This window comes from Heterodontus francisci, chromosome 13, assembly GCF_036365525.1.
Source record: "Heterodontus francisci isolate sHetFra1 chromosome 13, sHetFra1.hap1, whole genome shotgun sequence".
Taxonomy (NCBI): domain Eukaryota; kingdom Metazoa; phylum Chordata; class Chondrichthyes; order Heterodontiformes; family Heterodontidae; genus Heterodontus; species Heterodontus francisci.
Window position 1 is genome coordinate 4,821,694 of NC_090383.1, and position 72,089 is coordinate 4,893,782.

The 72,089-nt window shown below is 42.6% G+C and overlaps 1 protein-coding gene across 2 annotated transcripts; it reads left to right on the forward strand.

Annotated features, from left to right (window-relative positions):
* The first annotated feature begins 9,374 nt into the window (after positions 1-9,374).
* On the forward strand, positions 9,375-30,461 carry etaa1a (ETAA1 activator of ATR kinase a). 2 transcript variants are annotated; one of them, XM_068044273.1, is made up of 6 exons: positions 9,375-9,626; positions 15,277-15,414; positions 18,938-19,014; positions 21,345-21,445; positions 25,152-27,496; positions 28,640-30,461. In XM_068044273.1, the coding sequence occupies exons 1-6, from the start codon at positions 9,458-9,460 to the stop codon at positions 28,756-28,758; spliced, it is 2,949 nt and encodes a 982-aa protein (XP_067900374.1). In that variant the 5' UTR covers positions 9,375-9,457; the 3' UTR covers positions 28,759-30,461. The 2 variants fall into 2 exon arrangements, with proteins under 2 accessions (XP_067900374.1, XP_067900375.1); XM_068044274.1 differs by lacking the exon at positions 28,640-30,461 and adding an exon at positions 27,596-28,043.
* The last annotated feature ends 41,628 nt before the right edge of the window (positions 30,462-72,089 follow it).

The following is a 72,089-nucleotide window of genomic DNA, read 5'->3' on the forward strand; positions in this document are numbered from 1 at the left end:
GGAATCTACAGAAACTATTCAAATAGTTGATCTAGAAACTTTCAAAGGCTGCAGCCAGGTTTCTAATTTTCTTTGCGGTGCTAAACTTTTTTTTTTGAACTTTAATGTTAGCATTCCTAAATGATGATAAATGTGTTCATTAAGTTAATATGACTGCATTACATTGAATCTGTTGGACAGGATGGGGGAATGAAACCCACTGAAAGATGAATAATGTCCTGGGAGTTATAATCAAGCGCTAGTTGTCCTCCATATGTTATTGCTTAGGACTTAGATAAAGCACCACTGAGCAGATTCTAAAAAACTATGGTGTGCTGTGATTCAGGGTGATTTTTATAAATTAAGTGAATATTTTTCACAGGCGAGAACACACTGAGAAATGTTTTAACACTGATAATTTTCAGAGTCTACTTAAACAAACTTTGGTATTATGGTACATGATGATGGTTAGAATGCAGGAACAGACAATGGGCTGGATTTTGTGCTGGAGGCAGGGCTCCTGGCACTGGGCCGAAAAGGTGGGGGTGAGAACCCCGCCTCTGCTTTTTGTGCTCCCTTGGAGCGATCCTCCGGTCTTTTTGAATCAAAGTTTCAGGAGATGGGATCCCTGTTCCTTTAAAGATTTTAAAGGGATGGGGATCCCGCCTCCAAGAGCTGCCGGCCAATCAGAGGGCCAGCAGCTCAGCGGTATTGGCAGCGCCGAGTTAGTTCCCGATGGGGTTCCTCCGTGGGCCACAAATTGCCTCGTGTTACAAGGCGACCTCCCTGTGTGGTGGAGGCTCCCCCTCCCCCCGCCGCTGGTAAGATCCCAGCAGCAGCAGGGAGAGGCCGTTAATTGGCCATTTATAGGCCACTTTGAGGCCTCAATTGGCCTCTGGGTGGAAAGGCCATCGTCGGCCTAGCCTGCCCCGGGAAGATCGCTTGGCGATGGGAAGGTGACAGGCCCTCTGCCCCACCACTCCCACCGCTCATTGCGATACTCCATGCCCTCCCCCCCACCTCAGGGGCCTCACAAAATCCTGGCCAATACTTCTCTTCTACACGCTGTTTTACAGTTTTAACATTTCTTCACATCGTGAAAAGAATGTTGTTCACAAACTCAGTGGAGTTGTGTATTCTCTGCTGTTGGTGTTCAAAATGTGTTGAAGTGCAGTATTTAACAAGGGGCAAAGATTCAATTAATCAACATCAGGACTTAGCTGCCGTTGATAGTATGCTCTGGTTCCCTTTACCTTGTACTGCTTTGGGTAGTATCTTGGATTTCAGCAGGGGAAAGCACAGTGCATTGATAAAAACAGTGACATATACGGGTTACTGGGGTCAGAGACATCACTCACAATGCTTTCAGTGATGTGATTATTACATAGGTGACAATAAATTGATTATCTGGTTTTGTTAATGAGTGACTAGTTCCCCCATCATTGGTATTGGTGAATGAGATCACACAGTGGCTATTCCATTCCACAACAGTTCCATCAATTGTCCCTGCTACATGCATATCTTCTTTAATTCCAGCCAAAACAGCAATGACAAATGGAATGGGGAGAGAGGGAAGAGCAGAGAATAACAGGACCAGTCATTTCAAGCATACATTAAAACACATTTCAAGCTTCAAATGCACCAAGCAGAATGTGAGAACAAGATCTAATCTTCCCCATGTTTTACCTACCTGCAGAAGTTTGTACGGTATTCCGGCCATCATATGCCATTGATAGTTGGAGTGAATCAATTCCCAAATTTCACTGCCATCAGAGTCAAGAGCTGCATCGTGCTCAAAATACTACTTTTAAATCCAGTCAGGAAGTACCCAATTTTTGCATTTTTCCCTTCAAATTTGCACAGTGTAGTGATGAGAACTATGAGCTTTTTTGTGCAGTATTTCAATGATGTAATCACTGATCCAAGATAGATTCAAAATCATTCATCATCTCCATAGCCTGTGAGCATTACATCATTCACACATGGGATAACCTTGCTCTCTCTCTGATGTTTATGATCATTTCAGCTTCATGTCTGGCTTCACAGTGCCACAGCCAAGAAAACCCTGAGCCCCAATCAAGCCAACCATTTGGTTCTTCTCTGCTTGAGATTTAAGGAAATGACAAGTCACTAATAGTTACTCATTCAATCCCTGCTTCGGGTTACTACGTGCCCATTCTTGTCTTTCTCATGTTCCGCTTGGTGCATTTTAAACTTTAATTTGTCTCACTGTATGTTTGAAATATTTGGTCATTCGGAGCTCTGTTCTCCCGTCAACTGGAGAAGTGATTATGCCGCTTCAGTGCATGGTAATTGTTTTGGCCTGAATCAGAGAGGATAGACATGAGGCAGGGGAATATTGCATTCAATATTGTTCTGTGATGGAACTACTTGCACCAAGTCTCATTCACCCATCGCCCTGTGCTCGCTGACCTACACTGGATCCCCGTCCGACCACACCTCGATTTTAAAATTCTCATCCTTGTTTTCAAATCCCTCCATGGCCTCACCCCTCCCTATCTCTGTAATCTCCTCCAACCATACAACCCTCTGGGATCTCTGCGCTCCCCAAATGCTGCCCTCTTTAGCAACCCTGATTTTAATCGCCCCACCATTGGTGGCTGTGCCTTCGGCTGCCAGGGCCCTAAGCTCTGGAATTCCCTCCCTAAACATCTCCATCACCCTATCTCTCTCTCCACCTTTAAGATGCTCCTTAAAACCTACCTCTTTGATCAAGCTTTTGGTCACCTATCCTGATACCTCCTTACATAGCTGGTCTCAAATTTTGTTTGATAATGCTCCTGTGAAGCACCTTAGGACGTTTTACCACGTAAAGGTGCTATGTAAATGCAAGTTGTTATTGTTGTTGTCAGAAATGAAGACTAATTTAAAAATAATTATCTGCAGACATTAAGGAATGGATTTTCTGGTGGGCTTTGGGACTCTGACATCGAGCCCATATGGGGAGGGGGGGCTCCCGAGACCTGCTGGCACATCCTTCCGGGAGGTAGCCTCCTATTTGGCCGCCTCCACGCTGGCTGCCCTAATAAGGACGTTTGGTGGCTCCCGAGGCTGCAGGCCCAATCAGAGGCCCCCATCAATGTCAGGCCAGCAACCTCATCGGGAGAGGTGGGGACTGTAGAGGCAGGCAGGCAAGCACTAGGGCACCTTAATATGGAGGTGCTTTTGGTTGTCTGCCTAGAATTAATGAAATAAAGCAGCCCAGAGCCGATAGGACCATTGGGGTGGAGGGGAAACCCCTCTCCTGGACTAGTGATGGACAGGGCTACGGCCTTTCATCTCTGCAAGCTTGTTATTGAGGTATGGAGCCCCCGGCTGAGCTGGGTTGAGCTGGTGGCCTCCGCACACAGCGGAATCTGCTCCAATGTTGGGAAAATACTAGCGTCGGTGCAAAATGGACCCTTAGTGGGTCTTAATGGCCCTGATTGGCTAACCGCCTTCATGGAGCAGACAGCCGATCTGGTTCCCAGTCCGCCCGGGAAAGTCCCTTGGAGGTGGGAATGCGTCAGGGAGACATCCTGACATGGCTCCCCTCTATTGTCCCGGCCCCCTGCACCTCGCCTTCAACCCTGTCTCCACAGCGCTGAGAAAATCCAGTCCTAAAAGGCTTTCCGGAAAGCTAGCAACAGTCCTGATACACTGATGTTTCATTCACCTTCTTAAACCTCTAGATTGGAACAGCAGAATTCTGCTACCAACATGGTGCAAAGGTTAACACAAAGTCTGCAAACTGAAACATACTGTCAAAGCAGTAAGAAAATTCAGCGTGTGAAAACGTTATAATATGACATTTAAATGAATGGGACAAGCTACATCACGTAACGACAGTGAGCAGGATCAAGTCAAAATAAATTTAAAGGTTTGTTCCAGTAAACACACATGAGCAATTAGTTCAGTCCAAGTTTTGGGTTCTGTGATGTGCTGAGGGTTCCGAGGAGAGTTACAAGGATGATTTAGAGATTCAGGGCTCAGAGTTATGAAGGGAGATTCACAGAATAAATATTTCTCATTGGAGAGCAAAGGTGTAAAGGGGAAATATCCAGGTGTTTAAACTGATAGAACATGTTGTTTAACATACTGTAATTTCATACAAATTAACAGGCCTCGAGTGAGATCAGTGATTTGAAGAGTGCTGGTTACAGGAGTGTTGCCAGTAGTTCAGTGGATCGCACTCCTGTCTCTAAGTCAGAAGGTTATGAGTTGAAGTCTTACTCCAGAGACTTCAGTACAAAAAGCTAGGCTAACACTCCAGTGGCGTACTGAGGGAGTGCTGTCTTTTGGATAGGACATTAAGCCAAGGCTCTGCCTGCTCTCTCAGGTGGATGTAACAGATCCAATGGCACTATTCCAAAGAAAAGCAGTTCCCCCTGGTGTCCTGACCAATATTTATCCCTCAACCAATATCACTAAAACAGATTATCTGGGCATTCTCACACTGCTGTTTGTGGGAGCTTGCTGTGCACAATATGACTGCCGCATTTCCTACATTACAACAGTGACCACGCTTCAGAAAGTACTTCATTGGCTGTAAAGTGCTTTCAGACATCCTGAGCTTGTGGAAGGCATTTAAAAAAATGCAAGTCTTTCTAAGGATAAAAAGAACCATGACCAAACACCCTACAGATGCAATGCTTTTATGTTGTTGTAATAAATATATCATCTGTGCAATAAATTGTATTGATTTTAGAGTTGAATTATATCCAGGAATTTTATTCCCTCAGGGTTCTGAGAGAAATTTTAAACTTAATCTAAGGAGAGTTCAAGTCAAGAGAATATTGTGCCTGCTTTGTGCATGAACCAAGTTCCAGTGAAGCTCAACACAAGCTTGAAGAACAGCACCTTATCTTCTGATTAGGCACTCTACGGCCCTCTGGACTCAACATTGAGTTCAACAACTTCAGTATATGACCGCAATTTTGATTGTTTATTACCATGTACCAGTCTTAAACTTGTTTTTCATGTTTTTGCATTCAGACAGAGCTGTTCATTATTCCGCCATTACCACGCTGTCTGGACAAATGCTTTGTCTTTTGCCACAGCTATTACTACTCCCTTTGCCTTTTATTCCATGACATCTTCCATGGCCTCCTCCTGAGGTCCCCAGCATCACAGATACCAGTCTTTAGCTAAACCAATCCGCTCTGCGTGATATCACTAAACAGCTGAAGGCGCTGGATACTGCAAAATCTGTGAGTCCTGACAACATCTCAGCTGTAGTACTGAAAACTTGCGCTGCAGAACTAGACCCACCCCTAGTCAAGCTGTTCCAGTATAGCAAAAACACTGGTATCTACCTGACAATGTGGAAAATTTCCCAGGTATGTCCTGTACACAAAAAGCAGGAGAAATCCAACCCGGCCAATTACCCCCCCATCAGTCTACTCTCGATCATCGGCAAAGTGATGGAAGGTGTTGTCGACAGTGCAAACAAGCGCCACTTAAACAGCAATAACCTGCTCACTGATGCTCAGTTTGGGTTCCGCCAGGACCACTCAGCTCCTGACCTCTCTACAGCCTTGCTCCAAACATGGAGAAAAGAGCTGAACTCCAGAGGTGAGGTGAGAGTGATTGCCCCGGATATCAAGGCAGCATTTGACTGAGTGTGGCATCAAGGAGCCCTAGACAAACTGAAGTCAATGGGAATCAAGGGAAAACTCTCCACAGGTTGGAGTCACACCTAGCACAAAGGAAGATGGTTGTGGCTTTGGATGCTAATCATCCCAGCCCCGGACATTGCTCAGGGTAGTGTCCTGGATCGAACCATCTTCAGCTGCTTCATCAATGACCTTCCCTCCATCATAAGGTCAGAGGTAGGGATGTTTGCTGATTGTTGTACAATGTCCAGTAGCATTTCCAACTCCTCAGATACTGAAGCAGTCATGTCCATATGCAGTAAGATCTGGACAACATTCAGGCAATGAGTCATAAGTGGCAAGTAACATTCGCACCACACAAGTGCCAGGTAATGGCAAACTCCAATAAGAGAGAATCTAACCATCTCCCCTTGAATATCAACGGCATTACCATCACTGGATCCCCCACTATCAACATCCTGGGGGTTACCATTGATCAGAAACTGAACTGGACCACCCACATAAATACTGTGACTACAAGAGCAGGTCAGAGGCTGGGAATTTTGAGGCAAGTAACTCACCTCCTGACTCCGCAAAGCCTGTCCACCATCTAAAAGGCACAAGTCAGGAGTGTGATGAAATACTGTCCACTTGCCTGGATGAGTGTGGCTCCAACAACACTCAGGAAGCTTGACACCATCCAAGACAAAGCAGTCCGCTTGATCGGCACCCCATCCATCAACTTAAACATTCACTCCCTCCACCATCAATGCACAGTGGCAGCAGTGTGTACCATCTACGAGATGCACTGCAGCAACTCACCAAGGCTCCCTTGACAGCACCTTCCAAACCCGCGACCTCTTCCGCCTAGAAGGACAAGGGCAGCAGATGCATGGGAACACCACCACCTACAAGTTCCCCTCCAAGCCACATACCATCCTGATTTGGAACTATATCGTCATTCCTTCACTGTCGCTGGGTCAAAATCCTGGCACTCCCTTCCTAACAGCATCATATGGACTGCAGTGGTTCAAGACGGCTACTACCTTCTCAAGGGCAATTAGGGATCGCCGAGAAATGTTGGCCTTGCCAGTGACGCCCACATCCCATGAAAGAATTTAAAAAAATCTTTGTTATTTAATCTCTCCAGCCCTCCGCCCTATCACAAACCTTCCTTTTTGTTCTTCATCCCTCCCTCCCCCCCCTTTCACTTGCTCAATGCCTATTACATTTCTAACTTTTGCCAGTTCTAATGAAAGGACCTGAAACGTTAACTCTTTTTCTCTTTCCACAGATGCTGCCAGACCTGCTGTGTATTTCCAGCATTTTCTGTTTTTATTTGAGAAATTAAGTAGTCTTTTCTGGTTTTATCCAAGTCTGCTCTATAATTTGTTTAAATATTGTGTAACACCTGGGTGGTGTTCTATTTAGACAGGGACTAGCTGGCGTTAAAAGTTAAGATTTTAAAAACATGGCATCAAGGGAGGAAATTAAATGAATTAAAAATCCATTTCATGGTGTTTGGAGTTATTTGAGGTGTTTTAAAGTAATAGTTTCTGTGCCAAAATTGAAGTGTAGCAGAGTGTGATAACAACATTAAAGTCCCACTTGAAATAGTCAAACATAGTGTCAAACCAGAGTTATTATAAAGCTATGGAGACTACAATTATTTGTATATAACAATTTAATCTATTGGAATCTGAGCTGTCAACATTATGAAAAGGGTTAACACTTGGATTTATTATCAAAAGAAGTTGACAGATAGCTAACGCTATCGAAACACTGGGTTGTGTTTAATTTTCTGAGTGAGATAGTGATATTTTTTAAACTGAAATGAACAAGCCTCATTCCAAGTGACTGGCTCCTGTCAGGTCTGGATTTAGAATTTGTTTCTATGCCTTTGGAAGGAAGTATTTCCAAAGGCACCTTTCTTCTGCAGTCTTGTTCGCACGTGGTGTCCACTTGTGCACTTGAGGCTTTCTGCGGCTGGTGTGTAACAGAGGGAACAGATGGCATAGAAGGCATAATGGATAATAGCAATAACATTATTATTTAAGCTTTATAAGTTTCCTTTATCTTGTGGTTAAGTTCCTCATTAATTTGTTGTCTGGTTTTGGGTTGGTGACACTGGGACAACTCAGTGTTACTGGGGCATGTTCCCTGCTGGAATATTCTTGTGACTGGTCCCACCTTGCTACCAGAAAGGTGGTGTGCCACATTTACGGCTAAGTTATGGTGGTGGAGTACCCATCACCATGGGATGCTACAACAGGAAAGACAGGCTAGGATTCTTTTCTTGAGGAAAGGGAAGATTGAGGGGTGACCTGATAGATGTCTTTAAAATCATGAAAGGACTTGATAGGGTAGACATACAGACCATGTTTACACTTGTGCACAAGTCCAAAACTAGACAAGGGTCAGAAATATAAGTTGGTCACCAATAAATCCAAAGGGAATTCAGGAGAAACATATTTACTCAGATAGTAGTCAAAATCTGGAGTTTGGTAGTAAAAGGAGAGGTTGAGGGGAATAGCATAGATGTATTTAAGGGGAAGCTGGATAAACACATGAAGGAGAGAGGAATAGAAGGATATAAAAAGGAAAGACTTACAGTTATATAGCACCTCTCATGACATTGAACTTCTCAAAGTACTTTTAAAGTGTAGTCATTGTTTTAATGTTGAACACATGGCAGCCGATTTGCACACAGAAAGATCCCACAAACAGCACTGAGATAATGACTGGATAACCTGTGTTGGTGATGTTGGTTGAGGGATAAATATTGGCCAGGACACCAGGATAACTCCACTGTTCTTCTTAGAAAGGGTGCCATGGGATCATTTACATCCACCTGAAAGAGCAGATGGGGCCTCATCTGAAAAACAGACATGTTGGTAGGGTTAGACAAAGAGGGGTTGGGGGTGGGGGGGGGGGGGGTCATATGGAGCATAAACACTGACACGGACCAGTTTCTGTGCTGTAGACTCGATGTAATTCTACGCTTTTAATTGGGACAATAAGGAGATACTGGGTTGTTCCAGGGTTATCAAACATAAAATCTAACAAAAGTGCTTTCCTTTTCAAAGGGGCACAATTACTAAATGAGAAATAAATCATGCAAAGAGTAAAAAAAAGAAACTTAAATTAAATAAGAATATTATCACTCGTGTCTCCATGTCATTCCAGATAGCTCAGATTTCTGTTGTGGCTCAGTGGGACACAGGTTCAAGCCCCAACCCAGGCCCATGGGACTTGAAGACATGATCCACAATCCAGGCTGGCGCTCCAGTACAGGACTGAGGGAATGCTTCACTGTCAGAGGGACCATCTTTCAGGTGAGATGTTAATCTGAGGCCCTGTCAGCTGGATGTAAAGATCCCATGGCCACTATTTTAAAGAAGAGCAGGGGAGTTATCCCATGTATCCTGGGGCCAATATTTATCCCTCAATCAACATCACAAAAATCGACCATTATCACATTGCTCTTTGTGGGATCTTGCTGTGTGCATATTGGCTGCCACATTTCCTACATTACAACAGAGACTAAAGTACTTCATTGACTGTAGGGCGCTTCGGTGAAAGGCACCATATAAATGCAATTTCTTTTAAATTCTCCTCCTGGGTTATTTTGGAAAACTTTCTTCCCGTTAAAAAGTTACTGCCAAACTCTCTTCCAACTTGATTGACTCTGTAACCAGGGGGCGTGGACAAGCCATAGTAACAGCACAGCCAATCAGAGCCCGTGGCGCCGGGGTTCGCAGCCAATCGGTGAAGGGGACAGTCCTTAAAGGGGCGGGGGCGGTATCGGCGGGTTTTTTTTTCCTCTCTCTCTGGCGGCGGCAGCGATGGCGGAGCGCAGCCGGAGCGCGGCGGCCGAGTGAAGGATGAAGGAGGAGGCGGCCGGCGGGAGGCGGCGGGCGCGGCGCAACCCCAGTCCGGGGCCGCCCGGGGACCCGAGGGAGCGAGGCGCCGGCCGCGGGCATACTCCCCCGTCCCGGGCCCGCAGGCTGAGCCGAGGTCCCAGGCCTGCAGCTAGGCCCGGGGCAGCTGAAGGTGAAAACTCGCCGTCAATCTTGCTCAACCAACCTCCCCCTCATTGCAGCTAAACACTGTGTGGACGGCCAGGCCAGAAGACTGGACAAGTTATATTTCTGTGTGCACCCATCATGTGCAAGATGGTGATTTCTACCCTCCATAAATTGTGCTCATCCAAAACTCTGCTGCCTTTGTCCTAACTCACACTAAGTCCTGTTCACTGCCATTCTCACTGACCTACATTGTACTCCAGGTTAAATCACGCCTTGATTTTAACATTCTCATCCTTGTTTTGAAATCTCTCCATGGCGTCGCCCTATCTCTGTAACTTCCTCCAGCCCCACAACCCTCCGAAATATCTGCATTCTTCTGTATGCTTGTCCAATTCTGGCCTCTTGATCATCCCTGAGTTTAATCGCTCCTCCGCTGGTGGCCGTGCCTTCAGCTGCCTGGGCCCCAAGCTCTGGCATTCCCTCCCTAAGCCACTCCGCCTCTTTTACCCCTTCTCTCTCAAAGGCCTGCTAGGGTCTGCAATTGAAACGCGACCCGAGCCAGATAGAACCGCATCCGACCCGGCCCAACCCAAACCTGACGCGTGGCGTCGAGTCGGGTCGCCATGCTCTGCTGTCTCCTGCTTTAATACACGCTTTAAAACTCGCCTCTTTGACCAAGCTTTTGTTCACAGCTCCTTATGAGGCTTGGTGTCAGAATTTGTTTAATGTTCTTGTGCAGCACCTTGGAATGTTTTAGTATGGAAAGGAATTATGCAACTATTGTTTATACAGTATTTGGACCCAAATAGTACATGACTGAGCAAGGGGTGGCAATAAGACTAATTGGATATCTCTTTCAAAGCCAGTCCAGGCACTATGGGTCGAATGGCCTCATATGTTGCATCATTCTGTGACACAGGAGGGGGGAAATCATGTTTAACCAGTTTATTGGAGTTATTTGAAGAAGTAACATGCGCTATGGATAAAGGGGAGCCAGTGGATGTACTGTACTCAGATTTCCAAAAGGCATTTGATAAGGTGCCACATCAAAGGTTATTGTGGAAAATAAAAGCTCGTATTGTAGGGGCTAACATATTGGCATGGATAGAAGATTGGCTATAATAAAAACAAGAAATGCTGGAACCACTCAGCAGGTCTGGCAGCATCTGTGGAAAGAGAAGCAGAGTTAACGTTTCGGGTCAGTGACCCTTCATCGGAACATCGGAGTTCCGATGAAGGGTCACTGACCCGAAACGTTAACTCTGCTTCTCTTTCCACAGATGCTGCCAGACCTGCTGAGTGGTTCCAGCATTTCTTGTTTTTATTTCAGATTTCCAGCATCCGCAGTATTTTGTTTTTATAGAAGATTGGCTAGCTAGCAGGAAATAGAGTAGGCATAGATAGGTCATTTTCTGGTTGGCAAAATTAATGATTGGTGTGCTGCAGGGATCAGTGCTGGGGACTCAACTTTTTACAATTTATACAAATGATTTGGATGAAGGGACCGACTGTATGGTTGCTAAATTTGCTGATGAGACAGTTAGGTAGGAAAGTAAGTTGTGAAGAGGACATAAGGAGACTACAAAGGGATATAGATAGGTTAAGCGAGTGGGCAAAGATCTGGCAAATGGAGTATAATGTTGGAAAATGTGAAATTGTCCATTTTGGCAGAAAGAATAAAAAAGCATATTATCTAAATGGTGAGATATTGCAGAGCTCTGAGATGCAGAGGGATCTGGGTGTCCCAGTGCATGAACCACAAAAGGTTAGTATGCAGGTACAGCAAGTAATTAGGAACGCTAATAGAATGTTATCGTTTATTGTGAGGGGAATTCAATATAAAAGTAGGGAGGTTATACTTCAGCTACACAGGGCATTGGTGAGACCACATCTGGAGTGCAATGTGCAGTCTCATTTAAGGAAGGATGTAAATGCATTGGAAGCAGTTCAGAGAAGGTTTACCAGACTAATACCTGGAATGGGCGGGTTGTCCAATGAGGAAAGGTCGGACTGGCTTGTATCCACTGGAGTTTAAAAGAGTAAGAGGCAACTTGATTGAAACATAAGATCCTGAGGAGTTTTGACAGGGTGGATGTGGAAAGGATGTTTCCCCTTGTGGGAGAATCTAAAACTAGGGGCCACTATTTAAAAATAAGGGGTCATTTGAGGTGGACATTAGTTCTCCCATTTAAGACACAGATGAGAAATTTTTTCGCTGAGGGTCGTGAGTCTTTGGAATTCTCCTTAAAAGGCGGTGGAAGCAGACTCTTTAAATATTTTTAAGGCAGAGGTAGATAGATTCTTGGTAAGCAAGGGGGTGAAAGGTTATCCGGGGTAGGAGGGAATGTGGAGTTGAGGTTACAATTAGATCATCCATGATCTTATTGAATGGTGGAGCAGGCTCGAGGGGCAAAGTGGCGTACTCCTAATTTGCATGTTCGTATCATGAGGTTGCTGGATTTTGCCAGCCAAAGAGATTCAGGGATATGGAGTCACGGAGGGTGGATGGAGTTAAGATATGATCTCATTGAATGGTGGAACAGGCTCAAGAGGCTGAATGGCCTCCCCCTGTTTCTATAAGGTACTCAAAGCACTGTCAAAAGGAATTTTTTTTATTCGTAACAGAACAATGGGAAGAAGGTGAAGGAGGCAGCTGGGTATGGAGTGGGTGGAAGCATATCAACGGTCGAGCAACTGCCAGTGGTGCAGTGGGTAGGACGGACAAGGAGAACTTCTGTATGTATAGGGGCAAAAACGTGCATGTAAGTACATAAAACTGGAGGGAACCTAATGTAGGAGGGATAAGCCCACGGAGGGATTTGAAGGCAACTTGCTAGGGATGGTAATGGGGATTGTGGGCTGCTGTACGGATGAGGGCGATGGCATTTTGAATGAGTTGAAGCTTATGGAAGATTGAGGTCGGAAAGCTGGTTAGCAGAGTGGCAGAAGTTGAGTCTTGAGTTCAAGACATGAATGCTGATTTCAGTGGAGGTGACAGGCTGCAGAGATGGAGTGGAGGTGAAGGGAGCAGATCTGTGGGAGATTTTCCATGTCCCTACTCAGACAGTATGTTAAAAGCTATATACTGCGGCCATTATTTTCAGTTGTAAAATGGTTACATTACTTGGTAAAGAAAGCTTTACACCTTGCAAGCTCCTTCCTAATAAGACCAGGAGCTTAACCTGCTAACATCTAGTGAGAGAGGGGTTCCGAATGAATATGCCTAAGCAGATAACCGCATTAGTGATTAAGACTAAATAAGGTCATATCTACACTTCCATTGTGCAAATAGCTGCTTCATGAAACCTCAGACCTATCTTCAGTTAATCTTGCAGCTGAATTGCCCTCATTAGGTCAGAGAGGGATCTGTAGCAGTAGTAATTGGCATGTAAGCATACTTTGCATTCTTTAAACCTTGCCCATAGACCACGGATGTCGGAATCTGCCCTCCCTGCAGTTGCCAGGGGTTCTGTTTGAGTCAGTTGGTAGCTCTTTTGCCTCAAATCTGGTTCAAGCCCCACTCCAAAATGTAAGGAGTGCTGCATTGTTAGTACATTATTTTGGTTGCAACTTTAAATAAAGGACCCATCGTCCATTTGAGGTGGACATTAGTTCTCCCAGTGTCCTCGCTAAAACATTACCTGTAAAATCAGATTAACTTGTCATATTTGTTTGCAGGAGTTTGCCATTTGTGGGGTTTGTTGTGTGCAAATTGGCTGCCGTATTAACCAACACTTACTTCGAATGTAATTTATTGAGTATTCTGAACATGATAAGGCACTCGAGTTCCTTATCTTTTCAAGCTGCTAGAAGCAGTAATGGGGGGAAAAGACATTTGTATTGGGTGCCTCTGCCCAATTGAAAGAAATGTGGGCTGATATTGTTCTGCATCAGTGAAAACTATAGCAGTGGCTTAGAGAATATTCTGAAGTCCTTTCACTTTGCCCGTGATTTACCTTTAATGGTTATAATCACCTTGAGAGCTCTCGGCAGTCATTCCTGAACAGGGCGGTTGCCTACCAAAAATAAAGTTCACTCTTCCTTATCACCCATATTTTTAAGCGGAACCTTCTTGACTGAAGCATCACAGCTTGCAGTGAACTCTCCCCATCTCTATGCAAAGCAATCATGTTCTCAATCTCAGTAAGCTGTCCTTAGTAAGTGTAATACTTCAAAGTTAGTGCTGTTAAAAGAAAGCTCTTGATTCATACAAGAAACATTCAAATGAAAACTTCTGTAAAATGCCCTTGCATTTTAAATGGTTAGCACCCTCAAAATATTCCATCCAATGCAACAATGTGTCCCTTATTTAGGATGTTCTTTCTGTTTTTTTGTTTGAACTGGTCTGCAGTAGAAGTCAGTAAAGGTTTTAATTTTAGACACTTCAGAAATGTTAGAATGAAATGCACAATCGCTGTACATTCAGAGCTCGTGCTCCCTAAGCACGCAATGGTATTAACTTTCAACTTTGGGAGTGGGAAGCTGGTGTCATTGAGGCTGATTTTCAAAGGCATTGCAATTGAGCGCATTTATATCACACTGATGACCCCAGTTTTCTACTCCTGCTGCAGTTTAAAGCTGTTTTCAGCAGTGGTTCTTCTCAGTGCCGTAGCTCAGCCTTGAATTGCTGCTGTCGAATTAGAATCTACAATCTACTCCTGATAATTGGAACCCATTTTCACACTTTAAAAGAACTTGATTTGTCTGGTAATTCAAGTTAAACAAGATATGGAGAAGTAGCAACTTAATGCTGAAAATGATTGAATTTAGATAATTTGAATGTAATAACTTTGAATGAGGATTGCATATGGAAAGTAGAATTCAGCAATTTCATGTGAGCATGAGCATTTAAAAAAACCTGCCTCCGACTTTAGAAGGTATTGACTCCTCATTGCATTCGGATAGCTTCCTTTACCATATCCTGCAGAGATTATTCACACGTGCCCTGGTTGTTGGCAGCCTGTTTGAGCAAGGGTGAGGATTGGGCAGTACAGCTGAGTCTGCCCCTGACCTCTGCTGACACCCATGCATGCACATCAAAGCAGGAGTTAATTGGATGGTAATTAGGAGTGGGATCGCGAGCTGCCTTTTTCTCCTCATTTAGTGCTTTAGCACCTCTAGTCCTGTTATGGGTGAGATTAATGCAACACACACAAATGAGATGAATCTGGGACCCTTTGGATGTTGTAGAGCCCTCGGGGAGCCATGAAGGTAGTTTTTAATAAGTAATAACTGAAAGAATGATTTCCCTTAGTTTATTTGAATGTTCCTTATTCGCAAAACACTGGAAGGTAATAGGTCATCTTATGAGTGGATAGCAGTTACATTGTAATGGTTGTGGTAAGTAAATTGGATCACTGGATTATTCTGCCGAAGTGGGGTTTTTCTCTCTCCTGATGTATTTCCTTTGTTCAGAATTAACAATGCATCCTAAGTTCACTATATAAAGAGTTGCAAAGAGCTATATGATAGTAATGGGGCCTTATTTATTTCAGATGCTACTTTGTTATAGTGAGGTTGAGTTCTTTCCCATGTTTCCCCTGTAAATGTGTTCATATTTCTGTCCTGTGCAGATGTTGAGTCATCTGAAATGGACAGCGCCTGTTCGAAAGAGCTTATTTTTAGCTGTATTTCAATTTCCATACCATCTTTAATCTGTATTTTTTATCTTCCAGAAATATTGTCAGATAAAACTCCGAAGAGGATATTGAGAAAGCAACAGCTAATTTCTGGTCACAGTTCCCCTGTTAATGATTCAGAGTTACAGCAGGATATTTATTGGGATCCGCACTCTCCAAACGCATTTAAATTAGGTAACATAACACATTATCAAGTATGTGAACAATCAGTCGTGCGTTCTTTTCTTTGCTTTGATATTTTTCTCACAGCCTTGCCTCTCCTCCTTTTGCCTGACTCCAGTTTCAGCATCTATAGCTGTTGAATCAGTTACTACACAGAAATATATATTGCCTATCGTGTTTTAATTGCTGTTCTGCCAAACTACTGTTTTAAGTAAATTTTAAGTATTTTATTTAAACCATTAGTATTAAATTGGTTAGCTCTATAACTTATTGTGTACATTTTAAAGGCAATTGTGTACATTTTAAAGGCAAGGCAATATTATTTGAAGCTGTTGTATTATGGTTATATGTAGGGTCCTACCAAATTTACGGCCGTGAAAAATGCGTCACGGACTGTGACGTCTCATGTCCTCCGTGAAATCAGCCATTTTGTAAACTTCGTGCTTTTTATTCATTGGCACAAGGCGCACCTCGCTGATTGCTGGATATGTTGCGAACATGGGCGGCGCAGTGGTTAGCACCGCAGCCTCACAGCTCCAGGGACCCAGGTTCGATTCTGGGTACTGCCTGTGCGGAGTTTGCAAGTTCTCCCTGTGACCGCGTGGGTTTTCGCTGGGTGCTCCGGTTTCCTCCCACTGCCAAAGACTTGCAGGTGATAGGTAAATTGGCCATTGTAAATTGCCCCTAGTGTAGGTAGGTGGTAGGGAATATGGGATTGCTGTAGGGTTAGTATTAAATGGGTGGTTGTATGTGGTCGGCACAGACTCTGGCTGAAGGGCCTGTTTCAGTGCTGTATCTCTAAATAAATCGTGCGTTTTAGTGATTGACACGAGGCTCAACTTGCTGATTGGTAGATGAAGGAGGGCGTCCAGTACAGTTTTGAGAGAAGCAGTCTCAGGTATTAGCAGACAAGTAAGAATGCCAGAATGAGCAAACCAAAAACGGCCACAACCATTACTGCAGCACATCAGTGAAAGAATTCAGAAGCCAAATTCTGCATATCAATGGTGGAATACTGTTTTATACAAGCTTCAATGTTTCGTTGGGTCACACGTGGCAGGCAACAGTTCACTGCCACTTAAGAGTCCGAAAGCCATCGCAGCAGAAAGAGAGCATCTAACACTGCACTGCGGGAAAACGAACATACGAAAAAAAAAGCTACAATTTCATCTCTTTTTAAGAAGTTGACAGAGTTCAGAAAATTGTCAGTTGATTACAGTGAAACTTGTGGATGCTTTTGCAAGTGGCAATATACCATTGGGAAAACTTGCTCATGCAAAGCTGCAGGTATTCATTCAATGTAATGTGCAAAATGGTGGTTGCTGGCCAAGTGCAAATAAACTATGACAGGACGACCAACTGAAGGTTTTTGCTGCACATTGTGAAATGATGAAGTCTCAGATTAACGCATGTGAGTCTTTTGCAATTATTTGTGATGAGTCCACCGATGAGCAAGACAACTATGTGCTGCATGTTTTTTGATTTTTATGCCTGGTAAGGCCGAAGATGTCAGAAAGCTAACAACAGTGCTCACAGACTACACCATGTAGAAGATGTTAATGACACCACATTTTCCCAAGGGATAATGTAAAACGTTTCAAAGTACGGTACAAGTTTCAACAAAGTGTCTGCTTTCGTTAGTGACAATGCAACTGACATGACAATCTTTCAAATCTGTGCTCCAAGGTGTGTTGCCTAATGAAAATAAATCAAAACTCGACTACACTTCCTCATAATCTGCCTCCTGTAAGGACTCCATTCCATTCTCCCAGTTTCTCTGTCTCCGATGCATCTGTTCTGATGGTGCAGCCGTCCACAACAGCGTTTCTGATCTGTCTTCCTTTTTCCTCAACTGAGGATTCTCCCCCACTGTGGTTGACAGGGCCTTCAACCGTATCCAACCCAGTTCCTGCACTTCTGCCCTCACCCCTCCCAGAACCGCGACAGGGTTCCCCTTGTCCTAGCTTTCCACCCCATCAGCCTACACATCCAAAGGATCATCCTCTGCCATTTCTGCCACCTCCAGTGTGATGCCACTACCAATCGCATCTTCCCCTCCCTTCCCTGTCAGCATTTGGAAGGGATCGTTCCCTCCGCAATAGCCTGGTACACTCCTCCATCACCTCGTCCCTTTCCCACGGCACTTTACCATGCAAAAGCAGGAGGTGTAGTACCTGCCCTTTTATCTCTTCTCCTCCTCACTATCCAAGGCTCCAAACACTCCTTTCAGGTGAAGCAGCAATTTACTTGTACTTTCAATTTAGTATACTGTATTCGCTGCTCACAATGCAGTCGCCTTTACATTGGGGAGACCAAACGCAGATTGGGTGACCGCTTTGCGGCACACCTTCGCTCAGTCCGCAAGCATGACTCCGAGCTTCTGGTTGCTTGCCATTTCAGTTCACCAGCCTGCTCCCATACCCACATTTCTGTCCTTGGCCTGCTGCAGTGTTCCAGTGAACATCAACACAGGCTCGAGGAACAGCATCTCATTTTCTGATTAGGCACTCTACAACCTTCCGGACTGAACACTGAGTTCAGTAATTTCAGAGTATGACTGGTCCTTTTTTATTTTTTATTTGATTTAGTTTTTTTTTTATCGTGCTTGCCTTAAACTTTTTTCATATTTGTGCCTTTGGACAGAGCTGTTCGTTATTCTGTTATTAACACTCTCTGCACTAATGCTTTGTCCTTCATCACACCATTAGCACACTCCCTTTGCCTTTGCCCCAAGACCACCTTGGCGGTTAATCTCTCCTGCCTTCTGCCCTATCATACACCTTCACTTTTGTTCTCTTTCCCACCCATCCCCACTTCACTTGCTTAAAACCTAATACATTTCTAACCTTTACCAGCTCTGATGAAAGGTCACAGACCTGAAACATTAATTCTGCTTCTCTCCACAAATGCTGCTAGACCTGCTGAGTATTTCCAGCACTTTGTTTTTATTTCAGATTTCCAGCATCTGCAGTATTTTTCTTTATTGTATTGCCTAATGCATATTACATGTAATGAACATATAAACCACCCTTCTATTTTTTTGTTATAAATCGATCATATCATGGTTTGTTGCGGCACCGTGAAAGTTACTATTTAAATATGTGAAATTCATGAGTCTTAAAATGCTTTGACCGCGAAGTTTGTAAGGCCCTACTTATATGGGTTCCTGTTTCCAGTTGGAAAGCCAAGTGAAGTTATTTATAATGTTCACTGTAAAACTAGGGCCCTGATTTATTTTAAACTGACTAACGTCTCTGCCTGAAATTGCTCTCAAGTATTTTAGCAAAGGTGTTGAGCATCTGTCTGCTCGTACCCCACAACATAATCTCGAACCATCAAGTTTAAAAGTAGGTGTAGAATCGCTTTTTTATTTCTGGTTTGTTGCAAAGCAGTAAAACCCAGCATCAGTTTGTTTGATAAGCGTTGCTTTAAAAAAAATTGAGCCAGTGTTGGCTTTATTGAAAACAAGTAATGGAATTTGAAGGAAATGAAAGGCTAATCAAAATTAATTTAACCTTCTGCTTTTCTTATGCAGACAATGGGAAGAAGAAATCTGTGGCTTATCAACATGTAGTGGAAATCTCTGACATTGTAAAGCGTATTGCTCCTAAGGTAACAAACTATCTTATAAGCCTACTATATTAGGTATGAGCAGTTACTGAGGTACTTTCAAATGAGCTCTAAATTAACTCGTCAAAGTTTACAAGTGTATGAAGGAAAGTGCCAATTTTACAAAGAATTAAATTGGATCTACACAGAAACAGGTCACTCAGCACAACTGGTCTATGCAAGTGTTTATGATCCACATGAACCTCTCTTTATGAACCTAACTCATCAGAATGTTCTATTCCTTTCTCCCTCGTGTGTTTATCTAGCTTTCTTTTTCACGCACCTAAACTATTTGCCCCAAACACTCCCTGTGGTAGCGAGTTCCACATTCTGACCACTCTGAGTAAAGAAGTTTCTCTTGAATTCCCTATTGGATTTATTGGTGACTGTCTTGTATTTATGGCCCCCTGGTTTTGCTCTCCCCCATAAGTAGAAGCAGTTTCTCTGTGTCTACCCTATCAAACCCCATCATAATCTTAAAGATGTCTGGAATGATATTTCGTTCGACTCCAAGGGTTGCTGATGGTGTTTAATGGCACTCTGGTTAAAATAATGAGTTAGGCGTAAACTAGAGGGAATGTTGTTGATTTGCTGTTATTAACAAGCTCGCTTACTAAGTTGCTACATCATTGACAAAGTTTGTAATATTCTAAAACATAAATTTAATTGTTTTTTAAATGATATAATTTCACTCATGAAGATGCAGTCTGCCATTAATTGAGATTAGCTAATTTAATAATTGAGCAAGAAGTGGTGCTGCGAGAAAAGGGACTTCAGTTTGCTTTTTAAAAATCTTTTCTGTCAGATCATGTGTGCGCACGCGCGTGTGCTCACTCATTTCATTTACTTTATACTCCTCTGCCTTGCTCTGTATACTGCCTGTGACTGAGAATAGTATTCCCAGGACTCTGCCCCTGTTGTTCTATATGTGTGATGTGTGGTGCCAGAGCAAGCAAGACACTGAACCACTTTTGCTTCCAGGCTCAAGCCATGGGAGGAGATATCTATCTTCGACTGAGACTCCGTGGTGATATCCCTTGAACTAGTCACTGGAATGTAGCCAAGTCTTAACTGCTCTGTTGTGAAACATGTTGGTGCACACACTCAACTATTTTTGTACACTTGAAGTTTTAGCAGTTAATCTGCCAGAACATTTTGTCAGGGCAATCATTTTGCTGCCAGTTTTTTGTTGTTTGAGCACTGGCAGTGTTAGCCAGTCACTCAGCGATCCAGTTGTGATGGGGGAACCTGTCCTTGTATCCTAATTGGAACAAGAATGCCACAATGATAATTCCAATTTCTTGTGCAAGTTGTGTATATATGTAAACCACAAAAATCAACCAGGAGCATAACCTTGACTAATGTTTGATCTGCACCCCATGCCTAGGGGCACTAGCCAATTATGATGCCTCACAGCTGCTCCAGCTGATAGCCAGTAATTCAGCACAGAGTTGCCTATGTTGGTAGCTTGTAGTTGGTATGGTTCAGTGCCTCACTCAGTCATTATAATCTGGGGTTGACTATGCAGATTAAATGGGTCACAGAATGCAATTGCCAATGAACGGGCTGAGATTGAGTAATGAGAGTTAATTCCAGCTAAGTCATGGCTACACCATGGCCGAATATCAGTTGCCTTAGATTTGAGCTGGCAGGCTGTTGTTTGGCATCATCCTAACGTGTTCTTGGGGAAAGGCTTAAAATTATTGGGCGGCACAGTGGCGCAGTGGTTAGCACCGCAGCCTCACAGCTCCAGGGACCCGGGTTCGATTCCGAGTACTGCCTGTGTGGAGTTTGCAAGTTCTCCCTGTGTCTGCGTGGGTTTTCTCCGGGTGCTCCGGTTTTCTCCCACAAGCCAAAAGACTTGCAGGTTGATAGGTAAATTGGCCATTATAAATTGTCACTAGTATAGGTAGGTGGTAGGGAAATATAGGGACAGGTGGGGATGTTTGGTAGGAATATGGGATTAGTGTAGGATTAGTATAAATGGGTGGTTGATGTTCGGCACAGACTCAGTGGGCCGAAGGGCCTGTTTCAGTGCTGTATCTCTAATCTAATCTAATCTATATCAGTCAACCTGTTTTTGCCAATGTTGGCTCGTAGTTCTTGAGTGTGTGTGTGGAAGATGAACAAATGAACAACATTTGATTACCTATTTCTGTTAGTCTTCACTTTGTGCATAATTATAATTTTCCTTTGGCAACAGTGGTCCCTATTAAGTGGAATTCTTCTGTTATCTAGTTTTAGTGTTTTCTTAAATATATAAACAAGGTAGAAATATCTACAGAGTGTCACGATTGATAATTAATAGTCGCTTTTGTTTTTGGGATAAGTAGCAATCTTCCGAAGTACCTCTGAACGTGTGGCTAGGTGAGGATGCAATCCAGTGTAGCCCTACCGTTTCTTTTCGAGAAAGGATCAAAGGAAGTAATTCAAGGTATGTGCCACAAACAGACTGTTTTAAAGCATTCAAAAAGGTTAAAGCAAGGCTGTCGCTAGTGTTTGCTTATAAATCAAATTTTGCTTTGCTGTTATTATAGAACATTGGCATAAGCATTAATTAAAGGAATATATAAAGCTGTGCATCAATAGGTTTATAGACAAGTCATTTTGCTAAGGGAAGCAGTAAACTTTATGACGATGCTTGGCTAAAGTTGATCTTTTCTGCATTGTTTCACAGGTGAAATTGTTATAAGAAGTTAGTTTAAAAATGAAAATATCATTTTCGGACGTCACGACAGCTCAAAATGACAAAGTAGTTTAATGTATTTCAAAGAAAAAATGTTCATATTTTACTTTTGCTTAATGTCCTTATATAGACAGAATTTGTTACTAAGAAGTATGAAATACACTGTTAAAATAGCTTCTGCAGTTCGTTTGTAGGAAAATCTGTTGAGATTATTTGGAGCAAGTTGTGGGCTTGGTGTTTGCACACCTGAGTGTTTCTGATGCTCAAAATTGATAGCCGTTATATATTGTAGAATCCTTTGGTAATATCCTGAAATAGTCCATTCACAAAGCTGAGTTAAAATGTTTCATGTCAGATAAATCACTGTGAACTTTAGGTTTTTCTTTGGGCAGGCTTTATTTACTCGAGTTTCCTGGAGGCACTCAGTTAGCAACATTATGACTTCATTGGGTCGCCATTCAAGTTTAAAGAGACCTGAGAGATGCTTCAAGTTTGAAAACAAAGCCTGAACTTGTTTACTTTCAAATTACCACTTTGAGATGCTCTTGTTCAGAGTGTTATTAAATTTAACTCTGCTTTAAACAGTTTAATATTTTCAATTTAATATTGCCACTGACTCCATTCCTGTCTCTGCCAATTGTCTGAGGCTGAACCAGACTGTTTGGAACCTTGGTGTCATATTTGACCCCAAGATCAGCTTTCAACCACATATTCGCCATTGCGAAGACTACCTATTTCCACTTCCGTAACATCGCCGACTTCGCTCCTGCCTCAGCTCATCTAGGGATGTGAGATTTTAACTACAAGATTAGGTTGGCGAAGCTGGGGTTGTTCTCCTTGAAGCAAAGGATGTTGAGGGGAGATTTGATAGAGGTGTACATGATTACGTCAGGTTTAGATAATGTAGACAAAAAAAAGCTGTTCCCATTAGCTGAAGGTACAAGGACTAGGGGACACATTCAAGGTTTAGGGCAGGAGGTACAGGGGGCATGTGATGAAGAACTTTTGTTATGCAGCGAATGGTAATAACTTAGAACTTGCTGCCTACAAGGGTGGTGGAAGCAGAGGCAATCAATGATTTCAAAAGGAAATTAAATGGGCACTTGAGGGAAATAAATTTGCAGAGCTGTGGGGTTAGAGAGCCGGTATGGACTCAGTGGGCTGAATGGCCTCCTTCTGTACCATTATGACTCCACCTGATGAAAACTTCATCCGTGCCTTTGTTACCTCTAGACTTGACTATTCCAACACACTTCTGGCTGGCCCCTCAGATTCTATTCTCCGTAGACTTGAGATCATCCAAAATTCTGCTGCCCATGTCCTGACTCGCACCAAATTCCATTCACCCATCACCCCTGTGCTTGCTTAATCTACATTGGCTCCCAGTTAAGCAACACCTCAATTTTAAAATTCTCACCTTTGTTTTCAAGTACTTCCATGGCCTCGCCCCCACCCTATCTCTCAAATCTCCTGTAACCCTACAGCCCTCTGAGGTAAAAAAAAACCCAGAAAATGCTGGAAATACTCAGCAGGTCTGGCCGCATCTGTGGAGAGAGAAACAGAGTTAACGTTTCAAGTCGGACATGACTTTTTCTGAATAAGGGTGATATCTGACTCTAAGTATTAACTCTGTTTCTCTCTCCGCAGATGCGGCCAGACTTGCTGAGTGTTTCCAGCATTTTCTGTTTTTATTTCAGATTTCCAGCATCCGCAGTATTTTACTTTTAACCCTCCGAGGTTTCTGCGCTTCTCTAATTCTGGCCTCTTGAGCATCCCTGATTTTAATTGTTCCACCATTGGTGGCCATGCCTTCAGTTGCCAAGACATAAGCTCTGGAATTCCCTCCCTCAACCTCTCTGCCTTGCTTTCCTGCTTCAAGACACTCCCTAAAACCTATCTCTTTGACCATGTTTTTGGACTTCTGCCCTGATATTTCCATATGTGGCTCAATGTCATATCTTGTTTTATAACGACCCTGTGAAGCTCCTTGGGATGTTTCATTGCATTAAAGGAGCTATATAAATACAAGTTCTTGTTTGAAATTCATGCCTATTTTAGATGGTGAGCTATGCTTTAGTGTTATGTTCTGGGTCAGTTTTTTTGGTATCACATTGAAAAAAGTGAAATCAGATATAATTTGCAAATAGGCCAATTTTGATGCTTCAATATACATTTTTTTATTCTAAAGCTTTAGACCTGCATTTTTCAATGTCTTGCTCAGATCTATCTATTTGTATTGACTTGAGAAGAGGTCACTTTCCCCACTGAAATGGGTCACTTACGCTTTGCTGCTCATTCTGTCGAATGCGTGCATCTGGCTGCTCTCTGTACTTACGTTTTATCTAAGTTTCCCATTACCTGGTTGCTTTAATTTTTATCATTTGTATGCAGAATCTGATGCCTGTCGATTTCATTTGTATGCATCAAATCCTGTCCAGAATGAAGACTATTAATACCAGAAAAATAAAAAAATATTCTCTTTATTTACTATCAATTCAGTAGTCAGTATGATTTTCTGAAGCAGCAACTATGGTCCATTAATTGCTCTTGAAAATACCACTTTGTGCCATTACCATTTGGCAGAAAGCTACAGATATTTTAACTTGTACTTAAAATGCTATTAAATGGAAGAAGTGGAGCTTGTTTACTTATATGGAAGTCTCTTTGAGTCAAGATTTCATGCAAGCAATTTGAGATCTCTAAAATTAGTCGGGATTGCTGTGCACAACCTTAGCTTTCCATTCATTGTTCAATAATAATCGGTATGCTTGGGTCTGCAAATGAGACCCAATAGAACCTCATCTGACCCCGAGCCCGACCCGGCCTGAGTCCTTCCATTTTTTCCCTGTGTCTGACCCGACTGTTTTTCCCTTTGTCCCTTACCTGCACAAGCTTAAAATAACTAACAAAACCACCTTTAAAGTCCAATAAGTAAATTGACATCAGAGTGGCTTACTTGAGGTGTCAGATCCAGCCCCGCCAGGCCCGGAAGTGTGACCCGACCTAACCCGACACGTCGTTGGGTCCCATCTGATTTGGGTCGGGTAGCAGGCCTTTAATGTGTACTGGCCTATGAAGGGATGAAAAATTTCCAGACTGCTGCAATCATAATTCTGCATATGCATTGAGTGTCCAGTTTCATTGTAATATTTCTTCAGGATAATTGAACCTAACAACTTAATAGACAATGTTGATTTAAAAATCACAGTATTATAACAGTATTTAAAAACATGTTGTTCAACCTATGAACATATCCATTGTCAATCTAGGCTTCATTAAATACTTTCTTGGAGTGTCATATATTGATTTTTGCTAATTATAGATGAAGTTCTGTAGTTGTGGGTTAAAATGTCCTTAAAATAGGAAACAAAATGTCTGTACAAAGAAATTCATTTTTTCAAAACATCTTTTAAAAGTAGCATGTGAGAATTTGTCAAGTTTTTATTCATTTTAGATTTCAAAGGAGCACAGAGGAAGAATTGATGAAGTTAGCAAAAGAATTTGACCGAAACATGGTGGAACAAGATGTCACTTATAATCAAGAAGCCTGTGAAGTTAATCGGACTCTCAATTATGAAGATTTGGAACCAACACTACATACAGAGCAACCAAACTATGACATTGCAGCATTGGAACAGATACCTGGGACTGGAACTACTGAGCTGGAACTACTACATGCTGGAGACAGCCCCCTTCCTGTATTAGAAATACATGGTCAGAATAGTAGTCAGACGTCACTGGATCTAGAAACTGAAGCTGCTGTCAATGCCTTGTTTGATGGACCCACCCAACATGTTAGTCAACCTCTGAGTCAGGGCATCCCGGACGATGACGCATCAAGTCCAAAAATAGAGGGTCATCATTCTGACAAAGCGGTCACAACATCTGCACAAGACGACACTGACCATGGCAAAGGCTCTAATTTAGTGAGGGTTAAAGAACAAATGGTTTCCCCTCTCACTTCTAAACAAATTCATGGCCCTCAAGCCTTGATGCCATTTGAGTTAGATCCAGGTAAAGGTCCCCTCTTTAACAATGCAGCGAGCTCAGAACATGAGAAAGGGCTTGCTTGTGAAAACATCACAACAGATTGTGAATTAGACCAGCAAAAGGAAACTAATGTTCAATTGAAAGGCAAGATAGCAACACTTTGTACACTTGAAACTAGTCCAGGGGATGATGGGTTTAATGATTGGGAAAATGATGACTGGATGGAAGAGGATTCTTTTGTAATGCAAATTACACACAACCCAGAACTTATTGCCACTCCCAAGGAATCTACACATTTCCCAAAACAGTCAAGTCATACCTTGGACGCTGCTAACCAGAATGGCGCAAATAAATTTAATGATTCGACCGATCCAAAGGCTACTTCTGGTATGGTACCGTCTGTTTCATTTATTCCGCAGTTGCAAAGTCCTGTTTGCAAACCCAAAGACACAGAAATGGTAGCCAAAACCTTACAATTTGAGAAAGGGTCTGAGAGACCAAAGCCAAGGGCTACTTTTGCACTACAAAGCAAATCTAGCAGTAAAGTGACTAAGCAGGAATCTCTCAACAGAAGTCAACAAAGCAAAGTGTTTAAAAGTGTGGTTAACACATTAATAAAAAAAGAACAGAGGAATTCTGAAGTTTCAAAACCTCAATGTGGTTCCCAACTGTTTAATGTACCTCTAACAGAATCAACTTACTTGCCTTGTACAAAACCTTTTAACCAACAGACATTGTATAGTGGTATTGTGCAGAGGACTACAAAGGATTCCCTTGTTTCTAATGGCTGTTCGGTGCTTGCCAAATTGAACACACTCGATCAGCTGGAATCTGGAAAACCCTCTAATGCTGGTTCACAGAGTAGGGTTGGTGTAACGGTGCAAAGTGCTCCACCTGCGTTTTCAGCTGATGATTGGAATGATGTGGAGTTCTACGACCAAATTCAAAACATGTTTTCTGAATCGGACAATCTGTGGGAAACTGGCGATGATGACGATGATTTGAACAGGATGTGCGATGATGTAGAAAAGCTGATTCAAAGCCAGAACTCTGAGGTGACTATAACCAGTGAGACTGCAGGAGTAAAAATAGCAAATGGTAACCAGAGTTTAAAAAACAGTGCAATTTTGACTTCAAACATGCAAATAGATCAGTTTACTGAAAGGCTTGATAGACAGCAAAAGTATTTAAATCAAAATCAATCTTCTCTTGTGTCAGAAAGCCACATCTTCTCTAAAGAACAGTTAGCAGCAAAACCAAATGCTGTACCTTCCACGAGGCATCGGCTAAAGCCTACAGGTTTGGCATGCACGGTGTGTTCTGCAGCTACACTCCCTACACATAGCCATCATTTGAATTCTGTAAGCAATTTCCAGGGTAAGGCTTTCTCAAACACCGCCAGCATGTGTGCAGTAGGTTTAAAGAAATCAGTCTCTACGCCTGGCTTTGGAAATGGTGTTGGCATTTCAAATTTACATCAGGCTTCAGTTACTGCAAACTTTGGCCATAGCCAGAAATTATGTACATCCACTGTAGCCCGGAGTTATACAGCTCCCAAATCACAGGGTACTGCTGGCATTCCCAGGACTGCACGATTTACCTTCACTAAAATTACAGATTCTTCTGTGATTGGTGTTCAGGGGAATACCAGTGGTCATGTAACACAAAGTACAAAGACTTTTGGCAACAGAGATCATGTAAAAAGCCCTATGGAAAGAAATGCTCAGTCAAACAAATTTCCCACAGCTACACGATATCCAGCAGCACCTCTGAAGAGACATTTTTCTGACTCGACTCTACAGACCAAAGGTGAGGAGGTGTTTTCAGCATTTCATGTTGAATTCTAGTAAAATGCAATATCCTATTATTAAATGTGTCTTTGATAACTAATCATATCTTGTTTTTCAGGCCACGCTGTACTTTGAAAGAAATGCTGTATCAGCAGGGATAATTTTCTGACTTTGCACTGTCAATAGGGAGCCTTACCAATGGGTTGTGATCAGAGCCTTGGGTGCACACGGGAATTTCTGTCATGAGCTCCCAGCCAATGAGGTTTCCTGTCAGCAGCACAAAGTGAGGAAAGTGATCCCCTGTCATTTAAAGAGTTGCCTTTGATCCTTAGTCAGCATTTTAAAAATTCTTTCCTTAATTAGTTCCCAGTATAAAAATTAATTCCTTGATCGCTTAAGTTGCATAGATGCAGTATTGATATTGTAACTAACAGGAATTCATTCCGCCCAAAACAAAGGCGATGCTTTTCATGTACTGTTGTCTTTAATGCAAACTAGAAAGGCAATAAATAAAATATGCTTGATTTTTAAAAAGGGAACATAATAACAAAGATGGTCTGTTTTGGAAGTAGTTACGGCAAAAGGCCAGTTTGTCAGAGCTCTGGAGCATCTGTGAAGGGGATTGCAAGGTTGGAGGAGGTTTCAGAAGGTAAGTTTGGGCGAGGGTATGGACTGATTTGAAGGCAAGATTTTAAAGTAAATTTGATACACCGGAGGATAGGGAACCGACTGACCGCAAGTCAACAGGGGTGGGGCTGCTGGGTGAATAGAATCCAGTGTGCTACGAGATACTGGTGGCTGTTGGAGGTTCTGGAGATGGTAGACTGGCTGTGGATTTTGGAGTAATCAAGAACGGAAATGACAAAAGCAAGGATCAGTGCTTTAAGGTGCAGGAAGGCAAGAATAGGCAGGTGAAATAATTCTTTGTAAATTGTGTAGTGAATATCCACTTTGACAGTGAGCAATTTAATTGACTATTTTCAGATGAGTTTTATGGTAAAATAATCATGGTTGGGGATCTATGTCAGCTGAACATTTTTCAAAATTCTGTTTAGCTAAAATTGAAACTTTATAAAGTGTTATATGAAATCGATTTAAATTATACATCTAAGCTTTTGTTTGTCTCAAAGGATATTGTTTTCTATGCTTTCCATTTGTGCAGTTGTGCAGAAGCCAGTAGCAAAATGTTCATTGCAAGAGATTGAACAAAAGAAGTTGGCAGCTTTGGCTCGGAGGAAGATGAAAATGCAAGCCAGCTATGCTCATTCATCATCTACATGACTTCACAGATCCAAAGGATGACTGGTTATTATAAGAATGTAATGAAGAAAGGAGCACTTGGCTGAAAGAGTACGCATTTTCAATCTGGCTCTACATCTTATTTCTCTCTGCAGTGTAGCTAGACAAATAAATGGAGACATGACTTGATTAGTCAGAATGAAAGTGTGTTTACATTATAATTAAGTTATTAAAAAGTACATTGCAGTATTTATTCCACTTATGTGTTTCTAATATCATGACTTAAAAGTCTTTGCTTTTTTCCCGTCCTTTTTTTCACCTTTCGTGCCTCCACTTGAAGGCACTGACTCTTTGCTGTGTGCCTTCTGACTGTTTGATTGTGGAAAGCATTGTGTCTGAGCCCAATCTTGAACAAGCTTAACATATGCAGCTTCAGTAGCAGAGGTGAGGGGTAGGAGAAGGAGCCCGGGGTTTTTTTCCCCTTTTAATTTAAGGATTTAGAGGTGATTTGAGGTTTCTCTACTGCCACCTATTTGAGATAAGCTAGTTTCACAAAGACTGAGCTTTGAAGCTGGACTGTCCTGGTATGTGTGACTGAGCCTTAACCAAATGAGTCACTGAAGAATCATACCTGAAAGCTTTCTAGAAACATTTTAGTCATTTTGCTTATGAAAACCTGTGCTGAGTTCCTCCAGAGTTATAACCAGTCACTGCCATCCTCTGCTGGTCTTTTCTGATTTAACTTCACAATTATGAGCTGCCACTGACATTTAAATAGTTTATCTATGATGAATTTGTCTTTTTGTATGCAAATAAGAGACCTTCATGAGAGATTATTGTTACTGTGCAAGACATTCTATTGTAAAAATCCACTGTTGGTTTTAATTTTCCTATTCCTGTTAATTTTGTCTTGCAACTTTTTTGTAATTCTTTACATTTCCTTGGGTTCAGATTCCCCTGGCAGTGCCCTGCACGAGGTATTCACCTAAAAATTTCTTTGTACGCCATTTGAACATTGCCATTAACTACGGCCCCAACAAAGTGTATGGAGAAGTCATAGAATGATACTATGATTTTATGTCATGGATTTTTATGTTAACCACTGTGCCACTGCTGGAAATTTAAACTCCCTTTCTCATTTTCTCAATTTACAACTGAGCTTAGTGAAGGCTCAGCTCCAAAATGCAATCTCGGACAAATGTTTAATTTGGGCTCAGAGTACCACCTGAATTGAGCTTTTGTGGCATTTTAATTCTGTGTTCATTGTTACATGACTGCATTAGAGTACTGTAACATTCCCGAGTAAATATTTTACTGCATAAATGTTTTCTATTTTTTTATACTCTACCTCAACAGACATTTATTGAAAGTATTCTTGATTGTGACCCACTTGATGCTTTGCAGTACAGTTATTAATTTAACTTTTTTCTGGTGACATAATGACTGAAAGTATTACTATCTCACCTTTTTAGTAACATTGCTGCTCTAATTTTAATGTCTTTTTTAGTTTGCACTACACTGGTAATGTCAGAAGCCTAGATCTTGGTTCTGCCAGAGAGCAATGACAATGTTTTGAATCTGTACCCTTATTATTTTCAGTATGTTTCTGCTAGCCTATGTACATAATACTTTGGCAACTGTACATATGTAAGTGTTTATGTATACCTGGTGCTTTTTAACCAGTGTCTAGACATCTAATTAAAAAAAATTGGAGGAGTCATTTGGTATTATAAAATGACAAACTAATCTACCTTGAATTTTGCTCATATGCAGTTCCATTTACTATTCCTGAGGGAATAATCTAGTTAAGTTTCTATATTTGGTTGAGTGCATGATAAGATTGTAGCAATATACCATATTGCAAAGCAGTAGTGAGGATTTTAATGTGCTAAGGATGCAGTACACTTACATCCACTTTTGCTGTCCAGGAGCAGACTTTGATTTTAAGAAAATGAAGGTTCAGTCAAACTGGTTTTAAATTGACTCTATTTTGAAGTCTGGGAAATACTGTGTAACATGCCCATTCAACAATCAAGAACTTGCTTCTTAGGAGCTGGGGCAAATGGGTCATGACTGTCTGATCATCTATCAGTCCCAACCAGGGTTCCCTTTAAAATTTAGTTGTAGCCCACAGTCCTTCTAAATTTTTTTCCACAGCCGCTTAGATGTGTTTATCAAAACGCAAGGATTGCGCGGTGCCGTTCAGGGTTGTCTGACCACTCACCTGTGCAGCTTAGCAGGAACATTGGTCTCACCTCCTGCTCCCTTAAACCTACTCCTACTAAAATGCCACCACCCAATTTTTGTTTTTACCCCCATGCTAGCTGATAGTGTAAATGGTTCATGTTCCTCAGGTACTGTTCCCCCTTCCCTTTCAAAACTGCAGTCCACCCCCTCTGCTCAAACAAATCCCACCCTTGGACCTCCTTGTCATTTAAAGCCATTGTCCCAGCTCCAACCTTCCATTTCTCTCAAGTTCATGAGCGAATCTCTGGCCATATTTCCTGCAACTTCATGTTTGAACCTCTGCGGATTTTCTTTGCTTCTGCTACAGCACTGAAATGGCCCATACGCAGTCACAAGTTGCAGCACTGTGACAGTGATCTATCCCACCCCATCCTTCTCAATTCTGCAGTCTTTGTCATGGTTGACCACAGCATCCTTCTCCAACGCCTCTCCTTTGTCATCCATTTGACTAGAACGACCCTCGCTTGGTTGAACACACAACTTATCCAGTTCGAGCCAGCAAATCTCTTACAATGATTTCTTGTATCAGCCCTGGACTATTAACTTCTGGAGTCCCTGAAAGATCTATCTTTGGCCCTGTCCTGTTTCTCAGCTACATGTTGCCTTCAGGTTCTACCTCTCCACCTTTCTTGCATCCATGACTGTTGGTCAGACATTGAATCTTGGATGAGCCACAATTTCTGCGAGGAGGAACCTTTTTATGCAGCAAATGGTAATGACCTGGAGCTCGCTGGTTCCGGGGTTGGTGGAAGTTTCAATCCATGATTTCAAAAGGAAACTGGATGGGCACTTGAGAGGCATAAACCGACAGGGATTGCTCTACAGCGAGCTGGCATAGACATGATGGGCTGAATTGCCTGCTTCTATGCTATTATGGCTCTGACTATAAACATTGCAAAAACCAAAGCAATCATCTTTGGCTTCTGTCACAAGCTCCATTTCCCTCCCTGGCCATTGTCTGGTTGAACCAGACTGTTCACAACCTCTGTCCTATTTGACCTTGAGCTGAGCTTCTGATTCCATAACCTCTCCATCACAAAGACCAGCTGCTTACACCTGCGTAACATCGCCGATCCCTGCCCCAATCTCAGCTTATCCGCTACTGAAGCCCTCATCTGCAATTTTGTTGCCTCTCGTCTTGACTATGTCAGACTCCTGGCTGGCCTCTCATCTGTCACCCTCCATTACCTGGACTTTATCCAAAACTTTGCTGCCTGTATTCTAGCCCGTACTAAGCCCGCTTATCCATCACCCCTGTTTTCGCTAATCCATGTGGCTGCAGATCCAAAAACGCCTCACGTTAAAAATGATCACTCGTATTCAAATCCCACCATGGCCTCTCCTCTTCCATAATCTCCTCCAGTCCTTTCAGAACTCTGTGTTTCTGCAACTGTGGCCTCTTGTGCAGTCGTCGCTCCTTTTTTTCTCAATATTGGAGGCCCTAAGCTTTGGAATTTCCTTCCTAAACCCCTCTATCTCCACCTCCTTTATAGCTCTCCTTTTAAAGAAAAAATATATACTTTTTTGATGAAGCTTTTCGTCACCATCCTGATGTCTCCTTTGGTTCTGTCAATTTCTGTCTGATAATCGCTCCTCTCCAACATCTAGTGTTATGATCTAGGTGGACCACCAACAAACCAAAAGAATTGAGTCCACTGTCTGACCCTAACTTAGGAATCCAAAAGCCAAATGGACAAGATTTCACTGCTATAAATTTCACTTTAACACTCAAACAAATACCAACATAAACAGGCTTACAGTTAAATCACGATCGATGCATATATCTTAAAGATTCCATGTTAATTAGCAGATGCATCAAGGAAAGTGCTTACAGTCTGCTGATCGGTCTCTTTTTTTTTCTTTGGTCTCCTTGTCTCGAGAGACAATGGGTAAGCGCCTGGAGGTGGTCAGTGATTTGTGAAGGAGCGCCTGGAGTGGCTATAAAGGCCCATTCTAGAGTGATCAGTCTCACAGCACAATAAAACCAGGATCGTTCTCCGGTAGCTTTTCAAGTCTGGTTCTGCAGGATGTGGATATGGGAGTAATGATGTCCTTTCGCTAGCGAGATGTGTGATCTCCCCTTTACTGGTTCGGTCTCCTCTCAAATCACCTCGTCCTTGCCCACTATCATCCTGACAGCATGGATCCCCTGATAACTGTTCAGTCACTGAAGACAATGGTAGAAACATGAATCTTCCAAGGGTCAGCTACCAGAAAATAGGTTCCAATTCAAAGAGCTTGTCCCTTTAACCAACAGCTCCCAGCTTTTTCCAGTTCAGCAGCCCTGGGAGACTCTTCTAAAACAACACCATGCTTTGCAGCTTTTCAGTCTCTTTCAACAACCAACCTCCCAGCTTTTCCAGCTGGCTTCTTGTGAAAAACCACACAGCCTTTCGTCGGCATAGAGACTAAAGAACAAACTAAGACTAAAAACTGTCAGTCACATGTATCTGGTTTAAAAAAAAAACTTTTCCTTCAGTAATGAGACTGTTTGTCTAACCTGGGTTCAACTTGGAAATGTCCCAGTTTCAAATCAGGGACTGTCTGTCAAACACAAGCTGCACAGAACTCAGTTTACACATGAAGACTCCATAACACTCGGGAGAACATAAGGGGATTTGTGATGTATGCAATTAGTTCAAGACAGTAACCAGGGTTTCTGTTTGGTCCCTAACATGCTACTTTACTAAGCATTGTGTAATGAAAGTCACCTGCCAGCTCACTGGGATTAAAGACAGGTTTTAAAGCACGGATTCACCAGAATTAAACGGAGAGTAAAAGAGTTAAATTATGAGGACAGCTTGCATAGACTATGCTTGTATTCCCTTGTGTATAGAAGATTAGGGGATGATCTAATTGAGGTGTATAAGATGTTTAAAGGAGTTGATGGGGTAGAAAGAGAGAAACTATTTCCTCTGGTGGGGGATTGCTGAACAAAGGGGCATAACTTGAATATTAAATCTAGACTGTTCAGGGGTGCTCTGAGGAAGCACTTCTTCGCACAAAGGGTAGTGGAAATCTGAAACACGCTCTTCCAAAAAGCTGTTTAGGGGGTGTCAATTGAAAGTTTCAAAACAGATTGATGGATTTTTGTTGGGTAAGGGTATTACGGATTACGAAGCATAGGTAGGTAGATGGAGTTAGGATACAGATCAGCCTTGATCTAACTGAATGGTGGAACAGGCTCACGGGGCTGAATGACCTCCTGCCCTTCCTATAAGGGTGACTTGTCAACAGGTACAAAGAAAACATGTGTTTCAAAAACATAGCTGTTCATCGTTTGTTGAGTAAATGAGCTTTATGAACTGAATGGTCTACATTCTATAATTTCAGACAATTTCCATGGTTCAGCTTTTGAGATCAGAACAAGATTCCCTTTTGTCATTTAATCCCACCCTATCACATACCTTTTCTTTTGTTGTTTTCCTCCTCTCCCCTTTTTCCTGCCTCTGCACTTGCCTAGAACCTGTTACATCTCTGACCTTTTCCAGTCCTGATGAAAGGTCATTGACCTGAAACGTTAACTCTGTTTCTCTCTCCACAGATACTGCCAGTATTCCTGTTTTTATTTCAGATCCGCATTTGCTCCTTTCCTGAGCCAAGGTTCTGAGAAGTGTTGGACAGTCAAAGGGAGAGTAGGGTTTGTGTAGGAAAAGTGACTACTCCATCAAGCAAGACCACTTCATTATCCCACGTTTTGATTTAAATAAATTCTTGTGGCAGTACATTCTCTTCAAAACTGCTCACTCTTGAAACAAGACAATAGCTTTTTGCTTGAAAATTAACCAGTGTTTTGTCTGTAATTCTATATTTAATTCCTGTTGCTGTGCTTAAGACAAATATAAATGTATTACTTTCCTCTTGGAAGCCAAAACAGCATTAAGAGAATCCAAGTTTTAGTCAAACTCTGAAATTAAAAAAAGCCATAGGCTCAGATTTGAAACTTTGATTAATTACTGTATTTTGTTAAATGGAGACATTTCCTTGGCCTCATTTTCCTCTCTTGAAACTGGGTTTTCCCTTTGGCTGGTTATCAAGTGGAAAATATTGAAATCCTTTTAGCATGGTTTCAATATACAAGTATTTCTCTGTGTGTTATTGACCTCATGTAGCTGAGGTGTGGGTTTCCTGAAACCTAAAGGCCCTGTTCCCTTTGCTTGTTAAGTCCTACAGTGCTGTTTACAACCATTTTAGTGTATATTGATGTTTTTGCAAAGCACAATCTTCATTACTCAGATTCGTGAGTTTGCAAACCTTAGGATTTCCTCTTGAATTCTTTGAAACTGTTTTTGCTCAATTTCTGTTCCATTCACTTTTTTAAAAAGTATTTAAATTCAACTCATCAGCTTATAATATTTCTTTGCCCCTGAATGATTAAGGAAACCAAATCAAACACAAAAGAAAGGTAGTATTTTCAACTGGAACATCTTGAATTGCATTTTCGTAAATATTTCCTGGTCCAGCACGATCACGATGATGTATTTGGCCTTTAATTGCAGTACTGAACACCGCCAGCTGCAAGTTCCCCTCTAAGTCACACACCATCCTGACTTGGAACTATATTGCCGTTCCTTCTCTGTCGCTGGGTCAAAATCCTGGAACTCCCTTCCTAACAGCACTGTGGGTGTACCTACACTACTTGGACTGCAGCGGTTCAAGAAGGGAGCTCACCACCACCTTCTCAAGAGCAATTAGAGATGGGCAATAAATGCTGGCCTAGCCAGTGACACCCACATCCCATGAATTTAAAAAAATGCAGTCAGTTAATATACTACAACATGCAACAATTCAGCTATTCACGTTGGGATTAAAGACACAACAAATGGTCAGCTGGAACTGGAATCCAGATCACAGATAAATGTAAAAGAGGAGCACTCTGTACTTTTTTTAAAAATAAGATTTTCCGTGGGTGCAATCACTTTCAGGTGGCTGTAGCTTAAAACTATTCAGACAAGTTTTGAAGAGGGAACAATGTTGGAGATGCTCCAGGCCAGATTTTTCTGTAAATGAAGCACCTGCAGATGATTTTGTTTCCAGATGGTTAAAAGTCTTGAAGAATCCAACTGTAAAATTTGTCTAAGGAATGTTTATGCGCTGACCCAATGACTTGGAGGCTGTGCTCGGCTGGAATTTGAAAGATGAACTAGGATTTTCAAGTGTGTTTTGAGTGACAACCAGGAGTAGAATGAAAGTGATCCAGTGCAGAAATATGACCAGCTCATTGAAAGGGAATTTTACTAACTCCCTTCTGTTGGAGAAGTGAAGGGCATGCCAGCTTCTGTTCACCCTGCTGTGGTAATGTTAAGGCAATGTCTGTTTAGAATAAGGATCGGAGATTCCGATGCAAATTCTACCGAAAATTGCATCCGTTCTGAAAAGCCCCCCCTACCCAACCCTGCTTCTCCTCAATAAAAGCAAAATATTGCAAATGCTGGAAATCTGAAATAAAAACAAAGTGCTGGAAATACTCAGCAGGTCTGGCAGCATCTGTGGAAAGAGAAGCAGAATTAACGTTTCAGGTCTGTGACCTTTCATCAGAACTGGCAAAGGTAAGAAAAGTATTAGGTTTTAAGTAAGTGAAGGGTCGGGGAACAGAACAGAAGGGAAGATGTGTGATAGAGCAGAGGGCAGGAGAGATTAAATAACAAAGATGGGACAAAGACAAAGAGAGTTAATAGTTGTGAAAGAGAAAGCATTAATCCAGAGAGAGTGCTTAAGGCAGAATAATGAGCAGCTCTGCCCAAAAGCACAAACATGAAAAACAGGCACATGATTAAAAAAGTAAAACAAAATTAAAAAAAAAATTAAGGCCAGTCATACTCTGAAATTGTTGAACTCTGTAGAGTCCGCATGGCTGTTGAGTGCCTAATCGAAAGATCAGGTGCTGCTCCTCAAGCTTGCTTTGATGTTCACTGGAACACTGCTGCAGGACAAGGACAGAAATGTGGGCATGGGAACAAGGTGGTGAATTAAAATGGCAAGAAACCGAAAGCTCTGGGTCATGCTTTCAGACTGAGCGGAGGTGTTCCGCAAAGCGGTCACCCAACCTATGTTTGGTCTCCCCAATGTAGAGACGACTGCTTTGTGAGCAGCAAATACAGTACACTAAACTGAAAGAAGTACACTTGCTTAAAACCTAATACTTTTCTTACCTTTGCCAGTTCTGATGAAAGATCACAGACCTGAAACGTTAACTCTGCTTCTCTCCCCATAGATGCTGCCAGACCTGCTGAGTATTTCCAGCACTTTCTGTTTTTATTCCTCTTTCTCCTCAAACTTACTTGCATATCACTGTGAGCACAAAATTTGCTATGAACCAGTGCAATTAGGAAGCATTTTAAATCATTTTTTCTTAGGGAATATTTTTTGAAGCAAAATTTTTCTTAGATATATTTAACAATGGTAACCTGAAAAAGTTTAATTAATACAGTTGAAAATGTGTTTAACTCAAAAAGTAACCATCTTAAATCAGTGAATAACCCGATTTTAAATTACCAGAAACAAGTTACAATTCAAAAAAACTACTTTCTAGTTGTATTGAATTAACTCCTTAGTAATTAAAAAAAAAAGGTCAAAACCTTTTAATAAGTTCCTATTAGTTTGCTTGTGTCTAAAAGATCCAGCTTAATTTTTGGAGCCTCCTCGTGGGCCTGCAAAGTGAGTGCAATGAACAGAAACTCGCAATGGTGATTAACTCACTCTGGAGGCACGGCCAGTTTGGTGGGTAGGGCAGGCTTCCAGTGGGATATTGTTAAAACTAACGCAAAAGATCATGGAAAATCATATTGGATGGAACTTGCCCTTAAAATTCTGCAGTTTTTTGCACCGGCTGCACTGATATCAAGGAATTATGCCAAAAAAAGTGTAATCGAGCAGAAACTGCAAGCTCGGTTTTTAGTTACTTAGCATTAATGAAAACTCCTTTCAGCTACACTTTTAAGTTGAAATTGGGTCATTGGCTTTGGAATTCTGCTGATTCTAATGGTCCTTCTCTTGTGACATCCTATCCAGCTGGATTAATAAATATATTTTACTCCTTGCTCCCAAAACATGGAAAGATTGCCATTTTGCATTTGAATTTGGTTTTAGTGATTACAGCTTGTAGTGATGTCTTGCTTTTAACAATCAATCTATTCTTGCTAGATCTGTATTAATCAAACATACCTGCGTGGCTGTGTTAGTTTATAATGATTAATGGGGTTCTGTTGTATCAATTAGGTCACTGGTATTCTTAGTCAATTGTTTCAGCATAAGAATATTTTTACAGCTCATTCATCTGTAATTTTTATGGATTGCCCATCAAGTGGTAATTGGTTACTAACTGACTTTGAACTTCCCATTAAAACATTGTTTTTAGACCAGTTTGATTTTACTTCTTTTCACCTGGTCCCCACCAAGTTCAACATGCCACATGATACTTCACCTTTTTGAACATTTATATAGCGCCTTTCACAAACTCAGGACATCCCAAAGCGCTTTACAGACTGTGAAGTACTTTTGAAGTGTGATCGTTGTTTTAATGTAAGAAGCACGACAGCCAATTTGTGCACAGCAAGCTCCCACAGACAGATAATGACCAGATAATCTTTTTTTTGAACCAGTGTTGGTTGAGGGTTAAATATTGGCCAAGACACTGGTGAAGAATGCTATGTTATTCTTCGAAAAAGTGTATAAGGTCTTTTACATTTATCTGAGAGGGTAGACAGGAGACCAATTTAACTTCTCAATTGAAAGACGGCACTTCCAACAGTGCAGCACTCTCTTGGTTTCAGTATGGTTTTGTATTTTTTTCAATTGTCGGTTTATCTGTTATTGTTGCATATATTTCTATGATTTGATAAATATTTTTTAAAAAGCAAAAATTCACTTGGAATTTGATCTATGCTACAACCAAGCAGGAAGACTGCAGGTTCGACAAGAGATTATGAAAAATGAGTCAAGATTCAAGATCCATGTTAATTCTGCTAAACAATAGGATAAAATCAGGAGTCATTCCAATGGAAAGTATGGTGAGGAATGACCCTATTGACAATATCAGTTGGTAGGTGTTTTATTACTTGCAATGTTGTTCTGTAAAATTCACCAACAACAAAAACAATTTTCAGACTTTTCCCAGAAACACAAATCAGAAATATGTGGGATTCTGGGAACTAATAAACTAGGAAATATTGTTAAATACTTAACACCACTTGTTTTGTAATATTTCCCAATTTACAATGTAATTATTATTTAACACTAATTCTGCTCTGCTGAGTTGCAGAGTATAGCAGAACATAGTGAATATGAACTAATATGTAATCATTTGGTTGCGCTGATTAAATCTGGACATGCTGAAATTGATTAGAACAGAATCCCACAATATGCCATCCAAGGAAACCACAACCTGTTTCATAATGCATAGCGTTCCATCCTAAAATTGATCATTTTTAACAACATTGTAGCATATTGCACGGGTTTGATGATTTATTCTATTAAATTAATTGTGATTGCTTTCTTTTCTTCACGTGATTTCCTACTAAATCACATTTATTGGTACCAGACATATCATCTGGTAATTGTGGAAATAGTTTCCATATTGGTGTTCTTTTGAGGTCATGATTACCTAGCTCAGCTGATGACTGACTCTCCTATTACTAGTTTAAGTTATGCAACTATAGTCACCGCTCTCACTGCTTCATTGGATGGTTAGCCATCTTAACTTGCAAAACAACTCATTTGAGTAATGGTTTTACATCATCGTTTTTCACATCATTATTTCTGTCACAAGATATGGGGACAGATTTTGCTGTGGCAGGGCATCTAATGGTGTCTGCCGTTAGTTAAAGTTAGCCTTGCATGTTTCTGTTTTAAAATCTTTTTGCATGGCGAGTTGTTGAAAGTGCAAACTAGTAACATGGGAGCGAGGGAAACCGGGCATCTGGGACCCAAGTGAAGCAGGCAACCAAATGTCCGTCTACTTCACCAATTAGATTGAAGAATTGTGAAATTAATAGCACAAGGACTGAGAAGTGCAAATTAGCATGGGTGTATTCAATATCAAATCAGGTACAGAAAGAGAAATAGAGGGACAGGAAGATTGGATTGAGAAAAAGATAAGACAGGAAAAGTGAAAAAAATACACTTTAAAATCTCCAACAACAGTTACTACCTGAAGGAAAGAGACTCCACACTTGTAATCGTTAATTGTCAGTGCCAAAGATTGACGGTAATTAACAGTTATCACATTGTTAAAATGACAAGAGTTTAGTTCCTATCTACCGCACAGATACAGCGACTTCACATGGTTCAATGAGTTTTAATGGTAAGACAGACTGAGATATTTGTTCGTGTGAAGCTAACAGCAGTGTGATGCAATATGGACCACGACTTTAGGATTTCTGTGTTTAACCGAGCATCTGCCCCTATTTCCCCAAGTGCTCGTGGTCCCACCATTATTTTGACAGCAAATTCTGGGCCATGAAATCTCATAACCATTTCTTGGGATCATTGCCAATGGTTAGTGGTTGTACAGAAAACCTGTGCACAATCATAGAACAAACAGCTCCAAAGATGAAGGGAGATGGAAAAAATCAGAAAGCTATACATGTTAAATTATAAAAAGATGGTTGTGTGACTGAGCAGGTAGCACGTTCTCCGGATAAGCCTTTACTCTTGTGGGTTTTACATTAGGCATTAAAGATGGCAAGCAGTAAAACACAAGGCAGTGGGCCAATCAACTTTTTTTCCCTTATTATCATAAATCCTAAGTGAATATTTTATGAATATCAACAAAACCCCGAGATTAGTCTGCCTCAAACGTGCCAGTTATTTATTGCATTTTAAAATTGTGTCCATTTTTATTTTATGACCATTATGATGTGCTTAGTGTGAAGCTGGAATGGTATAGCTGAAAGGATAATAAAAGTTACAATGGCACATCACACTACATTCCTTTTTGGCTGTGTTTTACTGGCTACTTCAAGATGTACACTGTAATCTTATAACAGATCCCAGGTCATCTGTTGTTCTCTGTAACTCACTGCTACCATATCTATTATTCTCTCTTGGGTGCATTTTCCTCTTTTATTGAAATAGAGTTAACTACTCTATTGATTTCAGGTCTGCCACTTGGGTTCAGTGGTGCTGGTCAATGCCTTAAACAGCCTGGTCACTTTTTTTTATTGGAAGGTGGCTGCTGTTCTCCTGTATCTGCAAGTGCAGTAGTATGACCTGGGAATCTAACAATGAAACTCCCTTGTGATCTGGACCAGATCTGTGTGTCTAAAGCACATGTAGTCCTTTACTCTCTCTGGCAGTGGATCGCCTATGCTACTGAATCCCCTATTCACCCATATATTATTGGACAAGTAATCCAAAGGCCTGGACTGATGATCCAGAGACATGAGTTCAAATACCACCACAGCAGCTGGGGAACCTAAATTCAATTAATTAAATAAATCTGGATGAAAAAGCTAATATCATTCATGGTGACCGTGAAACTACCAGACTGTATTAAAAACACATCTATTTCACCAATATCCTTTAGGGAAGGAAATCTGCCGTCCTTACCGGGTGGCCCATATGCAACTCCAGACTCACAGCAAGGTGGTTGACTACCCTCTGAAATGGCCGCACAAACCATTCCGTTGTATTTAAGAAGGAGGCTCACCACCACCTTCTCAAGGGCAATTAGGAATGGGCAATAAATGCTGGCATAGCCAGCGATGCCCACATCCCATGAATGAATAAAAGAAAGAAAATGGACAAGGCATCATTTGGTTTGGTTTGTAAGCTGCTTCATTCCACAGTAGGCAAAACAGAAAGTATACCAATACAATCAGTACAATTTTTGGTTGTAATGTTAGATACAAGACAGGAAACCCATAAACAATGTTATTTGATTATTTCTCCATTATAACTCTGCTACTCACTTAATGATAGATTCTGGTGTCTATGTTGATTCTCAGTGGGCTTCTTTTCAAAGATATTAACAGAGATCAAAGAAATTTCTCAATACCAAGATGCTAGATAACTGGTAAATGACGAGAAATTGCTAGGCAAGTTTGAAATTTCTTTAAAGCAGCAGTCCATCCCTTATTTAAAACACCCTGACTGTGACTGGATTGTCAACTCAGCCTGCAATTTGCTCCAGCTCCCAATCACTTTTAGCCAAGCTTCTGTTCAAAGTACATGGTTTGGGTTCCATCGGAAGAAATGGCCACATAGTCCTGAACTATGAAAATAGTTCCTTTTCTTGTGGTTTGTGATTGCCAATCAAAATGGTGGGTGCTCTTGAACAAAGGAATTAGGAGCTGGCGGAGGCTATGTGACGCTTCGAGCATGCTCCGTCATTCAACAAGATCATGGCTGATCTTATATCAACTCCAATTTCCTGCACTTTCTCCATATCTCTTGATTCCCTTAGTACCCAAAAATCTATTCATCTGTCTTGAATATACTTAACGACTGAGCAACCATACGTCTCTGGGGTAGCGAATTCCAAAGATTCACAAGCCTCTGAGGGGAGAAATTTTTCTCACTTTGGTCCTGAATGGCTGATCCCTTATTCTGAGACTGTGACCCCATGTTCTAGATTCCTCAGCCAGGAAAAACATTTTCTCAGCATCTACCCTGTCAAGCCCCTTTAGAATTTTATGTTTCAGAGAGATCACCTCTCATTCTTCAAAACTCCAGGGAATATAGGCCTAGTCAGCTCAATCTCTCCTCATAGGACAATCCCCCTCATCCCAGCAACCAGTCTACTGAACCTTGGTTGCACTCCCTGGCCTGGATGTTATGGGCCCCGCTGAGGCAGGGTTGGAGGCAGGGGGCACAGAGAATCATTATGGGTGGCGAGGAGGGGCGCGGAGGGCCTGTTGCTGCCCCATTGCCAAGCAATTTTCCCAGGGGTGGGTTAGGCTGACAATGACCTTCCCTCCCAGAGGCCAATTGAGGCCTTTAAACGGCCTATTGACGGCCACTTAAGGGCCTCCTTCCCCCCACCCACCCTACCGTTGGGATCTCGCCAGCGGCGGGGAGCGGGGGGGGGGGGCTCCACCATGCGGGGAGGACGCCTTGTAAACCAAGGCAACCTCGCTGCAGATTTGTGAGGGGCCCCTCCTCTGTGGGCAATCTGTGGCCCATGGAGGGTCCAGACGGGAAATTATGCACCTCCCAGGACATCCCTCTGCCTGGACTTTATGACCACCCTCCCTTGCTGGGACCTTCTGGCCTAGTCCCGGTGACTCCGCCTCACTTACTTGAGGCTAGGCCTGGGTCTGAGCCCTCTGCAGTACTGGCAGTGGCCACCACTCCCAGTGGTGCTGCTGACACTTCGGAGCTGCTGGCCCTGTGATTGGCCAGCAGCTCTTGGAGGCGAGATCCCCGTCTTTAAAGGGACAGAGATCCCAGCGCCGAAACATCGCCTCTGTAACAATGGAGGATCGTGCCGGGGGACGTGAAAAGGCCAAGGCAGAGTTCCCCCTGCCTTTTCAGCCTGGTGTGGGGAGCCCGCCTCCTGCACAAAATCCAGGCCCCTGTAGGGCAAATGTGTCCTTCCCTAGGTAAGGAGACCAAAACTGTACACAGTACTCCAGCTGTAGCCTCACCAATGCCCTATATAATTGTATTGACTTCTTTACTCTTATAATCCAATCCCTTTGTAACAAAAACTTTGACACAAGATTGACGAAAATTCTACTTACAGTGCTCCTGGCACATCTGTCTTCTATGGTTTTTAAGCAGTAACACTTTAAATTCCCTCTGCTCTGCCCGCCAACATTGGAGTGTGTGAGCGACTTGCTTCTGTGCCATTGTTGTTCTTCAGCTGGGTGCTGCTGAAAAGCCATGGCAGAGTGGTCTAAGACGAGCCACCCAACATTTCTTCCTGCCTCCTTGGGGGCTTTATGCTTCCCTGCCGTGGTGCGGAAACCTACTGCACAGGAAAAGAAGCTCGGTATTAGCTTCTTTCCTTCAATGTACAGCACGTGAAGCTTAAAAGAAAAGGCAGCTGCACTCCCACAGATCAATAAGGTTCCACACAGGAGGTTAGTAAACATAATTACAGCACATGGCATTGGGGGTAATATATTGCTATGGATTAAGAAATGGTTAACAGACAGAAAACAGATTCTAGGAGTAAACGGGTCATTCTCAGGATGGCAGACTGTTACTAGTGGGGTACCACATGAATCTCAGTCTTAAATACCTGGCGTATTGTGTACGGTTTTGGTCTCCTCATCTAAGGAAGGATATGTTTGCCATAAAGGGAATGCAAAGGAGGTTCACCAGACTAATCCCTGGGATGGCAGGATTGTCTTATGAGGAGTTTCGAAGAATGAGAAGTGATCTCATTGAAACTTACTAAATTCTTACAGGGCGTGACAGAGTGGATGTAGATAGGATGTTTCCCCTGGCTGGTGAGTCTAGAACCAGGGTACACAGTCTGAGAATAAGGGCAGGCCATTTAAGACTGAGATGAGGAGGAATTCCTTCACTCAAAGGGTGGTGAATCTGTGGAATTCTCTACCCCAGAGGGCAGTGGAAGCTCAATCATTGAGCACGTTCAAGACAGAAATAGATAGATATCTGGAGACAAATGACATCAAGGGATATGGGGATAGCACGGGAAAGTGATATTGAGGTAGATGATCGGCCATGATCTAGCTGAATGGCAGAGCAGGCTCGATGGGCTGAATGGCCTACTCCTGCTCCTTTGTTCCTAACACAATGAGAAGCAATTTTCCATTCTAATGTAAACTGACCAGGCAGTGCGCAGGACAGATGCAGTCAGAATAGGCCATGAGGCATTTTCATGGTCAGGCTCATTCATATTAATTCAGTAAGCTGCCAACAGAAAACATATTCCCTACAAGCAGTGTGTGTATATTGCAATTGGGAAATCTGGTGCAGGAGTTGATTTTGAAGGGTCTGCAGCAGGACCTTACATAGGGATGGTGTGGAAATGTAAACTGGTGAGCAAAATAGATAGCATGGGTAACGGATTAAGAGATCACTTTTAAGGCATCACTTTATAGGAAGAATTGGACTCCACTTCCAAAGCCTAGACAGGAGAACACATTGGAAATAATGCTATAGGACTGTAAGTCCAATTCTCCAACCCATGCTCCCGTCTAGTGATGTTCTGTTCCAGGAACACAGCCTCATTATATTTTGCCCTCGTGTCTTCTTTCTGTTTAAAAGGGCTGAAAAGCAATTTACAATAACCGATACTTACAGAGGACTGTGGAGCTCTGATTAGAGACAAATCGTGATAAAGTTTTGCAACTTTGTATGGGAGCAATAGAAATGATAACTGAATTCTGAACTCCCACTCAGGGCAGGGGCTTGTTTGAAATGAGCTCAAGTTTGTGGAAATGTATCAGAGGTACATGGCGAGGGCGGGGGTGGGGGCAGGGGGCGGGGTGAGGGCTGGTGTGCAGTGCAGTCATATTCACTTTCTTAACCTGCTCTCCAGTGACCACTCCAATGACCAAACTCTTGCTGGCAACACCAACATGAGTTTCTTTGTGTTGTCTTAAGCAACACAATGAAATGCGTGCATTCCAGTTCCTTGAAGATCTCTAAAGGTTTATTAACAGCTAAACTAATACGTACAATACAGAGCAAACTATATACAGAACCTTTGTCCAGGGTGTTACAGTGCAAAATGACCATGGCTTCTAGTCACATGACTACATCCTGGTATTTAGCTCATTAGTATACTGAATCCTTAAAGGGACATCACTCTTAAAGCGATCCGACAATGCCAACCAGAACTAACCTTCCTTGGCGACCCTCACCCAACCTTACTTTGCCCATACTCTAATGAAAGTATGGCCATATACAGCAGGTGAAGTAACGTGTTATAGCTTTTATAAAGGTATGAAGAGAATAAATAAAACATTTACACTGTAATTTCCTACATTGCAACAGTGCCTACACTTCAACAATACTTCACAAGCAGTAAGGTGTTATAGGATGTCCTGAGGTCATGACACTCTGTAAATGCAAGTCTTTCTTTGCTTTAAAACACGTACACTGGAATAATTTGCAGCTGACAAATCAGCCAGAGGCTCAGTGTGAGAATATTGTAATTTCATACATCTCTTTTTAATAAAAATTATAGTTTTATTTATCAGATGGATCTGTTCTCTCCATGTTAGGAGTGACAGACACATCTTTTGTAAATTTAATCATCTGAACATATGAGCAAACAGCAATAATTCAGGCAGCTCAGGGTTGCTAATGCAAGTTGGCTCACGTCAGGACTGTCAGTCGGAGATAGTGCAGATCAGGGCTGCAAGCATGAGAAACGCTGGTATCGAGAACACGGGGGTCACAGTCTCAGAATAAGGGGTCGGTCATTTAGGACTGAGATGAGGAGAAATGTCTTCACTCAGAGGGTTGTGAATCTCTGGAATTCTCTATTCTAGAGAGCAGTATATTCAAGACAGAGGTCGATAGATTTTTGAGTGCTAAGGGAATAAAGGGATATGGGGCTAATGCGGGAAGGTGGAGTTGAGTTAGAAGATGAGCCATGATCTTGTTAACTGGCAGATCAGGCTCGAGGGTGAAGATTAAGATCCATTTTCCCTTGCAACTGCTAAAAATTGAACATCATGCAATTGGCTGAAGTTTATCTTAAGGGCATGGTGACGTAACTGCTATGAACTTGTATACCGGGTAAATGTAACACAGAAAGTTTTCTAGTTTTATAAGTGCTTTGGGTTTCTGATTGTAATCCCAGACATTTTATCCTATTGACTCTATCTTATTGTGCAGTCAGATTCCTTGTAAAGTACTCATGTATTTGAAAATTGGGTGGCTTAGCTGGTTTTATTAGCAAGTGTGTCCAGCAGCAGCAGATCAAAAATATAGCTGCTGCCAGCCCTGAATGGGCAATGCCCTCCCATTTCTAGCCTTCAGCAATCACTGTTAGTATACAACCAATAGGTATGTTCAATGGTTTACTCACAGAGGGTTTTTAAAAATTCATTTTTACTTTTTTTTTTGTTGAGAAACCTGTCATGCTGCAGAAGCAACTGTACTAATAATGATTCATAGATTAGGAAAAAAGAAAATCTTACATTTAAGCAGCACCTTTTACAACGTGAGAATGTCCCAAAGTGCTTTACAGCCATTGAAGCACTATGTAGTCACAGTTGTAATGTTGGAATTACAGCAGCCAATTTGCACAAAGCAAGCTCCCACAAACAGCAATGTGATAAGGACCTGATAGTTTGTTTTAGTGATGTTGATTGAGAGATAAATATTGGTCAGGACACCGAGGATAACTCCTTGCTTTCCCTTGAAATAGAGCCATGGGATCATCTTCGACCATGCCTTCCAAACCACCGACCTCCACCGTCTAGCTAAAGAAGGGCAGCAGGCGCATGGGAACACCACTACCTGCAAGCTCTCCTCCAAGTCACACACCACCCTGACTTGGAACTATATCGCTGTTCCTTCACTGTTGCTGGGTCAAAATTCTGGAACTCCCTCCCAAACAGCACTGTGGGTGTACCCACCCCACATGGACTGCAGCGGTTCAAGAAGGCAGCTCACCACCACCTTCTCAAGGGCAATTAGGGATGGGCAATAAATGCTGGCCTAGCCATTGACGCCCACATCCCATGAACAACTTAAAAAGACCCACACGGGAGGGCAGACATCTCAGTTTAACATCTCATCCAGACAATGGCACCTTTGACAGTCCAGCACTCCCTCAGTAGTAGACTGGGATGTCAGCCTAGATTTTGTGACCAGGTCCCTAGAGTGGACCTTCAACCCTGACTTTCTGGCACAGAGATGAGATTGCTACCCACTGGGCCAGGCTGACATGTACCATAAATGCTAAAATGTGGCAGTTTCGGGGTTTCATCAAGTAACATATGGTTGCCTGATATGGGACTATGGTTTTAGATCCCACCATTTCAGACTGTGGAAATTAATTTAATATATTCTGGTAATTTGTGGGTTGGTAACAGTTTGAAAATGACCATGAAAGCTACTAGATTGTTATAAAAATCAAATGGTTTGCTCATGTCCATCAAGGAAGGGGACCTATCTCTCTTCACCTGCTCTGGCCTACATGTGACTCTAGTCTTACATGACATGCTTGAATCGTAATATCCAACTGGGGATGGGCAATAAATGCTGTCTTGCCTGTGGTACCCACGGCCCAAGAACGAATGTTTTAAAACTCAGGCTGGTAGCAACTATGCGTTGTAACCACTGCTACCTTTAGCAAGGACTGCGATGAGCATTTTTGCCTGACCTTCCAAAATATAGTACCAGGAGGACATTCAGCCCCTCAAGGCTGTTCCACCATTAAATAGGATTGTGGCTGATCTGCAGAGTAAGATTATGTAAACTTTCTTCACTGCTTCATATTATAAATGATACGTCTGTGCTGCCCCTGTTTGATGCTACAAAGTGGAATACCCCTTTTATAAACTGGTTTGGTATTTATCCTCGCAGCAAACAAACCAGAGGGGAGATAAGGCGAATCTTCTTTTCCACAGAAACTTGCTGTGATCTGGAAAGTGCTGCATGAAAGGGCGGTGGAAGCAGATTCAGTGACAACTTTCTCAAGGGAATTGGATAAACTCTCAAAGGGGAGAAATTTGTAGGACTGTGGGGAAATGGGAAGGGGAATGGGACTAATTGGATAGTTCCTTCAAAGAGCCAGTACAGACATGATAGGCCAAATGGTCTCCCTGTGTGCTGTTCTGTTGTGTGGTGGCTTTGTGCCTTCTGCGCAAGGAATTAAAAAGAGATTTCGAGAGTCTTGCAGCTGTTGCATCAGCTGATCAGGGGGAAGTGAATACAGTACTCACTCCTATCTCTCAGACCCTCAACAATTAGCTATTGTGGGCATTAGTCAGGCATCACTGTCAAGATCCATCACTCAGGTAATGGCTTTTGTGCTTGGTACGTTTGACAGCCACATCTGCTTCTCTTTGACCCACAATGGTAAATAAGAACAAAACAAGAGCTCTTTGACATTGCAGCATCCCAGGAGCTATCACCAAAGAAAATCATTTTCAGGCACAGGAGAGGATTTCACTTCGTAAATGGCCAAATGCTATGCAATGTCATTGATCTTGTCTTGGACACATGTGCCAATTATCCTAGCTGTGTTTATATGTTCTCTAGTTCTCTATTTAGATGGAAAGTTTGAAATGCGAGATCGTTCTAGTAAGTAGTTGTTTGGCAAATAATTTCTTCTGCTGCTACATAGTGTGTTGACTATTTTTGCTCCTATCACGTTTGATAATTTCTTGGATAATGGAGAAACAGCCACATAACTCAGGAAGCACCTTTCTAAACATGAGCATTAGCTATCACTAAGTTAATAAAGCCAATTGTAGCTTGGACTCAAAGTCTTTCATTACTTAGCCTTAACATGGGGGAAAATTTTAACATCTAGTCCAAACGGTGGCCACTCTGATGGTGCAGCACTGGAGTCTCAGCCTAGATTGTTATGCTAAAGTCTCTGGAATGGGACTTGAACCCACAGCTACTGAGCCACAGCTGACCAGGTTAATAATGCTGATGATGTGGAACAGGAAAGCATCAGGGGTCATTTTGACTTTTATGCGATAATGTAACACTGGTGATATCAATCAGCTGCTTGCTAACACAGTTATACGTTGCAGTCAGAAATGAAAATTGGATGAAATGTATAACAAGTAGCGGAATCAATACCACCCAAAGCAAAATTACCCCTCCAGTGACAAAACAGTCGCCACTGACGTCACGTCATCATTCAAGGCCTACTGTAAAAAATTATTTAATTTAAAATAATTCTCCCCAATTTCGTCTTCTCTCGACTGACCCAAGAGAAATTGCAAGAATATGCGGAAAAAGCAGGGGACTGGAACTAACTGGATTGCTCTTCTAAAGGAGCTGGGACTAATTCGATGGGCTCAATGGCCTCCTATTCTGTACTATTTTATGATTCTTTGTTTTGGAGTTCTTCAACATTTTGCCACAAAAAGCATTTGAAAAAAAATTACTTTTAACGTTTTTTAAAGAAAGTGTTTTCTCACAAAACTGGAATAATGGCCCCTGAAAAATTTGGTGCTTCATATACTGATGAAAGTTTGTTCCCCAAAAGATTGTAAGCAATAAGCAATTTAGAGTCATCGAGTCATAGAGTTACACAGCACAGAAACAGGCCCTTTGGCCCGTCGTGTCCATGCCGGCCATCAAACCTATCTATTCTAATCCCATTTCCTGTCACTTGGCCCATAGCCTTGTATGCTATGGCGTTTCAAGTGCTCCATCTAAATTTATGAAGGTAAAAATACTGCGGAAACCGGAAATCAGAAATAAATACAGAAAATGCTGGAAATAGTCAGTGGGCCTGGCAGTATTTGTGGAGATAGAAACAACAAACTTATATTTATATAATATCTTTAATGTAGGTGCTTGACAGGTGCATTATCAAGCAAAATTTGATACTGAGTCACTTAAGGAGATATTAGGACAGATGACTAAATGCTTGGTCAGAGAGATAGGTTTTAAGGAGCATCTTAAAGGAGGAGAGAGAGGTGGAGAGGCTTAGAGTCAGAGTCATTTACAGCAGAGTCAGTCCCACTCCCCTGCTCAATCCCTGTAGCTCTGCAAGTCGATTTCCTTCAGATGGCCATCCAACTTCCTCCTGAAGTCATTGTCTCCGCCTTCTCCTTTTGGGAAGCAAGTTCCAGGTCATTACCACCCACTGCACAAAAAAGTGCTTCCTCATATTCCCCCTGCATCTTTTGTCCAAAACTTTCAATCTGTGTCCCCTAGTCCTTGTACCATTTGTTAATGGGAACAGTTTTTCCTTGTCTAACTTATCTAAGTCTGTCATAATCTTGTACACTTCTATTAAATCACCCCTTAATTTTTGTTTCTAAGGAGAAGAGACCCAGCTTTTCCAACCTAACCTTGTAACTCAAATCCTTCATCCCTGGAATAATTCTGTTAAACCTCCTCTGCACTCTCTCAAGGACCCTCACGTCCTTCCTGAAGTGTGATGACCAGAACTGAACACAATACTTCAGATGGGGCTAACCAGAGCTTTATAAAGGTTCAGCATAACTTCCCTGCTTTTGTACTCAATACTTCTGTTTATGAAGCTCAAGATCCCATATGCTTTACTAACCACTCTCTCAATATGTCCTGCCACCTTCAAAGATCTATGCACATGCACCCCCAGGTCCCTCTGATCCTGTACACTCTTTAGAACTGTGCCATTAAGCATATATTGCCTCTCCCTACAATTGTATTGGTGAGTCTGCACCTAGAGTACTGTGTACAGTTTTGGTCTCCTTTTTTAAGGAGGGATATACTTGTATTGGAGGCAGATCAGAGAATGTTCACTAGGCTGATTCCTGGGATGAAGAGTTTGTCTTATGAGGAATGGTTGAGCAGGTTGGGCCTATACTCATTGGAGTTTAGAAGAATGAGAGGTGACCTTATCGAACCATATAAGATTCTGAGGGAGCTTGACAGGGTAGATGCTGAGAGGATGTGCCCCATCATGGGGGAATCTGGAACTAGGGAGGGAATTCCAGAGCTAGGGGCCCAGGCAACTGAAGGCACAGCTGCCAATGGTGGAGCGATTTAAAATTGGGAGATGTGCAAGAGACCAGAATTAGAGGAGCGCAGAGATCTCAGAGGGTTGTGGGGCTGGAGGAGTTTACAGAGATAGGGAGGGGCGAGGCCATGAAAACGGAAATAAGAATTTTAAAATTGAGGTGTTGCTCAACCAGAAATCTAACTAGGTCAGTGAACACAGGGGTGATAAGTGAAGAAGACTTGATGCGAGTAAGGACACAGGCAGCAAAATTTGGATGACCTCGGGTTTATGGAGAGTGGCAGATGGGAGGTCGGTCAGGGGAGCATTAGAATAGTCAAGTCCAGAGGTAACAAAGGCATGGATGAGGGTTTCAGCAGCAGATGAGCTGAGGCAGAGGTGGAGCTGGCTGACATTATGGGTTTCAGGTCAACGAACAGATTTAATGGAAGGTCATCAACCTGAAACGTTAACTCTATTTCTCTCTCCACAGATGCTGCCTGACTTGCTAAGTGTTTCCAGCATTTTCTGCTTTTATTTCTGATTTCCAGCACTTTGCTTTTGTACTAGTGTTATACCCTTGGTCTATGCTATTGTGCAGGTAAATATAGAGCAGTCTGGGTTAACTCCTATGGAGGGTAAGATACTTAGATGACTTGTGGGAGTGATTGATGGCATTGAACCTCAGAAAATATCTATGGCATATTTAAATTTGTAGCACCATTCCTGACTGATACATGTCAAATACAAAAAGCAACTTGTACTGTTTCCCCAGACTTTGGCAGTCCCTCGGGATCGAGGATGACTTGTTTCTACTCCAATTCAATGGGTTCTGAGATGGATGAAAAGTCCAATGTGTGATTTGCAGATTCTGCCACATGAGGGGCAGGGGGTACTTGAAGGGTCAGGTAGATGAGTAGTTTGAGGGTTGGGGGGTCCCTCCAATGCTTGTTTCCACTTCTGCGTTGGCTGACATCAGTTTAGAGCGGGTGGGACAGGAGCTGGGATCAGGAAGGATCGGGTTGTCTGGCTCCGCGCAACACTAAGGGGCTACCTCTACAACGGGTGCAGTGCTTGACAGTGACTTTACATTGGCTGATATGTGACACTGAGAATAAAGGTGCTTGTGATACAGTGTGATGGATATGGTAAAGCATATACTGTGAAACGTTAAATTATGAATACCTTCGGGAATGGCATCAACTGTCTTGTTTTTGCAGGTGTCCTTATTTTGAAAGTGATCACTGTATGTACTGTAAATAATTTCAGTAGAATGGAGGAGTCCTCTACCCAGCATCCATAGTATCAGGAAACTGGCTTCATCCCTGGTGTTGAGCTGAGTGAACATTCAATCCCAGAGATAGAGCACTTTCTCAATCACTGTGCATGCTGGGTAAAAGCTCCCCATTCCACAAAAGCTGTTTATTTCACAAAACCCACTGCTGCCTCTAACCAGCATACATTGGCTTCATCAAAATTTACACAGTTTTATGTAGTATTTACAGCACAGAGACAGACCATTTGGCCCAACAGATCCTTGCTACTGCTCCACATGAACCTCCTCGCACCCTTCTTCATGTTACTCTATCAACATATCTTTCTGGATCTTTCTCCCTCACCTGTTCATCTAACTTTTCCTTAAATGCATTTAAGCTATTCAGCTCAGCTACTCCCTGTGGATGAATGAACAGATTCCATGGAGGATGGGCTTTTGGGATATGACATTGGCAAACTCTCTTATGCCATCTAACAGCTCCAAGCAGCAACCACTTTAGCTGGCTGCACACATGCCACAGAAAAACTTTCTTTTGATTTGGAATTACCTGCTCAAATGGGTCTAGCCTCTCTTAGCAGCTGGATTACTTTTGGGAAACGTTGAAATTAAAAGAAGTACTCATTAGATTTTGAAGTGGGTCAGAAATGATGGTGGATCCAATTTCGGGTTTTCTGGTTGGGCCTGATCTTTGTTTCTGAGTGATTTATTCAGTCCCTGGTGTGAGCAAGGAAAAGAACAGTCTCATCATATTGGAATGGACATGAGCTTGTCCATATCTTAATTGGTAGAGCCAATCTGTGATGCATTGGTTTTCATCACCTTTCTTCTAATCCACAAGATCTGTTGATGGTCCATTTATATTTCATAAAAGTGTTGAAATATCTCCACAAACCACCAACATAGTTGTAAAAAATTGTTGTCTCACTGGGATGTCTGCTTGTACATAGCTTCCCCTTCCTCTACAGGGAGGAGAAACTAAAGAAGTCTTTTTGACCCTGCCTGCCCAGCGCTGGTTAATATCACTGTAGCGTGTTTGTTCATATTGCAGAAAGCCAATTGATAAAGTATAGAACTGGAGCCAATCTTTACACACTTATATATTTATTTACAGAGTGATACATTACAAGCATTCCCCTGCTAATCCAACATCCACAGTTTCAGTCTGTTTCTATTTATAGGAGTACAAGTGAATCCCCAGTTAATGCCCAGCACCTGCATACAATTCCATTCCTGTCGTGTTCCCACTGATTTTGCCTTCTCTAAGCTCTATCTGCTAATCATGGGTACAGTATTGTAAGTTGTATTTGGATGGAATGTGAGGTGGAGGAAGAGTTGGTACAGGAATAGCTACAATAGCAACTCTCTCAGCAACCAGCTTGAGCAGCAGTTGGGTCTATTGGAGGCATCAGGTGAAATGGACAGTGTTCAGCAGGCCATAATCAGCACACAGGGGTGTACAGGCTAAGAGTCACATTCTTGGATCTATCTGAAGAGCAGTGTTTCAAGAGGCTGTGTTTCCCCAGGCAGGCTGCTACCAACCTCCGCAGCCTCCGTCAACCGGGACTGCTGGCTTCTGGATTAGGGGGCTGTCCTTTGAAATATAGGAACAGGAGCAGGCCATTCAGCTCTTTGAGATCATGGCTGATCTGTATCCTAACTCCATGCCACATTCTGGAAAGGAAAGGACTTACATTTCTGTAGCACCTTTCATGACCTCAGGACATCCCAGAGCACTTTACAGCCAATTAAGTATTTTTTTAAAGTGTAGTCACTGTTGCAATGTCGGAAAACTCAGCAGCCAATTTGTGCACATCGGGATTCCACAAACAGCAATGTGATAATGACCAGATAATCTGTTTTGCAAGTGGCTGTGAAAGTCAGCACAGCCCTTAACTTCTTCACCATTCAGCCTTCAGTCAACTAGCGGGCATGTGTAGGTAAGGTGCAACTCCTGACAGCTGGAGTCGAAGCAAGACAGAATTAGGGTAGGAAGCTGAAAAATGGAGAGAAGAGTGTGTGGAATGTGTGTGGAAAGTAGTGCTGGGAGGAGTTGCTGATTGTGAAAGGGGTAGCCTGTGAGAAGAGAATGCTGTGAAATAAGGAACAGCTGAGTGTGTTTGCAATGGATGAAAAAAAGCTACAATCTTCCCTTATATGTTGACAGATGTGCTGAATAGGAGGCAATTGTTTGGGAAAGGTGGTGAAAGGAGCCTTGGCAAGTCTTGTTAAGAAAAGTGAAGAGCTATGCACAAACTTGCTGCTTTTGTGACCTAATTGAACCTCAATTTCAGAATTGAAAGGTTGGGTGGTCCTTGGTCACCCATCGGTTTCTGGTAAATGGAGTGTAGGGAGACTCGGGAGGAACCTTTGGAGGGAATGGCAGTGAGATGCCATGCCATAGGAGGCTGTGGCGTTCCTTTGTGGCACTTCTGCTCCTCCTGGCTTTACAAAGGAAAGTCTTACATTTATTTTGCATGGCTTCTTCTGTCTGAAGACCTGCTTCATCCTGGCAGGAAAGTTGTGGTAACTTCACTGCTCAGGCCCCAGTTAAAATGTAATCAGAGTCCTATTGATGTATTAGGACTACAATTTACATAAATTAACAAGGCATGACCCTGCCCAATTTAGTCCCCTGCGATTTGCCCATTGCTTTTCAGTGTCAGTGCCATGTGTCCATCCATTTGTATTCTGTGTGACTTTGACATTCATTTGAATAAGCTTTCCATACTCAAAAGGATTTTGGGTGGTTTTGCACACGATTGGAAATCAACCAGGGTCCCAGTATAGAATGCAAATTTTACAAGTCTACATTGGTACAGTGCTCTAAAACATAGCTGTGCCCACTTAGGACCACTACCAGCAGTGATCATAGAATCCTACCTTAAAGCCTATGTAAAAGAAATGATTTTGGATGATCTCTGATTAGCCCCCGCTGAAAGCAAATTTGGGCGAGATTTTAACCCACTCAAAACACATCCACTTGCACAGAGTTAAAATTGGGTCCAAATTCACTGAACTTACAGCTGCTTCTGCTTTTTGGCTGCCAGGGATTTTGAGAAAATGTGTGGCACCACAGCAGTGCCCTCTAAATTAGCGACTTGATTGAGTTGTCAGGATAATTTGAGAAAGTCTAATGTTGTTTTTGACCTGAATCTATGCAGCCAAATGGTGCTTACGCTAAAAATAAAATGGAAAATAGATTCCCTTGTTTGAAACTGGCAGCTTTCAGTATCAACACAATGAAAGGAGGGTAATAGCAGCAACATTGCACATAATGACTTGGAACGAAACAAGGGGAGTAGCACTACAATTCATTTTATTTTTAAAAATACTCTTCGATTTGCTTGATGTCTTCTGAGAACTAGCAATTAGACATTTTTGGAATGAGGAAAATGGCTGCAATGTCAGCACTATAACTGGCTGGTGAACACGTTCCCTTGAAAATATGTCTTTAGTTGTTGCAGTAGCCTGTTTTTTAAGTAATTGCCTGCAGGCAAGACACAGCAAAATGTACTTTTTGGCACGGCCATACCTTCTCAGGTAACAGGCTTAGCTAGTTTTATCAAGATAATTAAATTGGATTTGTTATCCTTTAAAACGTTTGGTGGGAGGAGTCAAGGAATCATTCCACTGCAGTTAAATAGTCCACAAAAACATTGCTGAAGTTCACCAATTATAGAAACAATACACTCTAACAAATCTTACGAAAATCTCAGTGAAATCCTAAAGTTCTGTAGGTTCAGCAATCAACAACGTTTATTGCATTTCAATACAGGGTAGAATTTTTAAAATCAAGACCTTCGTTCTGGACAGAATAGTCATTGGGAAGGACAGTGAAGTGAAATCTGTAGTTACATTTATATGTAGTCTCATTTTAGGGCCAAAACTCCTCGATCTAACCTACACCAAAATTTTGGGAAATTTCCGCCAGTTTCCACACGGGCTTACTGATGCCAATTTATGCCAAAATTTCCTGAGAATCCAATCAGCAAAGGCACAAATGTAAATGAAATAGGAATTGCTGTAAACGATTGCGATCTGAGGAAAGCACATAACGAATGCAACTATCTTCTTTAAGATAAAAACAAAAAAAGCTGGAAATACTTAGAGGTCTGGCAGCATCTGTGGAGAGAGAAGCAGAGTTAGCATTTCAGGTCAGTGACCTTTCATCAGAACTGTAGTTTTATCCCCTTACGCCCCCACCTCAATGAATTTTGCACTCGGCATGACATTGAGCTCTTCTTCTGTTGCCTCCGCCTCCGGGTTCACTTCTTTAACCCCAGGAGTCCTCCCCCCGACCAGCAGACCCATTCACCTGCCTCCAGCATTCTCCCTCCACCTGGACCCCTCCCTCTGGCCTCTTACCCACTCTTGATCTTTTCATTGAAAATTGTCAGCGAGACATCGGCCGTCTCAATTTCTCTGCTCCCCTCACTCAGTCTAACCTGTCCCCCTCTGAACTTGCTGCACTTTGTTCTCTCAGGTCTAACCCTGACATTGTGATCAAACCTGCAGACAATGGTGGTGCTGTTGTTGTCTGGGGCACCGACCTCGACCTTGCAGAGGCTGAGCGCCAACTCTCAGACACTTCTTCCTACCTCCCCCTGGACCATGACCCCACCACCGAATATCAAGCTACTGTCCACTGGACTATCACTGACCTCATCTCCTCTGGAGATCTTCCCTCTACAGCTTCCAACCTCATAGTCCCACAACCCCAGACAGCCCGCTTCTACCTCCTTCCTAAAATCCACAAACAGGACTGTCCCAGCAGACCCATTGTTTCAGCCTGTTCCTGTCTCACTGAACTTATTTCTTCTTATCCTGACTCTATCTTTTCTCCCCTGTCCAGTCTTCCCAACTACATCCGTGACTCTTCTGATGCCCTACATCATTTTGACAATTTCCAGTTTCCTGGCCCTAACCACCTCCTCTTCACTATGGATGTCCAATCGCTCTACACCTCCATCACCCACCAGGATGGTTTGAGGGCTCTCCACTTCTTCCTTGAACAGAGGCCCAACCAGTCCCCATCCACCACCACCCTCCCCCGCCTGGCTGAACGTGTTCTCACATTGGACATCTTCTCCTTCAACTCCACTCACTTGCTTCAAGTAAAAGGTGTTGCTATGGGTACCCGCATGGATCCTAGTTATGCCTGTCTTTTTGTGGGATATGTCAAACATTCCTTGTTCCAGTTCTACTCAGGCCCCCTTCCCCAACTCTTTTTCCGGTACATTGATGACTGTATCGGTGCCATTTCCTGCTCCCACCCCGAACTGGAAAACTTTATCAACTTTGCTTCCAATTTCCACCCTTCTCTCACCTTTACATGGTCCACCTCTGACACTTCCCTTCCTTTCCTCGACTTCTTTGTCTCCATCTCTGGGGATAGGCTTATAATATGCATTATAAGCCCACAAACTCCCACAGCTACCTCGACTACACTTCTTCACACCCTGCCTCCTGTAAGGACTCCATTCCATTCTCCCAGTTTCTCCATCTCTGACGCATCTGCTCTGCCTTCCATGACAGTGCTCCTTTTTCATCAACTGAGGAATCCCCCCCCCCCCACTGTGGTTGACAGGGCCCTCAACCATGTCCAGCCCATTTCCGGCATCTCTACCCTCACCCCATCCCCTCCCTCCCAGAACGCGATAGGGTTCTACTTGTCCTCACTTTCCAGCCCACCAGCCTCCACATTGAATGGATTATCCTCCGCCATTTCCACCGCGTCCAGCGTGATACCACCACCAAACGCATCTTCCCCTTCCACTGTGAGCATTCCAAAGGAATTGTTCCCTCCGCAACACCCTGGTCCGCTCCTCCATTACCCCTGACACCTTGTCCCCTTTCCACGGCACCTTCCCCTGCAATTGGAGGAGGTGTAATACCTGCCCTTTTACCTCCTCTCTCCTCACTATCCCAGGCCCCAAACACTCCTTTCAGGTGAAGCAGCGATTTACTTGTACTTCTTTCAATGTAGTATTCTGTATTCGCTGCTCACAATGTGGTCTCCTCTACATTGGGGAGACCAAATGCAGATTGGGTACCTGCTTTGCGGAACACCTCTGCTCAGTCCGTAAACATGACCCCGAGCTTCCAGTTGCTTGCCATTTCAACACCATCCCACTGCTCTCATGCTCACATCCCTGTCCTGGGATTGCTGCAGTGTTCCAGTGAACATTAACGCAAGCTCGAGGAACAGCATCTCATTTACCGATTAGGCACGCTGCAGCCTACCGGACTGAACATTGAGTTCAATAATTTCAGAGCCTGACTGGCCCCCTTTTTTATTTTTATTTTTATTTTTTATTTTTTATTTTATTTTAGTTTGTTTCATCATTCATTTTTTACCTTGTGCCTGCCCACTGTTTTTTTTCACGTTTGTGCTTTTGCCCAGGGCTGTTCATTATTCGGTCATTTAATACCCTCTCTGCACTAAGACTTTGTCTTTCACCACACCATTAACACACCCTTTGCCCCATGACGTTCTGGTCAGTTATTCTCTGTGACCCTCTGTCCTATCAACACCTTCCCTTTCGTTCTCTTTTTCCACACCCCTGCTTTATTTGCTTAAAAGCTATTACATTTCTAACCTTTGCCATTGCTGATGAGCAGTCACTGATCTGAAATGTTAACTTTGCTTCTCTCCACAGATGCTGCCAGACCTGCTGAGTATTTCCAGCACCTTTTGTTTATATTATAAAAATTTAAGTTTGAAGCCATCAAGCTTATTATTTATGCTTTTCTTTTTTTAATGCAATAGATTCTGGTGCTGTAAAAAGATACACTGGTGCAGTGGTTAGCACCGCAACCTCACAGCTCCAGGGACCTGGGTTCGATTCTGGGTACTGCCTGTGCAGAGTTTGCAAGTTCTCCCTGTGACTGCGTGGGTTTCCTCCGGGTGCTCCGGTTTCCTCCCACAGCCGAAGACTTGCAGGTTGATAGGTAAATTGGCCGTTGTAAATTGCCCCTAGTGTAGGTAGGTGGTAGGGAATATGGGATTTCTGTAGGGTTAGTATAAATGGGTGGTTGTTGGTCGGCACAGACTCGGTGGGCCGAAGGGCCTGTTTCAGTGCTGTATCTCTAAATAAAATAAAACTAAATATAGTAAGCAGAAATAGTTTTTAAAAATTGCTGAAACAAGTCACTAGAAAACGGCAGAAATCATGACTTTGGATCCTGCAGCACCTAAAATATTGAATGTAAATTTACGCCTGTTAAGAATGGGCCTAAATGTAGGAAATTCGCGTTCTCTAGTCTTTTGCATGGCGGTGGAGCTACATTGATAATCTATGTGAATTCAGGAATGCCGTGAATGACCGAGGAAATTTGCCCATACCAATGTTTTGGGGTAAAACCAGTGTAGAGCAATTATGTGCGAAATTCCTCGGGAATAAAAATGGCACAACTCCATTCTTAAGCCATAGTTACACTGAAACTTTCCAGGAAATGCCAGGCCATTGGTTTTCTCGTGCTAACTGCGCCAATTTCTTGACAACTGGAAGATTTGCAGTCACGAGGAAACTGCTGTGACAGAGGGTTGGCTGGGGGATCTACTTCAGTCTGAAATTCAAATTGATAAAAATTCTCGTCCTTGTGTTCAATCCCTTCATGGCCTTGCCTCTCCCGATCTCTATAACCTCCTCCAGCTCCACAACCCTCCCAAGATCTCTGTGCTCCTCTAATTCTGGCCTCTTTAGCATCCCCAATTTTAATTGCTCTGCCATTGGCTGCCGTGCCTTTAGCTGCCTGGGCCCTAAGCTCTGGAATTCCCTCCCTAAAATCTCTGTCTCTCTATCCCTCTCTTCTCCTTTAAGGCACTCCTTAAAACTATTTCTTTGATCAAGCTTTAACCAATCTGCCCTAATATCTCGCTATGTGGCTCAGGGTGAAGTTTTGCTTTAAAACGTTCTTGTGAAGTGCCTTGGGACATTTTGTTATGTTGAAGGTGCTAAATAAATGCAAGTTGTTGTTTTTGTAAAAGAAAAATGAGATGCTACATGTTCAGTTCACGTGCTACTGGCACCATTGTTCATTCTGTTCAAAGTAAGAGACTAACCCAAGCAGGATTCAGTGATGAGGGAGCACTTCCTGATTTTTGCATTCCAGAAGTTAATGCTGTGTTTCCCAAAAGTGTAACTAATACTTTGAGAGATTAAGTAATATGCAAATAAGGAAAAACAACAAAGCTTTCTTCAATGATATATAACTATTGGTATATTATATTAGATTAGAGATACAGCACTGAAACAGGCCCTTCGGCCCACCGAGTCTGTGCCGAACATCAACCACCCATTTATACTAATCCTACATTCCTACCAAACATCCCCACCTGTCCCTATATTTCCCTACCACCTACCTACACTAGTGACAATTTATAATGGCCAATTTACCTATCAACCTGCAAGTCTTTTGGCTTGTGGGAGGAAACCGGAGCACCTGGAGAAAACCCACGCAGACACAGGGAGAACTTGCAAACTCCACACAGGCAGTACCCGGAATCGAACCCGGGTCCCTGGAGCTGTGAGGCTGCGGTGCTAACCACTGCGCCACTGTGCCGCCCCTTATTCTTAATACTCACCTGCTAATAACTTCCTGGGTCATGTTTTTAAAAAAAGATTGTTAAAATGTAGCATGCCCAGTGGCTATTAATGAAACAAGAGGAGTTCTAATTGACAGCTGTGAATGGCAGTACCTGTGAACAGCTTTGGGCTTGCTTCTGTGGTCTGGTAGCATTCTTGGGCAGTAAATAAAGATGCTCGTTGAGATGGAAAAACTTGGCAAGAGAAGATTCTCGATTGCCCATCACGCAATGCTTGACACCTACCACTTACTCAGCACATTTGCCGTGGCACTGCCAGTTTTTAATCTTAATAACCAGGTATGTTAAGTGATCAATGAGAGTGGTCACTCAGTCAGGCAGGGCCTCTGCATATCCCGACTGCAAGTTAAAAAATGGCTTGTTTATGCTTGATTTTTCATGTAGAGGGGGAAAATTACACAGTTCTGTGATAGAACATCATTTTATGTTGCACATCTTTGTTTTATTCAATTCCAGATCACTCTATAACTAGAATTACACTCTATAATTTGTGTGAATTATTGATTTTTCTACAGTTGCGAATACATTTGATACTGGGGTATGAATAGCAGCTGGCCAATCAGAAAATTAATTAATTTTGGCTAAGTTTCTTTTTTTGAGAAAAGAAAACTGATTTTGTTTCTGGCAGAAATTTCCACCTAGACTGCCTTAGAACATTAACGACAGTTTTACATTTATAAAGCAGCAGGTGCTGCACGAGCAAAATCAAGAAGAAAAAAACATTTTTGACATTTTTAACACTGAGCCACAGAAGGAGATCTCAGGACAGCTGACAAAAAGCTTGATCAAAGAGGTAGGTTTTAAGCAGCATCTCACAGGAGGAGGGAGAGGTAGAGAGGTGGACAGGTTTAGGAAGGGAATTCTGAAGCTTAGGGCCAAGGCAGGACCGGTGAAAAAAATCAGGATGAGCAAGAAACCGGAATTGGAGGAGTGCGGAGGAGGCATGTAGGGCTGGGGATTGCAAAGAGGAGAGCTGGTTGGTACGACCTGGGAACTGTATCTGAACACTATGAGCAAATTGATCCGTGGAACTTTGCTGTCACCAGGCCCAGACAGTTCTCCATTGCAGATTTTCTTGCCAATCAATAGGAGGTAAGATGAACGTTTTCAGATGTTTCTTAATTGTTAAAGTAGAAGTTATTTTACATATTATATGATGTTTTAGTTTTTTTGCCAGTTTCCTCTTACAACAATGAATATGATACGAAAACTTGTTTATTTGTCTTTAAATTGTGTGAGCTGCTCCATTATGATTGCTATGTAATAAATCACATGAGGTCCAAAATATACTTGTCACATTTCTGATACACTGCATGTCTGAATTGTTCAAAGTTTGAGGGTATTTCAGAGGCAGACAGATTACATTAAACTATGTGATTAGTCATATTCACGTAACCGAGCAAATTTTCAGACGACGCATGATTACTGCCATATGTGATAGACCTTCCTGCCACAGTTTCTGTATCCTTACATCAATTCAAATGTCATTTTTCAAGACAATATCTCAAGCAGATTGCATGAAAAGGTGAATTTCACTTTGAGTACTTGTCAAGGAAACTAAAATGCAGGGCCATTGACAATCTTAATGATCATTGTAACTGAGCACTAATGGGTTTTGTGGAAAATAATTCATACACCCTTTAAGCGAGGTGACAGTAGGCACTACAAGCAACAATATTGTAATATTCTAATGAACAATTATCCCTGAATTCCTGGGTATGGTGCTGAGTGCAGTCATTGCTATCATTGCCCTGATTTACCACATCAGACCACTCAATTTTTAAATTTTAAAACTGGGTTGTAAGCTAATTAAGAAGTATATATGATTAACACTCATGTGGGCAAGAACAAAATGAGGTGGGGCAGAAAAAGAGAAGTTTTATTTTGAAAAAATATATGCTTAAGCTCAAGTAATATCAGAATATGAGTGTCTGCATATTTTACGTTGGGGTCAATCATGGTTTCCATGGAATTAAAATACAGAAATGTCAGTGCAGGTGATAATGGCACTCTTCTTTTGGCAGAACGTCTTTTGTCAAAAGAATAAAATGCAGAAACAAGTCAACTTGTGAAGGGAATGGTTAGTCTCCAAATTCAGGTATAACATCATGTACTACTTTCACACTCTTAAGCTATTTTCTGCTGTTCCCACAGAAATATTTTAATTATCCTTTGTGCAATATTGCGAAAAAGTGTCTGGGTGTGTATGTATCTGTGAAGTGACATTGCCAACTGGCTTCAAGGCACAGACCTGGTATAGTCAGTGTTGAACAATATTTATCTTCCGTTGCACAACACAGTGCTATCTCTTTTTTTTAATTCATTCAGGGATGTGGGCGTCGCTGGCCAGGCCAGCATTTATTGCCCATCCCTAATTGCCCTTGAGAAGGTGGTGGTGAGCTGCCTTCTTGAACCGCTGCAGTCCATTTCGGGTAGGTACACCCACAGTGCTGTTCGGAAGGGAGTTCCAGGATTTTGACCCAGCGACAGTGAAGGAACGGCGATATAGTTCCAAGTCAGGATGGTGTGTGACTTGGAGGGGAACTTGCAGGTGGTGGTGTTCCCATGTATTTGCTACCCTTGTCCTTCTAGTTGGTAGAGGTCGCGGATTTGGAAAGTGATATATATGCAAGCGATGATCGGACGTTAGAGAGGGATGTGTATTTCTGTGAAGAATTATCAAGTTAAATATGCTTAGGCAAGAATACCAACATTTCATACATCATTGTTGCTGGGTGAGTCAGCCACAAAACATCAGTTGCTAATAGCCCCTTAAGATTAGATACTAACTGCGTGCATGCCAGCCTGAGGCAGAAGGGGTGCCACTGATATCTACATATGGTTGGACACGAGGGAATATGCTTCTAATGGCAGTGTAGTCTGGTCTAATTAGAATTATTTAGTGATTGGGAGGTCAATGGCACCAGTGATAATAACAAACTCCTGATTTGTTAACACAGTTTCCCTTTATCAAAAAACAAGGAGGGAAGTAATAGCCTCTAGTTGGAACATAGGAATAGGAGGAGGCCATTCAGCTCCACGAGCCTGTTCCACCATTCAATGAGATCATGGACAATCTGTACCTTAACTCCATCCACCTGCTTTTGCTCCATATCCTTTTATAGCCTACCTAGCAAAAAATCTATCGATATCAGTTTACCATACGTGGCAATGATAATACTGTGTGATGGTCAATTAAAAGCAGAACTGAAGTTTCCACACAAAAACAAAATACTGCAGATACTGGGAATCTGAAATAAAAACAGAAAATGCTGGGAATACTCAGCAGGCCTGGCAACCTCTGTGGAGAGAGAAACAGAGTTAACATTTCAGGTTAATGACCTTTTATCAGCAGGTCTGATGAAAGGTCATCAAAGATCAGTGCTGTGGCCTCAACTATTTACAATCTATATTAATGACTTTGATGAAGAGAGAGTAATGTATTTAAGTTTGCTGATGATACAGAGTTTGGTGGAAAGGTAAGCTGTGGGGAGGATGTAGAGAGGCTGCAAAGAGATATAGACAGGTTAAGTGAGTGGGCAACAAGATGGCAAATGGAGTATAATGTAGGGAAGTGTGAAGTTGTTCACTTTGATCGTAAAAATAGAAAAGCAGAATATTCTTTAAAAGCTGTGAAACTGGTAAGTGTTGATGTTCAGAGAGACTTGGGTGTACTCGTACAAGGAACGCACAAAGTTAATGTGCAAGTGCAGCAGGCTATTAGGAAGGCAAATGGCATGTTGGCCTTTATTGCAAGGGGATTGGCGTACAGGAATAAAGAAGTCTTATTAAAATTGTACAGGGCTTTGAGACCGCACCTGGAATACTGTGTGCAGTTTTGGTCTCCACATTTAAGAAAGGATATACTAGTACAGGAAGCAGGGTAGCAAAGATTTACTAAATTGAAATTTACTAAATTATTTTTTAACTTGCAATCATCAGGACAGGCGCAAGAATGCCAAATTTCAAAGGGAGCAGCAATTTTAACTCAAAACACAATATCTAACATTTAGATGTGATTCTGCGATTGGACAGCACTTACTGAACAATCCCAAGTGTGCTGAGAATTACACTAACAACCAATTTAAGATTAGCAGTTGGGCTTGCAGTGTAGCTCACTTGCGCTTGCTAGAAGCTACATATATTCATATGCAGGGACCTGTACTCTGCAGGCAAAAGGAACATGTCCAGGCGTTGTGCCTTTTGAATGATATTTCAAACAATGGGTAGGGATATAATTGGACTTCAGCAAGTGGAAGATCTGACAGACATCATGGGATTAAAATTTGATGGTCATTGAAGCAGAAGTTACATTATTGTGTCTACAAAGTATTGATGACTACATTTCAAAAGTGGTCCATTCACAGGGAAGCACCTTTGGGCATCCTGAGGACATGAAAATTGTTGTTATTCTGTAAATATGTGTGAAAGTCACTGATTTAAAGGCACTTTCAATTTTGATGGGCAGTTTGAGGTTCACAATGAAGGCCATCTCACATCAATTCAATTTCATACCAGCTGTAATATACTACAGCCATTGTGTAGTTTGCTTTTAAACTTACTGATACAACCAAATAGCTGAATTACACCCTGTAAACTTCAAATCACTAGCTCCAACATAAAGAGGCAATCATTCAGACAGAGCAGGTCAAAGAGCTGCATGAGCTTCAATAAAGATTAACTCGGGGTGTATCAGCGATTATATTATTTCCACTGTCTATGTTAATCCATCTTCATTGGTGTCACCGGGACTCACTGTTTCTGAGAAAAAAATTGACAGAGAATGCAAAAACCGAGAAGGTCTTAACTGTTATAATTATTTGAAGGGGTCTTCATTGCAACACTTGTTCCTCAAAGAATGGCAAGTCCCCAGTGAATGAAGAGTGCGCAGGGAATAAAATCTCCTTCATGGCTGGAACACTGTAAAAACGTGTTTGTACAATGACACTTCCAGTGACTGTAACTTCACCTTTGGTGCATGTAAAGTCACTCTCTGTGCCGGCTCTGTCAGGATAATGCAGCACTTCATTTTTTTTATGATGATGCACTGCTTCTTATTTCTGTAACCCTTGGGACTCCATTCGGCAACTGCTGCTCTCAACGGTATTCACAATGGGCTATTACACCGTAGCGTACCTGTGTTAAGCCAAGTCTAAAACAAAAAAAATTACACGCTAAAAAAAATGTTTATGCAGAAGATATTGCGAAGTGAGTTATGTTCTTCCACACCACATCATCTTCAGATTCCACTAGTACAACTCAATCTTATATTTTTATCAAATACTGCTGGTCTAGAATTATTGAATCAACACAAAGAGGCCATTTGGCCCAGCACACCTGTGCTGGCTCTTTAAAAGAGGTGTCCAATTCAGTCCCACACCCCATTTTGTCCCCCCACAACTCTGCAAATTTAGTCCTCTTCAAGTACGCGTCCAATTGTCACTTGAAAGTTCGGATGAAATCTGATCCTCCAGCCTTTCAGGGAATGAATTCTAGAAGTTAATAAACCCTCTGTGTGAAGAAATTTCTCCTCATTTCCCCTCTGGTTCTTTTGCTTATTTAAAAAAAATCTCTGACTTCTGATTACTGACCCACTTGCTGGAGGAAACAGTATCTCCCTACCTGCTCTATGAAAGCCCCTTATAATTGTGATACCTCCATTAGGTCTCCCCTTAACCTCCCCAGCTCCAAGGAGAACAATTCCAGCTTCTAAAATCTCCCACCTAAATGAACTCTCTCATTCCTGGTATCATTCTGGTAAATCCCCTCCAGATCCTTCCTAAAGTGTGGTGTCCAGAATTATACACAATACTCAAGCTGAGGTCTAGCCAGAGATTCGTAAAAGTTTAGCATGACTTCTTTGTTTTTATATTCAATGCCCCTCTTTACGAAGCCAAGTAGCCTGTATGTTTTCATAACAACTTGCCCTCCCACCTTCATAGATTGAATATACACCCACCAGATCCCTCGTTCTTGCACCCCACCCTCAAAACAGTACCATATAGATAATACTGCCTCTCCATGCTGTTCCTCCCAAAGTGCATCAGTTCACACTTACCTGCATTAAAATATCGTCTGCCACGTTTCTGTCCACTTCACCAGTCTGTCAATGTCCTCCTGAAGTCATGCTCATTATTTACTATACTGCCAAATTTTATATCACCTGCAAACTTCAAAATTATACTCCCTATGCTCAAGTCCAAGTCATTTATATAAAACCAGAAAAACAATGGACCTAATACCAACCCCTGGGGGACCCCACTGTAAAGCTCCGTCCAGTCAGAGAAACATCTGTTAACTGTTACTCTCTGCCCTGATACCCTGACCCAACAAGCATCCAGTTACACAAAAGAAAAGTTCAGCAGGTGCTGGAAATCTGAAATAAAAACAGAAAATGTTGGAAATGCTCAGCAGCTCAGGAGAGAGAAACAGAGTTAACAGCTGGAATTTTACGTTGGACGGGAGGCTCTGCCCACCGGACAAAAAGTCGGGGGTGAGCCCTCCTCCGCCGGGCCTGGGAGACAGGCTATGATTTTACGTGGTCCAGGCCCTTAAAATTGGCATTGGGCGGGACTTCCACCCCTCTGAGGCAGGAAGTCCCACCTCCAAGAGCTGCCAGCCAATCAGTAGGCCAGCAGCTCTCAATCCAAGCAGCGCCACTGGGAACTGTGGCCAGTACTGGTAATGCAGCCAGGGAGAGGAGCAAGATGGACGCCTGCCCCAGAGAAAAGGAAAGAGTGTGGGGCTCCACTGGGGACAGTGGGCCAGGCCTCGGCAAGGCAAGGTGGAGGGTCAGTTGGGACGGGGGTAATGTAGTGCCGTGGGGGTGGTTGGTCTGTGGGGTGTCCATCCTTGGGGCACAGGGTGCCTGATCAGGAGGCCTCCCCCCCCCCACAGACTGCAAAAAGGCCACCAGGTTTAACTGAACTGACATCTGGGGGTCCTGAGCTGCCCGCTCTCTGCTGGTAAAATACCAGTGGTGGCGAGAGGAGGCCCTTAAGTTGCAGTTAATTAGCCACTTAAGGGCCTTAATTGGCCTGGGCTGGGCAAGCCGTTTCTCGCCACTGCCACCCCTTGTAAAATTGCAGCGGGGCAGGGACATAGGAAATAGGAGCAGGAGTAGGCCATTCGGCCCATCGAGCCAGCTCTGCCATTCAAACAGATCATGGCTGATCATCTACCACTGTGTCATTTCCCCCACCCCCCCCCGCCCCCCCCATCCCCATATCGCTTGATGTCATTAATATCCAGAAATCTAGCGATTTCTGACTTGAACATGCTCAGTGATTGAGCTTCCACAGCCCTCTGGGGTAGAGAATTCCAAAGATTCACCACCCTCTGAGTAAGAGATTCAACAATTTTTATGCTGCAAGTGTGCAAGTGCACAGAAGGAAGGCGATGAGAACAGCACCCCCCCACCTCCCACTCAATTTTACAACCCTGCCCCGTGTCCCCCCCGCACCTCCAGCCGGCTCCTGCGGGAGGGGTGTAAAATTCTGGCCAACATTTCAGGTTGAGATGTAACAGGATTTAAGCAAGTACAGAAGCAGAGAAAATGGGGAGGGGAGGGGAGGACAGAAGAGAAGGGAAGGTCTGTGATAGGGTGGAAGGCAGGAGAGATTAAATGATAAAAGGGATGATGGTGCAAGGCAAAAGGAGATAATAATGAGACAAGAAACAAAAGATGGGTCTAGCGGAGGTGTTAATGAGCATGATCATCACCAACAGCTGTTGTCCAAACAAATAGGGGCATTAGTTAGAATCTGAAATTGTTGAACTCAATGTTGAATGCGGAAGGCTGTAAAATGCCTAATCGGAAGATGAGGGGCTGTTTCACAAGCTTTAGCTGAGCTTCTAGTATCTTATCTCAGTCTTGAAAGCTCCAATTGTCTGCCTGCTTCCTCAACTTTTTAGGGAGAGAATTTCAAATTTCTGCTACCCTTTTGTGCGAAAATGCACTTCCTGATCTCACTCCTGAATGGTCTCGCTCTAATTTTAAGGTGATCCCCTTGTTCCTGATTTCACCCATCAGGACAAATAGTTATTCCTTATCTACCCTATCAAATCCTTTTAACATTTTGAACACTTTGATTTGATCATCCATTCAATCTCCTGTCTCAAGGGAATGCAAGCCAAGTTTATGAAACCTGCCCTCATAATTTAACCTCTAAGCCCTGGTATCATTCTGGCAAATCCGCACCAGAACGTCTCCAAGGCCAATTATCTTTCCTGAGGCTCTGTGTCCACAATTGAATGCAGTACTGATAAGATGTGACCAAGGATCTGTACAACTGAAAACATCATGAGGCCTGGGAGGAAATAGCGGATGCGCTGAGGATCATCTTCAAATCTTCACTAGATACAGGCGAGGTACCAGATGATTAGAGGTCTGCAAACGTTGTACCATTGTTTAAAAATGGTGCAAGGGATAAACCAGGTAATTATAGGCCGGTCAGTCTGACCTGGGTGGTGGGTAAATTGTTAGAATCTATTCTGAGGGACTCCAGAATGATATCGATGGTTTGGTTGATTGGGCGGGAAAGTGGCAAATGGAATTCAATCCAGAGAATGCATTTGGGGAGGGTAAATAAAGTGAGGGAATACACAATAAATGGGAGGATATTGAGAGGGGTAGAAGAAGTGAGAAACCTTGGAGTGCATGTCCACAGGTCCATGAAGGTGGCAGGACAAGTGGATAGAGTGGTGAAGAAGGCATATGGAATGCTTTCCTTTATTGGCCGAGGTATAGAGTACAAAAGCAGGGATGTGATGCTGGAAGTGTATAGAGTGTTGGTTAGGCCACAGTTAGAGTATTGCGTACAGTTCTGGTCACCACATTACAGAAAGGACATAATTGCTCTGGAGAGAGTACAGAGGAGATTTACAAGAATGTTGTCAGGACTTGAAGGTTGCAGCTATGAGGAAAGATTGTGTAGGCTTGGGTTGTTTTCCCTGGAACTGAGGAGGCTGAGGGGTGACTTGATTGAGGTGTACAAAATTATAAGGGGACTAGATAGGGTGGACAGGAAGGACCTGTTTCCCCTGGCGGGGAGGTCAATTACCGGGGGCACAGATTTAAGGTGATTGGTAGAAGGATTAGGGGGAAACTTTTTCACCCGGAGGGTGGTGCGTGTCTGGAATTCGCTGCCAGGAATGGTGGTGGAGGCAGAAACCCTCAATTCTTTTAAAAGGTACCTGGACATGTACCTGAGGTGCTGTAACCTGCAGGGCTATGGACCAGGTGCTGGAAGGTGGGATTAGATTGGATGGTTTATTCGGCTGGCGCAGACACGATGGGCTGAATGGCCTCCTTCTGTGCTGTACTTTTTCTATGGCTCTATCGCTTCCTCCTTTTTGCACTCTAACCACCTTGAGATAAAGTCCGACATACCATTAACCCTTTTAGTTGCTTTTTCTACCTGTCTACTGACTTTTAATGATTTGTGTACTCCCAAATCCCTTTACTCTTCCACAATCTCCAGTTTCTCACAATTTGGAAAATACTCCTATTTATCTTTCTTGTATTCAAAATGGATGAGCACACACTTGCCCACATTGAAATTCCCTGCCATTGATTTGCCCACTCATTTAGTCTGCTTGCAGCTCCCTGCTCCCAAAATGCACTTCTCACTGTCTCTCCTAACTTAGCGCCATTCGCAAACTTGAATATACAACTCTCTTCATCCGAGCATCCGAGTCATTAATAAATATGGTGAATAATACACTGTGACAGGAGACAGAGTGTGGCAATAAAGGGTAAGCACTCTGATTGATGGGATGTGACAGGTGGTGCTCCCCAGGGATCTGTTCTGGGACCTCAACCTTTCACCATATAACTGGAGACTGTGGAGAAGCAAAGGGGTTTGGGTGTTCAAGTATACAAATCTTGAAAAGAGCTGGAGAGGTTTAGGGAGGGAATTCCAGAGCTTAGGGCCTCAGCAACTGAAGGCACAGCTGCCAATGGTGGAGCGATTAAAACTGGGATGTTCAAGAGACCAGAATTGGAGGAGCACAGATATCTTGGAGGGTTGTGGGGCTGGAGGAGATTACAGAGATAGGGAGGGGAGAGACCATGGAAGAATTTGACAGCAAGGATAAGAATTGTAAGATTGAGGTGTTGCTGGACTGAGAGTCAATATAGATCAGCAAGCACAGGGTTGAAGGGTGAGTGGGACTAGGTATGAGTTAGGACACAGGCAGCAGAGTTTTGGATAACTTCAAGTTTCCAGAGGGTAGAATGTTGACCAGCCAGGAGTGCATTGAAACTGTCAAGTCTAGAGTTAACAAAGGCATGGATGAGGGTTTCACCAATAGATAAACTGAGGCAGGGACAGAGTCAGGCAATGTAACGGAGCTGGAAGTCGGCAGGCTTAGTAATGGTGTGGATATGTGGCTGGAAGCTCATCTCAGGGTGAAATATGACACCAGTTCAGCCTCAGACAGTTGCTAGGAAGAGGGATGGTGTCGGTAGCTAGGGAACCGAGTGGCAGAGACCGAAAACAATGGCTTCAGTCTTCCCAATGTTTAATTGGAGGAAATGTTTATTCATCCAGTACTGGATATCAGACAAGCAGCCTGACCATTTAGAGACAGCGGACGGGTTGGGAGAGGAGGTGGTGAGGTAGAGTTGAGTGTGGTCAGCGTACATGTGAAAACTGACACAGTGAGTTCTGTATACACCTGATCGCAAGTAA

Excerpts from the sequence above, each read along its gene's own strand:
- etaa1a (XM_068044273.1), top strand. The coding sequence starts at position 9,458 with ATGAAGGAGGAGGCGGCCGGCGGGAGGCGGCGGGCGCGGCGCAACCCC. Across the intron at positions 9,627-15,276 it reads TAGGCCCGGGGCAGCTGAAG|AAATATTGTCAGATAAAACT; the intron begins GTGAAAACTCGC and ends TTTATCTTCCAG. Across the intron at positions 21,446-25,151 it reads ATCAAAGGAAGTAATTCAAG|ATTTCAAAGGAGCACAGAGG; the intron begins GTATGTGCCACA and ends TATTCATTTTAG.